Genomic DNA, 72,089 nt, shown 5'->3' on the forward strand with positions numbered 1-72,089 from the left:
ATGCCCAGAGCCTAGTTTTTATCACCCTGCATCCCTTTCCCCTGACACTCTTTCAAACATGCTGGAACTTCCACCTCATTCACTGAGAAGTAGGCATTGTTCTGGGGCGTGTATTCTGACCTGTGTGGAAATGCAGTTACTGACGGTGCGGGTACAATGTAGGAGTAAAGTTTCCTGTCTCCCAACGTTTTCCTGTAAAGTGCCTGAACAGTTTAAAGCCAGTTAATGCCAAATATTTTCCTGCATGTCTGTGTCTGATATCAAAAGTAAATGGCAATATTTTAAGTACTGTTATTTCAGATGTATTATACCATCCTGGAAAATGTACCTCTGTATATTCAATAAAGTCTTTGCCAGTGTATCCAATTACACTTGAATTCAAATCTATTACATCTCTCGACAGTGTACCCAGTGACTGGTGGTACTGGCACAACCTGGAGTACCAATGCTTAATCTGTCAGCCTAGATGATTACTCCCAACAGGATATTTGATTATGCTGTTAAATCTTCTCTTAGTACTTGTGTAATTTCCAGCAGGAGTCACTAGGCGACAGACCCGTAGCAGGAGCCTGTGCCTGATTTTTCTCCTCCATTCAAACAAATTGACCAACATTGTGAAATATTGGAATGACCCCTTGTTCGACAAATCTGCCACAGACCCAGAATATTTCAATGACTGACAGTGACTGTTTACAGCTGGCGATGGTTTAACCTCAGGACATTCTTAGGGAGCCTTGCCTGAATTTTTGGCACTCCCTCAGCTTGTGGATGTTATATAGCATATGCTAAATGGGAAGGAGGTTGTTTGTGGAGATTTACTGGTTCCAAAATTGCAAGCCCTTTTAAAAGAAGGGAAATCTACTGCTTGTGGGATTGGGCTGGTGCCTGGACCAATTGTCAATTGTAAGGAACACCTTGTGATGAAAGAAATTGGAAGAGGAAATTCAAACCTGACTGAGAAAGAACTACCAAACAGGATGTACTCTCCCATTATATGCTTCCTGAATTCACAGAAAACATTTCCCAACTTAGGTTGATGTTTTATGCCCCTCTCTGACTCTGTGTAACAAGAGGCATGAGTGGTAAGTTGTGGTTCTTGGAAGTGAGGGGGATTTGATCTGGATTTTCTTGGCTTTGGATTTCTTTTTGGAGGGAGGGTGTTATGAAGTTGGGTAGAGTATTCATGAATTGGAAGGCAGAAAGTTGGAATTCATGGGGAAAAGAGTGCCATGATCCCTTTAAGAGCTTGTGCTTTGTCTGCGCTTGGAAGTTTATAAAAACAGGTGCACAGAGTGCCCAAATGGAAACATTTTACATAGAACAGTCAAGCAGCAATTTTTTCAAGACTACAAGTTTAAATTTGGCCGATTAATTTAAATGAAGCACCTAGATACAGAAAGCCAACTGAATTTAAATCTGATGGTGTTGACAACCTGAAACCAATCATAAGAATTTGATTGTCATTACGGGTATATAAGAAGAGGGCATTTGGAAAATCAGAGCCACCTGCCAGAGTTAGCACAATTCAGCACTGAGAAAGTCCATCTAATTAATCAAAGGTACCATGGTATTTTAGCTCAAAGTTCTCATTGAAGAAATTATAGAGGTAAAACATCCCTGACAGCAAAATTAGCAGAAGAAAGGCGTTTGTGAAAAGAGCAGTGACGACAGAATATTCCAGAAACAGTCTGTGTGAACTTGGAGAGATTAAGTTATAATTCATTGTTCTCTTATTAATTGGGTTTATTAAGTAGGACTTGTGTTTATTTGAACAGTATTGTAGTAGAATTTAAAACAGACTACTAACTACTTCCTAAGGAGGAATTGTCAGTTTGTTAGTAATTCTGTTAATTTGTTCATTGTTGGGTTAAATAAATAAATTTGTTTCTTGTTACTTGCAAAGTGGAGATCAGGGATTTTCTTTAGCCACTCAGTAGATTACGAGGGGAAAGGTGAGCTTCTCTGGGTGTTGCGGAGGTAATTATTAGAAGGGAACCTCTAATGCTGTCATAACAGATTGGGGCTTGTGTTTTAGTAATTATCAGAGGGTTTCAACCTTCTGCCACCCCTTCCACCCACCCACCCCTCTCTCCACCTCCCCCCACCCCTAACTTTTTTTTTTTTTTTTTTTCCCCCCCCCCCCCCCCCCATAACAGGTGGGAGAGTAACTGGATTCTGTTTCTGTTTTGGGAGTTGAGGTATTGATGTGTTGTGCTTTTTGCAGTTTTGGGGTGTTTAAGTTTTGGGGGATTTGGAGTTTTGAATATTCTGCAGCTTTTTGTGTTTTCTTGTGCATTTTTTAGGAGGGGCTTAGGTGTTTGAAATTCTATGGGAAAACCTGGTGCTCAGGGTTGTGGGATTTCTGAGTTGAGGGAATTTGGGACTTTTTGGGGGTCAGATCAGGAATTTGGGGCTGAGGAAGGGCTTGGAGATTTTTTTTGGGCTTGGATTTACGGAGATTATGAAGATTTTTTTTTTGTTTTGGTTTTTGTTATGGGCTGGCAGTGTGGGAGGGAAGGGACCTTTGGGTATTGTAGAGCTGTTAAAGTTTTTGGATGATGTGTGTTTAATAGTGTTTGTAAAGCTTGGAGTTTTTTTGATACTAATGGAATTGTTAAAGGGGAGAGGTACTGAGCATAGTATACTTGGATTTTCAGAAGGCTTTTAATAGAGTTGTTTAACAACATTAAAGTGCATGGAATCAGACATAATGTCTGGTTAACTGACAGATATAGTAGAAATAAACAGGTCATTCTTGTACTCGCAGACTGTGATGAGTAGAGTACCACAGTTTTAGTTATGACTCCAGCTGTTCACAGTGAATAACAAGGTATTGATACCTTTTTGGATTCTTCCTCTCCTCCCCTCCCCTTACCTCCAACTCCATCCCTCCAAATATGTCCCTTGCTGTGTATACACTCTTTGACCTTCTGCTCAATGCTGAACAATCTGTGCTCAGCAAAGGACTTAGTTTTATCCCTTTAGGACCACATTTCAATATATTTCAGGCACAACATAATGTTGAACTCCTCTTCTGTCACCTTTGCCTCTATGCCTAATTCTTTGGACAGGTGTCCACTCCCAACCGTACAGATCCTTTCACCTGTTTCCAATATTCCCCACTCCACCTGGACCCCTCCCTCTGGCCATTACCTCCACTTGATCACTTCTTCAACAACTGCAAATGAGACACCATTTGCCTTCATTTCTCCACTCTCCTCCCTCACTCTAACCTTTCTCTCTCATTTGCTGCATTCTGCTCCCTCAAGTCCAACCCTTACTTTATCAAACCTGTTCATAAGGTTGACTCTTGTTTTCTGGTGTACTTACCTCTAAGTGTAGCAGAGGCTGAGCGTGAACTCTCACACTTCCTCCTATCTCTCCCTGGATCATGATCCCACCACTGAACATCAGCCAGGACTGTCACTGATCTTATCTCCTATGGAGATCTCCCCTCCTCAGCATCCCACCCCATAGTCCCTTAACCCTACACAGCCTGCTTCTACCTCTTTCCCAAAATCCACTAACAGGACTGCTCCGGCAGACCCACTGTTTCAGCTTGTTCCTGCCCCACTGAACTTATTTCTTCCCATCTTAACTCCCCACCCTCCCGTTCAATTGTTCCCCTAATATTTGTGAATCATCTGATGCTTGACATCGGTTCCAGAATTTCTCATTTTCTGTTTGTAGCTGCCTCTTTACCATGGTTATACAGGCCCTCCGTCCATCCATTCTCTTATCCTGATAGTTGACAGCTTTCCACGTCTTCCTTGAAAATAGGCCTGCACTATACTCGTCCACCATCATCCTCCTTTGCCTGGCTGAGCACATCACCACTTTGAACTTCTCGTTTAATTCATCTCACTTTCTCCAAATAAAGGTTGTGGCCAGTGATAAACCACATGGGCCCCAGCTATGCCTTTCTCTTTAAGTGGTATGTGGAACATGCCTTGTTCCGTTCCCACTTAGAGCTCCACAACACCTTTTTGACATAGGGATATCGTCATTGTTGCTGTTTCCTGCTTCCAATTTCTATCCTCTCACTTCCACCTGGTCCATCTATGACTCTTCCCTCCCCTTCTTTTTCTGTTTCCATTTCTGGGGATGGACTATTAATATCCATTATGATCTCCTGACACCCACTGCTAACTAACTACACCACCTGTCCCCTGTTTCCTGCAAATATTCCATTCTAGTCTCTGTTTTTCCATCTACGTCACATCTGTTCTGATGCTGCCTTTCACTGGGGTGCCTCTTCAACTGAGGATTCCACACCGCTCTCCACCCCACCCCCCCCGCCCAAACGTGGTTAATGGAGTTCAGTTATGTCCAACCCATCTCCTACAGTTCTGCCTTTGCCCCTTTCACCTCTCTCTCCCAGAATAACAATGAGGTTTCCTTTGTCCTCTCTTTCCATTCCTCTAGTCTCTGCATTCAAAGGATCATCCTCCACCATTTCCACCAGGATGCCCCCACCAAGCACATTTTCCCCTCCCTTCTTCTAGCAGCATTTTATAGGCACTGTTCCCTCTGTGATACAGCGGTCTACTCCATCATTCTTTGTCCCTTCATGGCACCTTCCCTTGCAATCATGGAAGGTGTAACACTTACCTTTTCACCACCTCACTGTCCAAGGTCCAAGCACACCTCCCAGGTGAAGCAGTATTTTCTGAATTTTACTTGAATTTTCTTTCATTCTAGTCTACTGTATTCACTGCTCACAACACAGTCTCCTTTACATTGGTGAAACCAAACGCAGTTAGGTGATCACTATACTCCATTCTGTCGATGAGAATGACGCCAATCTTCCAATTGCTTGGCATTTCAATGAACCAACTTCCTCCCATGCTACATTTCTGTCCTAGGCCAGATGCAGTGAAGCAAAGAAGCTCCGTGCAAGCTGGAGGAACAACACCTCACTTTCTGCTTAAGCACTTTGCAGCCTCTAAGACGCTATATTGATTTCCAAACTTCAAAGTGTGATCTCCATCCTCCATTTTTAATACATAACTCCTGCCCAGTTGTGTCTTATTGACTCTGTTCTCAGCAGAATGGACTCATTTCCACACCTTCATTTACACCCATATCAAGTTTCTAACTCTTCTGTACCACCATTTGTTTGTTCATTTGTTTTTTTTTGCTCTGGGCACCATCAATCTGTTCCACTTGCTGATCCTACCCCTCTGTCAACAAAAAAAAAACACCATTTGCCAGTTGCTTTCACTTCTAAGGAAGAGTCATATCAGACTTAAAACATTAACTCTGTTTCTCTATAGATACTGCCAGACCTAACTGAGTTTCTCCAGCATTTGTTTTGATTTCAGATTTGCAGCACCTGCAGTATTTTGCTTTTATGATTTCAATGATTTGGCGGTAGGGGCCAAAACTGATAGTTACAAATTTGCAAATGGTGTAAAACTAAGTGGGAACGTGTTGTGAGAAAGATGTAAAGTTGATTTTCGGAGGATTTGGATAGGCTTAGTGAATTGGCAGGAATGAGGTGGATGAAACAATATGGAAAAATGTAAGGATATCCACTCAGACTCCAGAATGGCAGTTCCTACTATCTCTAAGGTTATCTGCTCTTGTTTAGTGAATCAAAGTGCAAAGTATTTCTAATGGTAAGAGATTGGAATGTACAAAGGGACCCAAGTGTCCTTGTAGACAAGTCACTGTAGGCTAATATGCAGTGCAATGAACTATTAGGAGACCAATAGTGAAGCCTTTCTTTAACTGTGTAGGAACTTGGTTAGATCGTACCCAGAGTATTATATGCTCGTTTTGGTCTCCTTAACTCAAGAAGGATATTATAGAGGGGAGGGCAGCAAAGGTTACGCAGACTTGTTTCTGAGATAGTGGAACTGACCTATGCAGTCTTTAAGAGATTGACTGGATAGATGCAAGTTAGATGTTTCCTCTGGTTGGGGGTCCAATTTAAAAGCAGAGATGCCAATTAGGACTGAGTTGAGATGCAATTCTTTTACTCAGAGGGTTGTGAACCTTTAAAATTCTCCATAGCCCTCTGAGGCAGAAGTTTTTTGAGTATGTTTGAGGGAGAGATTGACAGATTTCTGACTGTCATCCTGACTGCCAATTGCAATGGTGCTATGGGGTATTCAAGGGTCTGCTCAGACACGATTGTACTGAATTATTTACTACTGTCCCTGTGTACTTATTGGGATTTTTGATTGTATGTGTTTATTGGGATTTATCTTGTGGCTAATTTTGTTTCTTTATTGGGTTTTTTTGGGGGGTGGTGGTTTCTGTATTGGGATTTCTCTTGCAGGTGGTTTGTGTATTTATTGGGGTTTGTGTATTTATTGGGGTTTGTTTTGGGAGTGGGTTGTGTTTTGTGAGTTTTCCTTAGGGGTTTATTTTGGGGGCTGTTTGTGTATTGGAGTTTATTCTGGAAATGGTTTACATCTTTATGGAGATTTATTCAGGATGTTTATGTATTTATTAGGGTTTATTTTTGGGCGGGTATTTGGTATGGTTGAGGGATCTGGCCGTCTCCATAGTGACCAACGGCCTTCGGGTCCTGCGAGGTTTAGCTGCCCGCGCAGTGCCTGGTCTCGCGGAGCCGCTCTGTCTCCGCCCCAGGGCCGGCTCTGTGCTCATCATGTGGCTGAATCGCAGCTTCAGGCTCCTGGGCCTGGTCCCGGGCCCACTCCGAGCCGCCGGTCGCCGCATGGTCCGCGGGAGCGGCTCGAAAGGCCCCGACACCTCCCTGTTTGTGCCGCTATCGCCCAGAGTGAGCCCTGGGCCCGAGGGAAACGTTGGAGCAGAACTGAGTCGGGACCTGGACAAGGGTGAGATGGGGGTGGGTGGGCGGCGTCGGGCGTGTAGGGGCGGGAGAGAAAGGTGGGGGGGGGGGAATCGGGCGCGTAGGGGCGGGAGAAAGGTGTAGGAGGGAGGAGGCAGGGAAGAAAGGTGTAGAGGGACTCAATGGCACCACCCCCACTCCAGCCTGGAAGGTCAAATCCCTCTCTTCCGCACCCCCCACAAATCTTCTCTCTCTCTTCCCCCCCCTCTCCCCCCGCCCCAAAAAAATGTCCAGTTTGTTAAAGAATGGCCATGTGGTCTCTCTCCTCACCACAGATTGCAAAATCTTCAGCAGCATGCTTCAGACATATGGTGGGCCTCTACCTGGACCAGTCCTACACCATTCTGGGCCGGCACATTCACAACAGCATGCCCCTGTTCTGGGACTTAGACAGTTGGCCTGTCGAGTGCCATTTTCTCCCTCGATTAGGTGAAGGCATTTGACAAGGTGGTTCACAAGTATCTGCTCAGGATTCTGTGAGTTTTCGGGTTTGGGTTGCACCTCGTTGCCTGGATCCAAATTCTGTAAATTGCCACAGAGCGTCTACTGAAGGTTAACAGGTCCCTGACGGCGCTGCTGTGCTTTGGGAGAGGAGTGAATCAAGGCTGCACCCAGTCTGGCCCTTTGTATTCTGTGTGTGGAGCTGTTCCTGTGTCTGTTGCAGAAACAACTGTCGGGTCTGACTCTGTGTAGGCCGGATGAGCTCCAGTGCTTCACATGGAGTACCTAGGGGCTGCTTTTTCTAACACTGTTGAGGAGGGTTTAAACTAATGTGGCAAGGGAATGGGAACCAAATGAGGAGGTTAGTGGACAGTAAGGAGGTAGTAACTAAAGCCTGTAAGGAACTAGATAATGAAGTCAGTGTGACTAAGGGGAAGAGTAGGCAGAGAGCAGATGATGAATGCAAAGGGACAGGTGGTCTGAGGCACATTAGTTTTAATGCAAGAAGTGTAGTAGGTAAGGCAGGTGAACTTAGGGCTTGGATTAGTACCTGGGACTATGATGATATTGCTTGAGGGAAGGGCAAGATTGGCAACTAAATATCCCACGATATAGATGCTTCAGGCAGGATAGAGAGGGAGGTAAAAAGGGTGGAGGAGTTACATTACTGGCCAAAGAGGATATCATAGCTGTGCTGAAGGAGGGCACTATGGAGGACTCGAGCAGTGAGGCAATATGGGCTGAGCTCAGAAATGGGAAGGGTGCGGTAATAATGTTGGGGCTGTACTACAGGCCTCCCAACAGCGAGCGTGAGATAGAGGTACAAATATGTAGACAGATTATGGAAAGATGTAGGAGCAACAGGGTAGTGGTGATGGGAGATTTTAATTTTCCCAACATTGACTGGGGTTCACTTAGTGTTACGGGTTTAGATGGAGCAGAATTTGTAAGGAGTGGCTAGTAGGGTTTTATGGAGCAGTATGTAAATAGTCTAACTCAGGGAGGAGCCATACTGGACCTGGTGTTGGGGAATGAGCCCAGCCAGGTGGTTGAAGTTTCAGTAGGGGATTACTTTGGGAATAGTGATCACAATTCTGTAAGTTTGAGAATACTGATGGACAAAGACGAGAGTGGTCCTAAAGGAAGAGTGCTGAATTGGGGGAAGGCCAACTATAGCAAAATTCGGCAGGAGCTGGGGAATGTGGATTGGGCGCAGCTGTTTGAGGGTAAATCCACATTTGATATGCGGGAGCCTTTTAAAGAGAAGTTGTTGTTTAGAGTGCAGGACAGGCTTGTCCCTGTGAAAATGAAGGATAGACAGGGCAAGATTAGGGAACCATGGATGACAGGTGAAATTGTGAGACTAGCAAAGAGGAAAAAGGAAGCATACATAAGGTCTAGGCGACTGAAAACAGACGAAGCTTTGGAAGAATATTGGGAAAGTAGGACCAATCTGAAATGAGGAATTAAGAGGGCTAAAAGGGGTCATGAAATATCTTTCGCAAACAGGGTTAAGGAAAATCCCAAAGCCTTTTATTCGTACATAAGGAGCAAGAGGGTAACTAGAGAAAGGGTTGGCCCACCTGAGGACAAAGGAGGGAAGTTATGCGAGGAGTCAGAGTAAATGAGTGAGATTCTTAATGAGTACTTTGCGTCGGTATTCACTGAGGAGAGGGACATGACGGATGTTGAGGTTAGGGATAGATGTTTGATTACTCCAGGTCAAGTCAGCATAAGGAGGGGGAAGTGTTGGGTATTCTAAAAGGCATTAGGGTGGACAAGTCCCCAGGTCTGGATGGGATCTATCCCAGGATACTGAGGGAAGCGAGAGAGGAAATAGCTGGGGCCTTAACAGATATCTTTGCAGCATCCTTGAGCATGGGTGAGGTCCTGGAGGACTGAAGAATTGCTAATGTTGTCCCCTTGTTTAAGAAGGGTAGCAAGTATAACCCAGGTAATTATAGACAGGTGAGCCTGACGTCAGTGGCGGGGAAGCTGCTGGAGAAGAGACTGAGGGATAGGATCTATTTATATTTGGAAGAAAATGGGCTTATTAGTGATAGGCAGCATGGTTTTGTGCAGGGAAGGTCATGTCTTACCAACTTGATGGAATTCTTTGAGGAAGTGACAAAGTTGATAGATGAGGGAAGGGCTGTAGATGTCATATACATGGACTTCAGTAAGGCATTTGATAAGTTTCCCCATGGTAAGCTGATGGAGAAAGTTATGTTGCATGGGGTCCAGGGTGTACTAGCTAGATGGATAGAGAACTGGTTTGGCAACAGGAGACAGAGTTGTAGTGAAAGGGAGTTTCTCAAAATGGAGAACTATGACCAGTGGTGTTCCACAGGGATCCATGTTGGGACCACTGTTGTTTGTGATATACATAAATGATCTGGAGGAAGGTATAGATGGTCTGATTAGCACGTTCGCAGATGACACTAAGATTGGTGGAGTAGCAGATAGTGAAGGGGACTGTTGGAGAATGCAGCAGAATATAGATAGATTGGAGAGTTGGGCGGAGAAATGGCAGATGGAGTTCAATCCAGGCAAATGCAAGATGATGCATTTTGGAAGATCCAATTCAAGAGCGAACTATACGGTAAATGGAAAAGCCCTGGGAAAAATTGATGCACAGAGAGATCTGGGTGTTCAGGTCCATTGTACCCTGAAGGTGGCAACACAGGTGGATAGAGTGGTCAAGAAGGCATACGGCATGCTTTCATTCATCGGACGGGGTATTGAGTACAAGAGTTGGCAGGTCATGTTACAGTTGTATAGGACCTTGGTTCGACCACATTTGGAATACTGCGTACAGTTCTGGTCGCCACATTACCAAAAGGATGTGGATGCTTTGGAGAGGGTGCAGAAGAGGTTCACCAGGATGTTGACTGGTATGGAGGGCGCTAGCTATGAAGAGAGGTTGAGTAGATTAGGATTATTTACATTAGAAAGACGGAGGTTGAGGGGGGACCTGATTGAGGTCTACAAAATCATGAGAGGTATAGATAGGGTGGAAAACAAGCTTTTTCCCAGAGTAGGGGACTCCATTACTAGGGGTCACGATTTCAAAGTGAGAGGGGGAAAAGTTTAAGGGAGATACGCGTGGAAAGTTCTTTACGCAGAGGGTGGTGCGTGCCTGGAACGAGTTGCCGGCGCAGGTGGTAGAGGCGGGCACGATAGCGTTGTTTAAGATGTATCTAGACAGATACATGAATGGGCAGGGAGCAGAGGGATACAGATCCTTGGAAAATAGGCGACAGGTTTAGAGCATCTGGATCGGCACAGGCTTGGAGGGCTGAAGGGCCTGTTCCTGTGCTGTAATTTTCTTTGTTCTTTTTATGTGAAATAGGCTGCCAGAGAAAGTGGTTGAGGCAGCTACAATAGCAACATTTAAAAAATATTTGGATAGGTACATCGATGAGAAGGGTTTAGAGAGATATGGACCAAATGCGAGCAACTGGAACTAGCTGAGTGGGCATCATGGTCAGCATGGACCAATTTGGGCTGAGGGGCCTGTTTCCATGTTGTATTACTCCACGAGTATCTAAAGCTTCCTTTTATTTTTTAAAGCAGGAACTCAAAAATAACAATGAAATAACAATGAAATAACAATGAAAAAACAATGAACTGTATCCAAATAAAACAAACTAACAGTCAAACAGAACCTTCTCTGATGAAACAGAAAATGACTAAATTGAAAAACATTGTCTGGAGTGATGATGCATTTTAGACCTATGGTGCCCATCAGTCTTGAAAGACCTTGACCATGTGCATGCCACATGCTCTCTGTCCTGGGGCGCCCAAGCAGGTGAAAGAGGGGCAGACAGTCAGAAACCACGAGCCCCTCCAAAGACCATTGCCTGGAAGTGTTAATGGCTATCTTGGCCAGGCCCAGGAGCAGACTTGTCTGCCCCTCTCTGCGCTGCATGCCTGTGGATCAGGAGGGTGGGGCTGAAGTGCAATCAAAAATCAAAGAATCATCCTCTTCAAAAGGCTAAAGAGGGGCTGCAAATGGAAACAAAGTATCTATGAAATACCATTTCCTCGAGGCCACAAAAACTTCCTTTGCCTGACACCCAATGAATTTACTCAAATCTACAATTGCCACATGCAGCTCTCCACTCAAATCCCAGAAGGAATAGGGGTGGCCCCCTTTGTAGAGGGCCCTACACATGGGATTTCCGCTGCTCAAGGACAAAACGTCACTCAGAGGCATGTCTGAGAGTCCAGCAAATGTGAAGCAGTGGAGAGTATGTAGCATTAGCACTTACAGATAATGATTCTGTGCCATTTGAAAGGGCACAGGGACGATTTTCCCAAGATGGCTCAGATTCTAGGGCAACGTGTCACGGTGGGATAGGGTGGGAGCAAGTGGTCCATTGCACTGAGCAAACGCTGAGTTCCTGATAGACAGGGATCAGTTCGATCAGACACCCACCATGTGTCTGAGCCACCTCGATCTGGTGTGAGGCTACTGTACAAGTCCTACCTTGGTATGGCTTTCCAAAATGCAGCACCTCACTCTTGTCTGTATTGAATTACATTTGCCAATCCTCAGTGCAGTTCCCCATCAGATCATGATCGCTGTGTAATTTTCAGTAACCACCTTCACTATCAACGATACATCTCAATTTTGTATCGTCTGCAAACTTACTAATCATGCCTTGCATGATCCAGTTCATTAATGTAAATAACAAATAACAAAGGTCCCAGCACCGATCCCTGTGGCACACCAATAGTCACAGGCCTCCAGTCCGAGAAACAACCTTCAACCATCACTCTCTGTTTCCTACCATCAAGCCAATTTCGAATCCAATTAGCTAGCCTTCCCTGGATCCCATGCACCCTAATCTTCATGACTAGCCTGCCCTACAGAAGCCCATATAGGCAACTTCCACTGCCCTACACTCATCTATCTTCTTGGTTAGCTCTTCAAAAAATTCTTTTTTAAAAAAAAAATTGTCGGACATGACTTCTCGTGCATAAATCCATGCTGACTATGCCTAATCAGACCTTGACGATCCAAATGTTCGTTGATCCTGTCCCTCTGTATCCTCTCCCAGCAACTTGACTACCATTGATGTCAGGCTCACTGGCCTGTAGTTCCTTGGCCTGTCTTTGCTACCTTTCTTAAACAATGGAACAATGTTAGCCACCTTCCAGTCTTCCGGAGCTTCACTAGTGGCTAAAGGTGAAGCAAAAATCTCTGCAAGGGCCTCTGCAATTTCTTCCCTAGCAACCCACAACGTCTGAGGAGGGACTTGATCAGGCCCAGGGGATTTATCCACCTTAATGCACTTTAAGGCTGCAAACACCTTCTCTCTGGTAACGTGTATGCGGTCTAAAACATCCCTACTTGTTTCCCTTATTTCCTTAGCATCTATGATTCTCTCCTCAGTAAACATTGAGAAGAAATATTCAGTAAAAATCTCCCCCATCTCTTGTGGCTCCACGTCCAGACAGCCATGCTGATCTTCAAGGGGACCTATTCTCTCCCGAGCCAACCTTTTACTCGTAATAGAGCTATAAAACTCATGGGATTATCTTTAACCTTATTTGCCAGATCCATCTCATACCCTCTTTTTGCTCTTCTGATTTCCCTCTGAAGTGTGCTTCTACACTTTTTATAGTCATCTAGGGATTCACATGCGCCCAATAGCTTAAACCCAGTGTATGCCACCTTTTTTCTGACCAGAGCCTCATTATCCCTCGTCAGCCAGGGATCCCTAAACCTTCCAGCTTTTCCTTTCACCCTAACAGGGACATACTGTCCCTGGATTCTTAATATCACACTTTCAAAAGCCTCCCATTTGCCAGTCATTCCTTTTCCTTCAAACGAACTCACCCAATCGACCTCTGCTGGATCCTGCCTGATGGCCCCAAAACTGACCCTCCTCCAGTTTAGCACCTTAAACTGTGGATCTGTCTTATATTTTTCCATAACTATGTTAAAACTATGAGAGTTATGGTCACTGGACCCAAAGTGGTCTCCGAATGTCACTTCAGTCACTTGCATGACCTTGTTTCCTAAGAGAAGGTCCAGCATTGCACCTTCCTGAGTAGGGCCCTCTGTATTTTGGTTTTGGAAACTTTCTTGGACACGTTTGACAAATTGCACCCCATCCAGGCATTGTACACTCTGGGTGGCCCAGTCAATATAGGGGAGATTAAAATCTCCAACCAGTGCTACTCTATTATTCTTACTGGTATCTGCAATCTCTCTACACACCTGCTGTAGTACCCACTGGCTGTTTGGGGGTCTATAATGCAGTCTGAACAGAATGACCATCCTCTTCTTGTTTCTAAGTTCTAACCATATGGCCTCATTTGATGACCCCTTAACAACTGTGCTGTAAGAGGATATTCTTATGTCACCCTTATCAAAAGGGCAACTCTTTCTGTCATGCCTGTAGTTTCTGTATGCTGGAACATTGAGCTGCCAGTCCTGCCCTCCTCTCAGCCATGTTTCTGTTGTGGCTATAATATCCCAGTCCCCAAGAGCCAATCCACGCTCTGAGCTCATCTGCCTTACCAGTCAGGCCTTGTGCTTTGAAATATATGCACCTTAAACCAGAAGTATTTTCACTCCCTTTACTGTGCCCTTGGCTATCCTGAATAGTAGACTTGCTCTTGATGGCTAAATGTATTTCCTCCTGACTTCTCGACCCCTCTCCTATTCAAGAGTCTCCACCTCCCCCGCCTTCCCCCCTGCCAAATTAGTTTAAACTCTCCCAGGTGACACTGGCAAATCTCCCCACGAGGATATTGGACCCCCTCCGGTTCAAATGCAACCCGTCTGTCTTGTACAGGTCACTTTTACCCCAGAAGAATCTCAATGATTCAAGAATTGAAAACTCTGCCCCCTACACCAGCTCCTCAGCCACACATTCATCTGGCCTATCTTTCTATTTCTATCCTCACTGACACGTGGCACTGGGAGTAATCTGGAGATCACTACCCTCGAGGTCCTGCTTTTTAACTTCTTATGTAACTCCCTATACTCATTACGCAGGACCCCATCCCTTTGTGCACATCGGTCCAAATGACATAAGTAGACAGTGACCTCGAGCTGTTCTCCCTCCCCTTTGAGACTGTTTTGCAACTGCTCAGAGACATCCTTGACCCATGGCACCCGGGAGATAACACACCATCCTGGTGTCTCTTCTGCAGCCACAGAATCTCCTGTCTGTTCCCCATCAGTATTGCTCTGTTGGACTGCACCCACTCCCTCTGCACCTCGGAACCAGTCACAGTGCTACTGACCCTACTGCTGCTGCTAGCCCCTGAAAGGTCATCACTCTCCAACAATATCCAAAGCGGTATTCCTGTTAGTGCAGGGTTCTTTGTGGCCATTCCATCAGTATCTGTTCCCCCACCCCTGCTGCCCTTATCTCTTATGGTGGTCACCCAGCTATGTGCTGCCTGCACCTTAAGAATGACCACTTCACAGTACCTCATCAATGATGTTCTCTGCACCCCAAATGATCCTGAGTGTATCCAGCTCCAGCTCCCATTCCCTAACGCAGTCTGCCAGGAGATGCAACCTAACTGCCTTCAGTCCAGACAGAAAGAAAGTAGAGTTAAAGAGCCCTTATGTGCTCTTACCTGTACCCCTGCTCAGCCTCATGCCAAAAACTCTCGAGCAAAGGCATCAGCGCTTCCAATGTAACACTGGCCCACTCTCTTAATGGCTGCTCCCTTGTACACCTTTACCTTGCCAGTCATCATCTTCACAGAACACCTTTTTTTTTGTATCTAACCCCATGCTGTTCAATTCTGGGAGTATTTGATGCAGACAGTGGTAAGCAAGCTTTATTTTCAGTTTAAAAGAGTAGAGGGGCAAGAAAGCGGTGGGGGGTGGGTGGGTGTGTGCATATGGAGGGAGCAGGGGAGTGGTTGCAGAGCATGGGGTGAGGGAGCCAGGAGGGTAGGCGCGGAGGGCAAGAGATCTGTGGAGGGTAGGCAGTACAAGGTGTTTGGGATGGAGGAGGAACAGAAGACAGTTGGAAAGAAACACAGGTTTGTCCCTTGTTTGTTGGTATCTGATTTGTATTGTTGGTAGGTGAAGCGCTGAAAGTGTTGAATAAATTCTACAAACGGAAAGAGATGCAGAGACTGGGCAGTGAGAATGGCCTTGATGGTAAGTAACAAAATCTGTGCAGACCCTTTTTTAGAATTTTTTGTAGAATCCCTACAGTGTGGAAACAGGCCCTTCGGCCCAAAAAGTCCACACCGACCATTGGAGCATCCCACCCAGACCCATCCCCTTATAACCCACCTAAGCTACACATTCCTGAACACTGTGGACAATTTAGCTTGGCCAATCCACCTAGCCTGCACGTCTTTGGACTGTGGGAGGAAACCCATGCAGACACAGGGAGGATGTGCAAACTCCACAAGGACGGTCACCCGAGGGTGGAATTGAACCTGGGTCCCTGGCGCTGTGAGGCAGCAGTGCTAACCACTGAGCCACTGTGCCTTTCTGGCAGTAACTAATTACATCATTCAGACTCAAACACGGGTGGCAGTGGTCAGTTCTTTCTGTGTCTGTATTTACAGGGAGCTAGTCGGGGCGCTGGTCATTTGCTTCAGTCTGCTCACCTGGGGCGCTGGTCAGTTCTCCGCGGTCTGTTCTCTGTCTGCTGTTAGTTCTTGCGATGTCCGTATTGACAGGGCAGTGGTCTGTTCTCTTTCTGTCTGTTACCTCTGCAGGCTGATATCACGCATCCTGCTCATAGAGCACTCTTTTGAGGAAGATCTGTATTTGTAATCCCAGATGGTGAACCTCTGGCTCTGTTTCCTATCCAGACTAATTTACTATAGTGTGAGAGAGTAGGAAAATAGATGTCTTTGTGGCAGATACATAGGTCTGCTTTTCTGTTGAGACCTGTGCAGGGCAGTCAGGATGTTATCTGTTGGGCACAGTGTAACTGCAGCTGAGGCGAAGGGAGTGAGTGCATTAGAGAGGGAAACTATCACATCATTAGTCTTTCTATTGAACGCAGGCTTTTCTCAAATTTTCTCCAAACATTTGTATTCTGCACAGCTCGGTTATTCCACCAGGCTTTCATTAGTTTTCGAAAGTATGTGATGGAAGCTGAATCTCTGAGTGTGGATTTACACATCATCCTGAATGATATCTGCTGTGGTGCAGGTAAGAACTGTACTAACCCTTTTGTCAATACATAATGCCCCAGAGCAAGTGATTGTTCATACTCTACTGAAAAAAGAGAACATAGAACATTACAGCGCAGTACAGGTCCTTTGGCCCTCGATGTTGCGCCGACCTGTGAAACCAATCTGAAGCCCATCTAACCTACAGTATTCCATTATCATCCATATGGTTATCCAATGACCATTTAAATGCCCTTAAAGTTGGCGAGTCTACTACTGTTGCAGGCAGGGCATTCCATGCCCTTACTACTCTCTGAGTAAAGAACCTACCTCTGACATCTGTCCTATATCTATCACCCCTCAATTTAAAGCTATGTCCCCTCGTGCTAGCCATCACCATCCAAGGAAAAAGGCTCTCACTGTCCACGCTATCTAATCCTCTGATCATCTTGTATGTCTTAAGTCACCTCTTAACCTTCTCTCTAACGAAAACAGCCTCAAGTCCCTCAGCCTTTCCTCATAAGACCTTCCCTCCATACCAGGCAACATCCTGGTAAATCTCCTCTGCACCCTTTCCAATGCTTCCACATCCTTCCTATAATGCGGTGACCAGAACTGTACGCAATACTCCAAGTGCGGCCGCACCAGAGTTTTGTACAGCTGCAACATGACCTCATGGCTCCGAAACTCAATCCCTCTACCAATAAAACCTAACATACTGTACGCCTTCTTAACAACGCTATCAACCTGGGTGGCAACTTTCAGTGATCTATGCACATGGACACCGAGATCTCTCTGCTCATCCACACTACCAAGAATCTTACCATTAGCCCAGTACTCTGTATTCCTGTTACTCCTTCCAAAGTGAATCACCTCACACTTTTCCGCATTAAACTCCATTTGCCACCTCTCAGCCCAGCTCTGCAGCTTATCTATGTCCCGCTGTAACCCGCAACATCCTTCCGCACTATCCACAGCTCCACCGACTTTGGTGTCATCCGCAAATTTACTAACGCATCCTTCTACGCCCTCATCCAGGTCATTTATAAAAATGACAAACAGCAGTGGCCCCAAAACAGATCCTTGCGGTACTCCACTAGTAACTGAACTCCAGGATGAACATTTCCCATCAACCACCACCCTCTGTCTTCTTACAGTTAGCCAATTTCTGATCCAAACCGCTAAATCACCCTCAATCCCATGCCTCCGTATTTTCTGCAATAGCCTTATCAAACGCTTTACTGAAATCCATATACACCACATTAACTGCTTTACCCTTGTCCACCTGTTTGGTCACCTTCTCAAAGAACTCAATAAGGTTTGTGAGGCACGACCTACCCTTCACAAAACCGTGTTGACTATCCCTAATCAAATTATTCCTTTCTAGATGATTATAAATCCCATCTCTTATAATCCTTTCCAACACTTTACCCACAACCGAAGTAAGGCTCACTGGTCTATAATTACCAGGGTTGTCTCTACTCCCCTTCTTGAACAAAGGGACAACATTTGCTATCCTCCAGTCTTCTGGCACTACTCCTGTAGACAATGACGATATAAAGATCAAAGCCAAAGGCTCTGCAATCTCCTCCCTAGCTTCCCAGAGAATCCTAGGAATCCGGCCCAGGGGACTTATCTATTTTCACACTTTCCAGAATTGCTAACACCTCCTCCTTATGAACATCAATCCCGTCTAGTCTAATAGCCTGTATCTCAGTATTCTCCTCGACAACATTGTGTTTTTCCTGTGTGAATACTGACGAAAAATATTCATTTAGCGCCTCTCCTATCTCTTCGGACTCCACGCACAACTTCCCACGACTGTCCTTGACTGGCCCTAATCTTACTCTAAGCTTGCCTAAGCTTTTTATAAAGCATAGAATTTTGAACTGTACAGCACAGGAATGGGCCCTTTGGCTCACAATGTTGTGCCGAACATGATGCCAAATGAAACTAATCCCATGTCCACCTTTGGTCCACATCCTTCCATTCCTTGCGTATTCGTGTACTTATCTAAAAGCCCCTTAAATGCCCTTATCATGTCTGCCTCCGCCACCACCCTTGGCAGTGCATTCCAGACTCCCACCACTCTGTGTAAAAAAAAAAAAAAACCTGCCTCTCACGTCTCCTAAGAACTTGCCCCCTCTCGTCTTAAATGCATGCTCCCTAGTATTAGCCATTTCAACTCTGGGAAAAAGATTCTCACTGTCAACTCTATCTATGTATCTCATGATTTATAAACGTTTATCAAGTCTCCCCTCAACCTCCGCCACTCGAGAAAACAACTTGAGTTTTTCAAGCCTTTCCTTATAGCTCATACCCTCTATTCCGTGCAGCATTCTGGTAAAGTTCTTCTGCACCCTCTCCAAAGACTCCACATCCTTCCTGTAAAGTACCGAACAGAATTGGATGCATAAGTGAGGCCTAGCCAAAGTCTTATAAAGCTGTAACATGACATCCTGATTCTTGTACTGAATTCCCCGACCAATAAAGGCAAGCATGCCATAACCTTCTGTACCACCCTACCTACTTACGTGGCCACTTTCAGGAATCTATGGACTTGAACCTCAAGATCCTTCTGTGCATCACTGCTGTTCAGAATGCTGCCATTAACCATATACTTTTCCTTAACATTTGATCTGCCAAAGTGTAGCACCTCACACTTACCTAGATTAAACTTCTTCTGCCATTTCTCCGCCCATATCTGTAACTGATCTATATCCCACTGTATCCTTTGACAAACTTCTACACTATCCACAACTCCACCAATCTTTGTGTTGTCTGCAAACTCACTAACCCATTTTCATCCAAGTCATTTATATATATCACAAAGGACAGAGGTCCCATTATGGATCCCTGCAGAACACCACTAGTCCCAGACCTCCAGCCTGAGAAACATCCTTCCACCACTACCCTGTGCCTTCTATTGTCAAGCCAATTCTGAATCCATGTGGATTATGTTACAACGTAAGGATAGAAGGATAGAAAGAGAGGCAAATGAGGAGGGGGAATTAAGGAAAACATTACTGCTGTAACTAGAGAAGATATTTCTGAAAAATCATCCAGTGAAAATATATGAGTTGAAATTAGAAATAAAAAATGGAATGATCAACTTGATAGGATTGTACTGTAGCATCCCCACCCCCAATAGTCAGAGGGAAATTTAGGAACAAATATGTAGAGACATTTCAGATATATGTAGAATAATAAGATTGTATTTGTAGATGATTTTAATTTTTGAAACATTAATTGGGATGTGTTAAAGGTTTGGTTGATCCAGAATTTGTTAAATGTGTTCAATAAAACTTTCATTATCAATATGTAAATGTTCCTGCCAGAGAAGGAGCAACACATGACCTTCTCATTGGTAATGAGGCAGAGCAACTGACTGAAGTGATAGTACGGGAACACTGGGTCAAGTGATCATAATTCTATTTGTTTTAAAATAGTTGTGGGAAACGTAAGCATTTCATAAAAGTTGAAGTTTTTAATTGGAGTAAGGCAAATTTTAACGTTAGGAGACAAAAATGTTCAAAAATTTATTGGAGTAGAATGTTCTAAGGTAAAAGGATGTCTGATAAGTGGGAGGCTTTCAAAAGTATGGTAACAGAAGTTCAGAGTCATTATGTTCCAATTAGAGTGAAAGGTAAGGCTTGTAAGATTAGAGAACAATGGATGAATAAAGATATTGAGGTTCTAATCAAGAATTTTAAAAATATTGTATATTAGATGTAGACAACTAGATTCAAATGAAGCTCTTGAACAGTATAAAGAGTGTAGGAACATTCTCAAGAGGGACATCAGGAAGGTAAAGAGAGGATATGAGATAGCCTTGGCAAATAAGGTTATGGATTATCCACAGAGATTCTACAAGTATATTAGGAACAAGAGAGCGACTAGAGAGAGAGTAGGTCCTCAAAAATCAAAGAGGTCATCTTTGTGCTGAACCTCAGGAGATGGGAGAGACGTTAAATGAACATTTCATGTCAGTTTTTACTGTGCAGAAAGAAATGGAGGTTAGAGAACCCAGGAAAATAAATATTGATATCTTGAAAACAATTTGCATTACAGAAGAGGAAGTGCTGGAGGTCTTAGAAAATATAAAGATGGACAAATCTCCAGGACCTGATCCAGTGTATCCCAGGATGCTGTGGGAAGTTAGGGAGGAAATTGCAGGGCCCCTTGCAAATATATTTGTATCATTTGTAAACATGAGTGAGGTGCCGGATGTCTGAAAATTGGCTGATGTTGTGTTTTTATTTAAGAAGGGATGTAAGGAGAAGCCTGGGAACTATAGATCTGTGAGTCTGACTTCGGTTGTAGGTAAGTTGTTAGAGGTGACTCTGAAAAATAGAGTTTATAGGCATTTGGAGAGGCAAGGAATGATTAGGGATAGTCAGCATGGTTTTATGTGAGGGAAATTGTCTGTCTCAAACTTGATTGAGTTTTGAGGTTGTTGAGGTTGTTTGGCTCGCCGAGCTGGTTTCTTGTTTTGCAGACGTTTCGTTACCATGCTTGGTAACATCCTCAGTGCAGTCTCCGATGAAGCGTCGGTGTGTTTTCCCACCTGGTTTTTAAACTCTCGGGTCCATTGAGATGGATTGCCTCACTTCCGGTTTTCCTTCCTGGTGGAATGTATATGGGGTTGAGTTCAATGTGTTTATTAATAGCATGCTTCGTGGAGTACCATGCTTCTAGGAATTCTCGTGCCTGTCTCGGCCTAGCCTGTCCCAGGATCTTGGTGTTGTCCCAGTCGAAGTGGTGGTTCTCCTTGTCCATGTGGATTGAGTTGAGTGAGTATTGGTCGTGTCATTTTGTAGCCAGTTGGCGTTCATGTACTCTTGTTGTTACTTTCCTTCCTGTTTGTCCGATGTAGTGTTTCTCGCAGTCTCTGCAGGGGATCTTGTAGATGACATTGGTCCTGTCCATGGCGGAGAGTGGGTCCTTGGTTCGGGTGAGCAGTTGTCGTAGGGTTGACATGGGCTTGTGTGCCACTCTGATGCCCAGCAGTCGTAGGAGTCTTGTGGTGAGTTCTGACATGTTTCTGATATAGGGTAGTGTGATGAGTGTGTTGGGGTGTGTAGTCTCTTTCTGATGCTGTTCGTGTAGGCATCTTCTGACCCAATTCTTTGGATATCCGTTATCCTTGAAAACCTGGAAGAGGTATTTTTCTTCATCTTGGCGTAGTTCCGTGTTGCTGCAGTGTGTTGTTGCCCTTTTAAATAGTGTCCGCACGCAGCTTCGTTTGTGTTGTATTGGGATGGTTACTTTTGAAGTTCAGTACCTGGTCTGTGTGCGTGGCTTTTCGGTGTATTTTCGTTTGCAGTTCCCCATTTGTCTTGCGCTCTACCATGACGTCCAGGAATGGGAGCTGTTTGTTCCTCTCCTCCTCTCTGGTGAATTTTGTTCCAGTGAGGCTGTTGTTTATAAGTCTGTGTGTCTCCTCTAATTTGGTCCGTTTAATGATGGCAAAGGTGTCGTCTACGTAGCGTATCCACAGTTTTGGTTGGATTTGCGGAAGGGCAGTCCTTTCTAGTCTTTGCATTACTGCTTCTGCTATGAGTCCGGAATAGGTGATCCCATGGGTGTCCCGTTGATTTGCTCGTATGTTTGGCCATTGAAAGTGAAGTGGATGGTCAGGCATAGGTCCAATAGTTTGAGCATGTTTTCTTTGGAGATGTTTTCACTGGGGTCGTGCTCTTGTTCAAGTAGTGTTGTCATTGTTTCCCTTGCTAGTGGTATGTCTATTGATGTGAATAAGGCAGTGACATCAAACGATATCACGGTATCTTCGTCCTCTATCTTTATGTCTTTGATGGAGTTGAGGAATTCTTGGGCTGAGTGGATAGAGTGGGCTGACTTGTTGACTAGGTGCCTGAGTCTTCTTTGTAGTTCTTTGGCTAATCTGTGCCTGGTAGGGAGACTATGGGTTTGAGGGGGACTTCCGGCTTGTGCACTTTAGGGAGGCCGTAGAATCGGAGTATGTTGGTTCCTTCGGGTTTCATTCTTAAGAAGTCTGTTTTGTTGATCTGTCCTGTTCGTTTAAGTCTTTGTAGTGTGTAGAGGATTTTGTTGCCTAGTTGTGGTGTCGGGTCAGTTTGTACTGGCCGGTATGTGTTCTCGTCGGCAAGCAGTGCTTGTGCTTTGGAGATGTGGTCCCTTTTATTCATTATCACTGTCATGCGCCCTTTGTCTGTAGGTAGTATTGTGATGTTCTTGTCGTTCTTTAATCCGTCCAGGGCTTGTCTTTCCCATGTGTTGAGGGTGTTGAGTTCGCTCCTTCTGGTTAGTGTTGGGACTACTGTCTGTCTTATAGTTTGTTGTGTTTCTTCGTTGACATTGTTGGTCTTGAGTGTGGCTTCCAGTATAGCTAGGAATTCCGTTTTGTTGGCATTCCCGTAGTTGTAGTTCAGTCCTCCGGTAAGAACGGCTTTTTCCGTGCCTGTCAGTTTCCTGTCAGAGAGGTTTCTTATCCATGTGTCTGTTCTGTTGTTGTCGTTTTTGTGGGTAAGTGTGGCTAGCTTGTCTTGCAGGGTCTGTCTTTTCTTGGTTCTTGTGGTCTGTTGACTGATGTTAATGGCTCGTTCCATGTCAGTTGTCCAGTCATGATTGGTCGCTTCCTGGAATAACGTTTTTTGGCACGTAATTGTATTTGTGGAGCCGGCTGTGTGCGTCGTTTATCATTACCCTTACCATCTTGCATTTTGTTCTGCTGTTTTCCGGGCTTGTGGGTTGTTGATGGGTGGTTTGTACTTCACACTGCGTGGTGATACCTGGTTCCTGAGGCATCCATGTAGGAAACAGGACAGATCAACAAAACAGACTTAAGAATGAAACCCGAAGGAACCAACACACTCCGATTCTACGGCCTCGCTAAAGTGCACAAGCCAGAAGTCCCCCTCAGACCCATAGTCTCCCTACCAGGCACTCCATCGCACAGATTAGCCAAAGAACTACAAAGACAATTCAGGCACCTAGTCAGCAAGTCAGCCCACTCTATCCACTCAGCCCAAGAATTCCTCAACTCCATCAAAGACATAAAGATAGAGGACGAAGATACCGTGATATCGTTTGATGTCACTGCCTTATTCACATCAATAGACATACCACTAGCAAGGGAAACAATGACAACACTACTTGAACAAGAGCACGACCCCAGTGAAAACATCTCCAAAGAAAACATGCTCAAACTATTGGACCTATGCCTGACCATCCACTTCACTTTCAATGGCCAAACATACGAGCAAATCAACGGGACACCCATGGGATCACCTATTCCGGACTCATAGCAGAAGCAGTAATGCAAAGACTAGAAAGGACTGCCCTTCCGCAAATCCAACCAAAACTGTGGATACGCTACGTAGACGACACCTTTGCCATCATTAAACGGACCAAATTAGAGGAGACACACAGACTTATAAACAACAGCCTCACCGGAACAAAATTCACCAGAGAGGAGGAGAGGAACAAACAGCTCCCATTCTTGGACGTCATGGTAGAGCGCAAGACAAATGGGGAACTGCAAACGAAAATACACCGAAAAGCCACGCACACAGACCAGGTACTGAACTTCAAAAGTAACCATCCCAATACAACACAAACGAAGCTGCGTGCGGACACTATTTAAAAGGGCAACAACACACTGCAGCAACACGGAACTACGCCAAGATGAAGAAAAATACCTCTTCCAGGTTTTCAAGGATAACGGATATCCAAAGAATTGGGTCAGAAGATGCCTACACGAACAGCATCAGAAAGAGACTACACACCCCAACACACTTATCACACTACCCTATATCAGAAACACGTCAGAACTCACCACAAGACTCCTACGACTGCTGGGCATCAGAGTGGCACACAAGCCCATGTCAACCCTACGACAACTGCTCACCCGAACCAAGGACCCACTCTCCGCCATGGACAGGACCAATGTCATCTACAAGATCCCCTGCAGAGACTGCGAGAAACACTACATCGGACAAACAGGAAGGAAAGTAACAACAAGAGTACATGAACGCCAACTGGCTACAAAATGACACGACCAATACTCACTCATCTCAATCCACATGGACAAGGAGAACCACCACTTCGACTGGGACAACACCAAGATCCTGGGACAGGCCAGGCCGAGAAAGGCACGAGAATTCCTAGAAGCATGGCACTCCACGAAGCATGCTATTAATAAACACATTGAACTCGACCCCATATACATTCCACCAGGAAGGAAAACCGGAAGTGAGGCAATCCATCTCAATGGACCCGAGAGTTTAAAAACCAGGTGGGAAAACACACCGATGCTTCATGGGACACTGCACTGAGGATGTTACCAAGCATGGTAACGAAACGTCTGCAAAACAAGAAACCAGCTCAGCGGGCGAGCCAACCAACCTCAACACCCACAACCCGAGCTACAAATCTACTCCAAAACCTTTGACTTTTTTGAGGAAGTATCCAAGAAGACTGGGGGCAGAGTGGTAGACATTGTTTATTTGAACTATGGTAACGCCTTTGACAAGGTTCCACTTAGTAGGCTAATTAGCAAAGTTAGATCGTATGGGATTCAGTGTGAGTTTGCCAATTGGATGCAAAATTGGTTTAACGGTAGCAGACAGAAAGTGATGTTGAAGGGTTGTTTTTCAGAGGCTTGTGACCAGCGGTGTTTCACAGGGATTGATGCTGGGTTCACTTTTGTCATTTATGTAAATGATTTAGATGAGAATATAGAAGGCGTGGTTAGTAAGTTTGTGGATGACACCAAAATTGGTGGATTAGTGGACTGTAAAGAAGGTTATCTAAGAGTATAAAGAGATCTTGATCAATTGGGTCAAATGGGCCAAAGAGTGGCAGATGGAGTTTGAGTTGGATAAAGACAAGGTATTGCATTTTGGTCAAACAAACAAGGATAGGACTTGTACAATTTAAGTAGGGCCTTGGGATAGTTGTTGCAGAACAGAGAGACCGAAGGGTTCAGGGCATAATTCATTGAATTTTGTGTCACGTATAGTTACGGTGGTTAAGAAGGTATTTAGCATGCTTGCCTTCATTGCTCAGACCTTTTATGTATAGGAGTTGGGACATTATGTTGCGGGGTTGTACAAGACATTGGTGAGCCCTCTTTTGCAATACTGTGTCCAGTTCTGCTCGCCCTGTTATGGGAACGATATTATCAAGCTGGAGAGGGTTCAGAAGAGTTTTACCCCAGGGTGTTCCTGGGAATAGAGGGTTTGAGATATAAGGAGAGGCTGAATAGGCTGGGACTTTTTTCACTGGCACGTAGGAAGTTGAGGGGTGACCTTAGAGGTGTGTAAAATCATGAGGGGTATAGATAAGCTGAATGGCAGGTGTCTTTCTCCTAGGGTGAGGGATTTAGAGACTAGGGGAGAAAGATTTTAAAAAAGACATTGGGGCAATTTTTTCAGTGTGGTTCATGAGTGGAATGAACTTCCAGAAGATGTCGTAGATGCATGTACAGTTAGAACGTTCAAAAGATATTTAGATAAGTACATGAAGAAATATTTGGAAGGATATGGGTCAAGCACGTGCAGGTGAAACTAGTTTAGTTTGGGATTATTGTCGGCGTGGACTGGTTGGACCGAAGGGTCTGTTTTCATGCTGTATGACTGTACGGCTCTCACTGGCATTATGTTTACTCTATTAAACACTGCTAAATATTGTAGACTCTGGAAATCTGGAAGTAAAGAATGCTGGAAAGACTCAGTAGATCTGGCAACATCCCTGCTTTTCTCTCTCCACGGACAATGAATTGAATTTGACTCTCATATGGCTTTGAGGAGTCATATTCAACTTGAAACCTTAATTCCATTTCTCTGAACAGATGCTATCCAGTCAAAATTTTCCAGCACATTATGCTCTCATTTCCACACCAAAGTGGTGCTATTGTTGCTGTGATTCCCTTCCTCCTCCGTCCATCCCCAACTTTCCCTTGGAAGTGGGTGTTGAATTTGAGGTGCGCATACTGGGTATAACACACAGCTCACTCCAGCTCAGCAACAAGTGCAGACGCATTGTTGCAGTGGATAACCTGGGGATTGGAACCCTGCAACACAACATTCATATTTTGAAATAGAACAAGATGTTTCTACTGTGGTGGAAGTTTAAATGCCCCTCATTAACATATCTGAGACAGGTTTCATGTCCTGCTGTTTGGCCTCATTTGGAGAAAAGTCAAGTTTCTTTTCCAGAAGTATGTCTAATTTGGTAAAATGTTCTTCACAGGTCATGTTGATGATCTCTTTCCTTATTTCCTGAGACATGCCAAACAAGTGTTCCCAATGTTGGATTGTATGGAGGATCTGCGCAAGATCAGTGATCTGAGGTTACCGGCCAACTGGTAAGATTGTCCACTCAAATTCAATCTTTATCATTTTTAAAATAATCTCCTTTCAGACAACCTCGTGGAACATGGTTGTTACAGTTTTCACTTTCAATCAGAAAAGTCAGCAACAGCAAAGTTCCCTCTCATCCATGAAAGTGTGCAGCAAGCTTTTTTATACCACCAAATGCACAATGACACTGCATAGAAGGAATATTGGTTAAAAGACGCACATGCTCCTAGCAGCGGTATTAAAGATACCATGCATTGTAACAAAGAGGCCATGTGTCACAGACAAATCAAAGGGAACGTTATTCAATATACAGTACTATTTAACTGAGGATCAATGCATTTGTCTCTCACTGCATGCTTCTGAAGTTACTGGGTATAAATCACGATTTCAATTTCTGATTTCTCCCATTTCCTGTCTCAACTCAGGCTTCGTGCTTTCCTTTTCAAGCCCGGCTCCCAGATGGAATTTTCTGGAGGTTGTGTTTTTGAAGGATTTAATGATCAGAACCAACCACAGTAACTCAATGCTGGGTCAATTAGATCAACCAGTTCAGCTCAACAAGGAGACAGTGGTGTGGTTAAGGTTAAGGTCATCTAGAATTAGTATCACTAGACTAGTAATCCATAGGGGTCATAACATGTCAGCAGCTGGCAGAATTTAAACTCATTTGAAAAAATGAAAGCTAGTCTCAGTAATGGTGACCATGAAACTCATTGATTGTCATCAAAATGTCCTCTGCTCCTTTAGGAAAGGAAGTATGTCATTACCTCATTGGTTCTTAAGGGCAATTGAAAATAAATTCCTTCCCAGTGTCAGCTGCATCCAGAATTCAAAAAACTGTATCTCACAGCATAATATCCAGGGCAGCTGATTTGTGAATTCATTTCAAAGGAAATGGTGGACACTTCAGGAAAATTGCTGCTGGCCTGGAAAATCAATGAGGGAAGAATGGGGGGAAATATGCAACTGACTGGACACCTACTCTACACCTAAAACTGGCGTGCATTTGATGGGCTGAATAGCTTCCTTCTCTATTGTAATGATAATTCAAAAAAACAGCTTCTGTGGTCCACTTTACTGTCGTTGTTCAGAGTAAAAGTCACACACCAGCTATGCACTGTCCTGGTAATAACCACCACCCCTAGTAACCTGATCCAGCTCCATTTGAAGGAACAGTTTCTGTCTGATGCCTGAGTGTGTCTGAGTGTAATTTTCTATGTTCAACTTCTTTATGCTGTTAACTTCATGAATTCATCAACAAGTAGGGAACGCTGGCAAAACTCAGTGGATGCGGCAGCATCTGTGGAGAGAGAGTTAATGAGAAAGAAATTACTCTGAAGAAGATTTACATCAAACTCAACATTAACTGTTTCTGTCTCTACAAAAGCAGCCAGACCAGCAGAGTTTCTGCAGTGTTTTCTGCATTTTATTTCAGATTTCTAGCATCTGCATTATTTTGCTTTTATCAATGAATTCAGAATTGGGGAAGGACCATGAACCTTGGTGACTGACTGGATTTCTCCTGTTAGCTCTGCCCTTGAGTGTGTGTGGTGGTAATGTCTTCATCCCTGTTTGTGTGTCTAAGCAATATATCTAGGATGGATTTCAATGAAACATGGTACACAAGTAGAGTTGGCCAAGGGAAGTATTCTTTACCTTTTAGAGAAGATGCTTATCCACACCCTGGGACTTTTAAAAGATTTGTCAACATTGGGACAGATAGAGAAAATTATATATTTTTTTAAAGAATGTAATGTGTTTTATTTAGAATGGTGACTTGCTTTTTATTTAAATTTTTCTTTCTTTATTCTTTCATGGAAAGTGGCCATCACTGGCAAGGCAAAGCATTTTTGTTCATACCTAAGTGCCCTTGAACTGAGTGACTTGCTAGGTCATCTCAGAGGTCTGTTAAGAGCCAACCATGTTGCTGTAGGTCAGGGGTTACGTGTAGGCCAGACCAGGTAAAGGAAACATTTCATTCCCTAAAAGTCTTCAGTCAGTCAGGTACAAACCGAAAGAACTGCAGATGCTGTGAATCAGTAACAAAAACAAAGTTGCTGGAAAAGCTCAGCAGGTCTGGCAGCATCTGTGAAGGAAAAATCAGAGTTAACATTTCGGGTCCAGTGACCCTTCCTCAGAACTTTCTGAGAAAGTTTTTTCCTTCACAGATGCTGCCAGATCTGCTGAGCTTTACCAGCAACTTTGTTTTTGTTAGTGAGTCAGATAGGTTTTACAGCAATCATGGTTTCATGTTAGTTTCATGGTCACCGTGATGGAAATTAACTTTCAGCTTTTATTAATTCTGTTGAAATTCCACCAGCTGCTGTGGTGAGATTTGAACCCTTGTCCCTAGACCATTAGCCACTGGGCCTCTAGATTACTGATCCAGTGACATTATCATTGTTATCATTATGGTAAAATAATTTTATTCATTTATTATCTATTGTTTGCCCTAAGTAGTTCAATCATTTATTGTGATGTGCTTGTAGTGATATGGTTCCAGTGTGTGCTTGTTGGTATTTTGGCTAATGGTACACTTGTTTTTGGTTGTGGGAAGTATGCCTGTCTCTCACCTCAATGTTACTAATATTCAAATATATTTACTTCAAGGTACCCTGAGGCCAGAGCAATTCAGAGAAAGATCATCTTCCACGCTGGGCCAACAAACAGTGGAAAAACACATCATGCCATTCAGAGATTCTTAGCAGCTAACTCTGGAGTCTATTGTGGTCCTTTGAAACTGCTTGCACATGAGATCTATCAAAAGAGCAATGATGCTGTCAGTATGTTTGAAGAATTCTATATTGTAACTGTTTGCTGTACAGTTAGGGTTCTATGATTCTAAATGGATTGGATTGAAGAATGATTAAACATTCTATAGTCAATGTAGGTACCTTCAAATTACAGTTAGGGAGAGTATTCCATCATATTTCTAATATATTCCCATGAATTGGTGGGCAGGTTTTGAAGAGTTGGAAGGTGAGTTACTCGTCACAGAATTCCAAGCTTTCTGGCCTGCTCATGTCGCCACTGTATTTATACGACTGCTGCAGTTCAGTTTCAGTATAATGATAATAGGGGATTCATTGATTATAATGCCATTCAGTGTGATGTTCTAGAGTTGAGATGATTGACCTTGAATAGCCACAACCACCTTCCTTTGTGCCAGGTATGACCTACTTTCGCTGTAACTATTTTTTCTGCTCCAAGGTCTGTGTGCAGAAGCAGATGTATCAACAAGCTGATTGGCATGCACAGAACTCCTGAGCACACATGTGGCCAAGCAGCTTAGATGCAATGTTGGGTATGACTCCAGCTGGTGAAGTTTTCCCAATTCCCACTGACCCATTACTAAGGCCCATTAAAGCCACACTCTGTCAAATGTTGCCTTGATGTTAAGGGCAATCGTACACTCCTCTTCTCTGACGTTCAGCTGTTTTGTTCATGTTTTGACGAAGGTTGTAATGAGGGCAGGAGCAGAATGGCCTTGGCAGAAGCTAAACTGAACCTCAGTGAGCAGCTTACTGCTGTGCAGCTGATGCTTAATAGAACTGTCAACATCGCTTCACATGAGTGTAAACTGGGGTGGTAATTGTCCAGGTTGGATTTATCCTACTTGTTGTGCACAGGACATATCTGGGCAATCTCCTGCATTATTGTTAGATGCCAGTGCTGTAATTGTAAAAGAACAGCTTGGGTAGGGTTGTGGCTAATTGTAGAGCACATGACCTCAATTTTGTTGCTTGAGTATTGTCAGGGCCCATACCTTTGTAGTATTCTGTGCTGTCAGCTCTTTCTTGATATTACTTGGAATGAATCAAATTGGCTGAAAATTGGCACTTGTGATGCTTGGGAACTTTTTAGGGATGCTGGGATGGATCATCCACTCAGCACTTCTGGCTTGTCAAGTTATATGAATAATAATAAACAATATAAAAGTAATGTATACAAATATAACTCTGAATTTAAAAATGAGACTGCATACTGGTCAGCTTCCTGTGCTAGGTGTTTCCATGATGTTTATTTGGACATTTTTTCATTCCTAACTTTGTTCAAGGCTGGTGAATTTCCTGAGTGCTTTCTCTAACTCTTTGCCCACTATCTTGTTTAAATGATTTGTTTAAGCCCACCTCATCCAGTGCCTCAATAACCTGAAGGAGTCATTACTCAGTATGTGGAGGAGACCACTTGCAGGAGTGGTCTAAAATGTTTGAATTTTCCTTTTTCCTTAAACTAGAATTTCCAGTATCTGTTAGAATGAATGAACATTAACCCTGTATGGGATTGACCATGTGGATGATCTGATGCTGTTTGTTCAGGTAGCTGGTGTGAATTACCACAGCATCTGGTAGTTCACAGTCTACTGTGTCCCTGACTCGGGAAGTGAGCAGCTGACGTTCCTGCTCTGCATCCAGTGCACCCTTGCTGTGGAACTGCTTGAAGTCAGCATCAGGATGAGCTGTGAAATCCTGGTAGTGCTGTCTGTGTCACATACTCTGTTATCAGTGGCCACTTGGACATTGTACAGTCTTTGAAGTACAAGCTGTTTTCTTTGCAGCAATAGGCAGAATATTGAAAGGTGGCAGAGACTGGAGAAGTGAGATGTTTGAAAAAGAACAGTCGAGTTCCACTATAGTCTTGAAAACTTTGCCCTTTTTGCATACGCCAGTTCAGTAAACTGGGTATCATCTGGGATGTGCCAAAGTCCAAAGATGTGCAGGTTAATTGCTTTGGCCATGCTCATTTTCCCATAGTGTCCAGGGATGTGTAACCTAAATGGACCAGCCATCGTAAATGCAGGATTACAGGGTTAGGGTGGAGGGGTTGGTCTGGTTCGCATGCTCTTCGGGAGGATTCCTGTGGAGTCGATGGGCTGAATAGCCTGCTTCCACATTGTAGGGATTCTATGATTCTATTGGAAGAGTAGAATGGCTCAATGTTTAGGTATGCAACATACCTTTACAAGATGTTTGATTATTTTTGCTTTGTTCATTTGTAGGGGGTGCCGTGTGACTTGGTGACTGGAGAAGAGCGAAGCTTTGTGGATCCAGACGGGAGGCAGTCAGCCCATGTTGCTTGTACTATTGAAATGTGCAGTGTAACAACACCATGTATGTGCACACCTCTTCCTGCTTTCTCTGTTATTTGCATTTGTATAACGCCTTTTGTAACATTAATGTCCCAAATTATATCACAGCCAATGAAGCACTTTCGAAATTTGTACAGCAGCCTCCTTGCGTACAGCAAGATCGCACTAATAGCAATGTGATGGCAATCAGAAAATCTGTTTTAGAACAAGATATAGAGGGTCAGTACAGACAGGCTATCTGGGAGTATTCACTTGTCTGCTTCAACATAATATTTCCTCAATAGTGAAATAAAAGCAAAATACTGCTAATACTGGAAATCAGAAATAAAACCAAAAAGTTCTGGAAATACTCAGCTGCTCTGGCACCATCCAGTGAGAAAGAAACAAAATTAACTCTTCACTTCAAAAATGACTCTTGAAAAGTTAGATGGCAAGTGAGGGCATGGATGGGATTAGACTAGATGGTCCATGTGATTTTGGAGCATTCCATGAGTCTGATAGTCAGCTTTATCAGGTAAGAGAATGTTGTCAAGGAGAAAATATAGTTTGAATGTAGGATAAAAGCAAAATACTATGAATGCTGGAGGTCTGAAATAAAAACAGTGCTGGAAAAACTCAACATCTGTGGTAAGAGAAACAGAGTTAACATTTGAAGTTCAATATGTACTTCCTCTTCCATTCTAACTTGAAAGGAAGCTCTGTATCTCTCTGTCCATAGATGCTGCCAGACATGGGTTTCTGTAACACTTTTATGTAGAAATATAAGACTTGGGAGGTGGGATGGACCATTGCGGCCCTTCAGGCCTGCTCCATCATTCAAGAAGATCTTAGTTGATCTGTTTGTGGTCTCAACTTCACTTTCCTGTCTGCATCCCATTAGTCCTTGATTCATCTATCAAAAATGTATCTAACTCAGTCTTGAATAAAGGCCCAACCTCCACTTGCTTCTGTGGGAAAAAATCCACTCACTAACAACTGTGCGAGAAAAAATAATTCTCTCATCACTGTCTTGAAAAATAAAAAGAAAAACCTTATTTTCAAACTGTGTCCCCTAGTTCTAGTCCTCCCCACTAGAGGAAGCATCCTTATCCAGTTCCCTCAAGCTTTGATATTTTTCAATGAAATCATCTCCCATTTCTCTAAACTTTAATGCATATAGATCTAACCTGTTCATAGGTTTAGTCTTACATCAAAGGAATGAGTCAAATGGAACTTCATTGAACTGCTTCTAAAGCAGTTACATTACCTTTTAAATAAGGAGACCAAAATGTACACATTACTCCAGATACTCCATTGCCTTGTACAGCTGTGGTAAAACTTACCTGCTTTAATATTCATTCCCCTTGGAATAAATGCTTTCCTAATTTGCTCTCCTAATCACTTGCTGTACTTGCATGCTAACTCTATGATTTGTGAATCCCTAAATTCCTCTTTACTGTTGAATCCTGTATTCTCTCTTTATTTAAACAGAAAACTGATTTTGTGTTATTCTAACCAAAATTGAAGAGTTTACCCTTCATAGAATCCCTACAGTGTGGAAACAGGCCATTGGGCCCAACAAATCCACACTGACCCTTGGAGCATCCCATCCAGACCCATTCCCCTATAACCCACCTAATCTACACATCCCTGAACTCTACGGGAAATTTAGCATGGCCAATCCACCTAACCTGCATGTCTTTGTACTGTGGGAAGAAACCGGAGCACCTGGAGGAAACCCACGCAGACACGGGGAGAATGTGCAAACTCCACGTAGACAGTCGCCTGAGGCTGGAATCGAACCCAGGTCCCTGGTGCTGTGAGGCAGCAGTGCTAATCACCGTGCCGCCCTTGTTGTATTCCATTTCCCAATTCTTCGCCCACTCTCTTAATTTGTCCACATCCTCTCTACCTCCTGTTCGCAACTTATTTTCCAACTTATCGTGGTGACCTCACCCATCTCTCTCCCTTGTGGGAACATAGACGTTTTTAGAACTCTCTTCCCTAAGAACCTGTGAAAGTTGGGTCATTAACTCTATTCAAGGTTGAGTTAGAGTTTTGATAGACAAGACAGTTGAAGCTAATGGGCGACATGGAGATGAGACCACAGCCAGATCAGCCTTGATCTTAATGAATGGTAGAGCAGGCTAAGTAGCCTATTCTGTCTCCTAAATCCTACATTCTTATTGGGATGGGAGCTGTTGGTCATTGATACCTGTGCAATGGACATTAGGGATGGGTGGGAATTTACATTTTGCACAATATTTTGCAGATGAAATTGCCGTGATTGATGAAATCCAGATGATCAAAGATCCTTCCAGAGGCTGGGCCTGGACCAGGGCACTGTTGGGTAAGAATATCGGTTTATAATTCAGCTACACTTCATCTGGATTTACTACAGAAGTCTGTCAAATAACTCAGCCTGACCTCCGTGTGATGGAGTGGATTGGATTCTGCTCTTTGAAACCAGGGCCAGTATTTTTTGCTGGCCAAACTGTCGTTAGGCCAGCGTACTGCACAGATACGTGTGGGACCTTGTGGAATCCCCATCCAAAGGAATTGGAGGAAATTGCTTTAGTAATTGTGCCAATTTGATGACCACCGCTTTTCATATTGGTGAGATTCATTCATATGGTGTCAATAGACACAGACTAATGATCTGAATCCTAGGTGCAGAGACTGTGCAGAGGGAACTTCACTGACTGTTTGATGTGAACACTGCAGAGGGAGCTTTTATCTGTACCGATCAGCCCTTGGAATGCTGATGGGGACAGTAGTAGGAATGTTACTCTGTGGTTAACCCCACGCTGTACCTTCACTGAGGAATTTTTAATGTATTATTTCAATGTACCTGTGCTTTCACTGCAGGACTTTGTGCAGAAGAAATCCATATCTGTGGTGAAGCTGCGGCTATTAACTTGGTGATGGAGTTGATGTTTGACACAGGAGAAGAGGTTGAGGTGTGTGTACTATCTCTGGGGCAAGGGCCATAGGGACAAAATATGGTTTTGGCTTTAAAAACACTGGGCAGTCTAGATGCTGAAAGCATTGAAACTGAATACTTGTTAAATATGTAGCACTGCTTCCAAACATAGTTATTGATAGCAACTTCCTCAAAGAAGAAGATATGCCTGGAGCAGCACCAGCATACATACAACTGAGATATCAGCCTGATGAATATGTAACACGGGTCTATGATGTCAAACAGCTAAAGCAGCATCTGATGGATAGCTAAACATTCCTATAACCAACAAGTCAAATCTAAGTCTGCAGCTCTACCGCATCCAATCATAAATGGCTGTGGGCAATTAAACAATTCTCTGAAAGAGCTGGCTTCGCAAATATTCCCATCCCCAATGCTGGAGAACATTAATGCAAAAGATAAGTTTTGAAGTTTTTAGAACCATCTTCAGTCAGTAATACTGAGTAAATGATCAATCTCATTTTCTTTGTTAGGTCCCCAGCAGATGCCAGTCTTTGGTTCATTTGTTTAGCACTCCACATAATGTCAAGAAATGCCTGAATGGATAGTGCACAGTCCCTGGCTCTTGACAATTTTACTGTAATAGTATTGAAGAGTTGTGCTGCAAAACATGCCATACCTCTAGACAAGCTGTTCCAGTACAAGATAACAAAATCAGCATCTACCTGACAATGTGGAAAATTGCCCAGGTTATGTCCTGTACACAAAAAAAAGGATAAATGTAACTTAGTACTCAGCAGTAACCTGCTCTTTGGTGCTCAGTTTAGTATCCAACAGGCCAATTTACCTGAGATAGCAAGAACTACAGATGCTGGAGTCAGAGATAACAAAGTGTGGAGCTGAGGATCACAGCGGGCCAGGCAGCATCAGAGGAACGGGAAACCTGACATTTCGGGACGGGGCCCTTCATCAGAAATGGGGAGGCTGAGGGGAGCTCAGAAATAAATAGAGGGAGGAGGGATGGGGCTGGGGAAGGTAAGTGGGATGGTGATAGGTGAATGCAGGTAGGGAGTGGTGGGGATTGGTCAGTGAGGTGGGAGGAGCGGATAGGTGGGAGAGAAGATGGACAGGTTGTGTCAGGTCAGGGAGGTGGGGATGAGAGGGAGGGTTGGTCATGGGATGAGGCTGCGGGTGGGGAGATTTTGAAACTGGTAAAATCCATATTTAGGCCATCGGGTTGTAGGTTCCCAAGATGGAATATGGGGTGTTGCTCCTCCAGTTTCTGGGTGGCATCATTGTGACACTGGAGGAGGCCCAGGATGGACATGTCACCCAGGGAGTGGGAGTTAAAATGTTTTGCGACCAGAAGGTGGTGATGTTTGTCACGTACAGAGCGCAGATGCTCTACAAAACAGTCTCCGAGTCTCCATGTCTCCACTTGGTCTCACTGATGTAGAGGAGGCCACATCGGGTGCAGTGGATGCAGTAGACCAAGTTGACGGATGTGCAGGTGAACACATATCTGATGTCAAAGGTTTGTTTTTTGCCTTGAATGGAGGGTGTGGGGTGAAGGTGTAGGGTCAGATGTAGCACTTCCTGCGGTTTCAGGGAAAGGTGTCGGGGATGGTGGGGTTAGTGGGGAGTGTGGAGCGGACGAGGGAGTCTCAAAGAGAGCAATCCTTATGAAAGGCAGATAGGGGTAGGGTGGGAAATACCTCTTTGGTTGTGGTGTCTAGACTTTACTACGGCCTTGGGTCAAATATCAGCAAAGGTCTGACCTCCAGAGATGCTGAGAAAGTGATGGCCTTGACATCAAAGTATCACTTGACTGAGTACAGAATCAAGCAGCTCGAGGAAATTGAAGTCCTTGGAAATTAGGGGAAAGCTCTTCACTAGTATAGAGGGAAGTGGTTATGGTTGTTTGAGGCTAATCAGCTCTGTGACAAGACATCAGTGAAGAAGTTCTTCGGGGTAGTGTCCCAGATCAACCATTTTCAGTTCCTTCATTAATGACTTACAATCCATTGTAAGGATATTTGCAGATGATAGCTCAGTGTTCAATTCTATTTGCCACACCTTGAAGCAGTCTATGCCTGCTTGCTGCATGATTGGGTAACATCAAGGTTTGTGCTAACAAGTGGCAAATAACATTTAATGCCACACAAGTGCCAAGCAATGACCATCTTCAGCAAGAGAGAATCTAGACGTCATTCCTTGACATTCACTGACATGACTATCACTGAATCACCACACTATCAACATTCTGGGGGTTACCATTGAACAGAAACTGAATTGATACAACTGATATAAATATTGTATCTGAACTGGTCAGATGTTGAGAATACTGTGCAAGTAGGCCGCCACCTGTCTCTGCAAAGCCACTGTCTATGAGATGCAAGTTAGAAGTCTGAATAATTTCCTCTTAACACATTTACAACACTCGAGTAGTTTGACGCTATGCAGGGCTAGGTAGCATTTTTGATCAGAATCACCAGACTGCTGTACAGCAACATCTCTATTCCGATCGTTATTGTCAAAAGGTGCACTGATGTCCTCCATGTTCAAATTGCATCACAGTATCAACGTCACTCTGCTGTTGTAGTCTGCCCTTTGGGAAGTGCTCTGCAATGTTCTCCATGTTTTTAAACTGGTACCATAACCAAACATTGGAAGACTTTGAGTCTGATTATTTAACGATAACATTTTGTTATTGTTGCAACGTGTTATAAGTTCATACCAGAATAATACATGGTAAGACACATGACATAATTCTCTCATCCTTATAACATTTACTGTAGTAGCTTTGCCTGTTTTTCTGTTTGTGAAATGGGTGTTGTCATGATTTATATTTGGTGTTGTCTGCACCTTGTAAAAGGCAGAATTTTCCCAGCTGAGTAATTGCTTTCTGTTGAATAGGTTGAAAGTTATGAGCGGCTAACTCCCATGACTGTTCTGGACACTGCACTGGAGTCACTGGATAACCTGCATCCTGGTGACTGTATTGTGTGCTTCAGTAAAAGTGACATCTATTCACTGAGTCGACAAATTGAGGCTCGCGGACTGGAATGTGCAGTGATTTACGGCAGTCTTCCACCTGGTAAATAACTTCTCAACGTTTTGTAATGTTGCCAAGTAAAGTAACTTATAGTAAGTTTGAACACTAAATAACAGCCAGCATTAGCCTGTCCTGGGAAGCCATTTATCCATGTCCAGTGACATGGCCCAGGACCATAACTTAGGCTTTTGCGAACTCACTCTTAGCCAGGTTTATCACCAAGCCCGCATCCTGAAGTCGATCGAACAACTCCAATAGATGCTCCAAATGTTCCTTCCACATGTGGCACAAAAAATCACTAGATTGTCAATATACACCACAATTGGGTAATCCTGAAATGGCTTTATTGGTTAGTGTTTAAAATGTGGCCAGCGCATGTTTTATGCCAAATGGCATGACTTCAAACTGGTGCAGTCCATTTGGCATCACAACAGCCAAAATTTGCTTCAGTCTTTTGGATGAAGGTACCTGTCAGTGTCCTTGAAGTAAGTCCAACTTTGAAATGTAACTTGTTTGTCCCACCTTCTCAATACAGTCTTCCAAACACAGAATAAGATATGAATCAGATTTTGTAACTGCACTGACTTTATGATAGTCCATACATAGTCATTGGGTACCGTCTGGTTTTGGTACCATAAGTATGGGTGAGCTCCATTTGCTGCTACTCACTTTGATTATATTTTCTTCAAGCATGCTTTCAATCTCTTTTTGAACATCTTCCAATTTTACATGTCTGTAAGAATGTTGCTTAATTGGAACAGCATTTCCTATTTCTACATCATGCATAATCAAATTAGTACTACCCAGGTTATTCCCACATATCTCTCCATATGATTGTAGTAACTCTCAGGCCATATTGGTTTTCCCCTGGAAGGTAACTCAATAATTTATTCCAATTTTTTTAGAACTTCTCATTGTTCAATTTACATTGAGGAATGTCCAATTTACAATCCTCTGAACTCAGTTCTTCACTTTGTGTTGTAACCAGTAACACATTCTCCTTTTGCTTTCCTTCCCTATCAAAATACCTTTTCAGCATACTCACAACGCACAATCAGTGATTTCTTTCTATCTGGCGTTCTTATCAAATAGTTCAACTCACTCAATTTCCTTTTGATTTGATAAGGCCCACTAAACCTTGCCTTTAAAGGTTCGCTTAACCACTGGTGGTAACACTAACAATTCATCTCCACTAGCAAAATTACAAATTTTTGATTTCTTGTCTGCTTCCTGTTTTATCACATGCTGTGCTGCTTTCAAATGCTGTCAGGCCAACTCACCCCCTTTACTTAATTTTTGCCTAAAATTTGACACCACAGTCCAAATGTGTGGTCTCTGAACTCTGACTCACCAATTTCTTCTTAATTAATGTCAATAATCCTCTCACCTCATGTCTAAAAAACTAATTCAAATAGACTGAATTTAGTTGATTCATCAGGTGCATCGCTAACTGCAAAAATGTACAAATGGAATTCCTTTATCCAAGTCCTCTGGATTGTCTTGACTATAAGCCCTAAACATGGTCTTCAAAGTTTGATGCCACAGTTTTAATGTTCCCTGCCCAGTTGATTTGTTTTTTTTATTAATTTCTAAGCTATCCATATTCACCAGAATAATTCTGATGTAAAATTTGATCCTTGATCCAATTGTATCTCTGTGAGTAGTCCATGTCTAGAAAAAGAAATTGAGTAACTCTTCTACAATCCTGTCTTCCGTGATACTGCATAATGGAATGGCCTCTGGAAATCTAGTAGACATATCCATTATGGTCATTAAATACTGATTCCCGCTTTTTGTTTTAGGGAGGGGTCCTATGCAATCAAATAAGTCTCTTGTACAAAGTTCCTCAAATGCAGGAATGGGTATTAAGGGTGCTGGTTTTATCATTACCGGAGGTCTTCGAATTACCTGACATTTGTGACGTGTCTGGCAAAATTTAACCACAACCTTATGCACTCCAGGCCAATAAAAATGTTTTTGTCTTTTGGCTTGAGTTATCCTTACTCCCCAAATGACTACCTACTAGTAATTCATGTGCTACCCGCAATACCACCTTTCTGTAACCTACTGGTAATACAACTTGATGCGTTGCTGCCCATTTCTCATCCGCCTGAATATGTGATGGTCTCTGTTTGCTCATTAGAATAACTTGGCATTCATAACAAATGTCATGACTGCAATTTTGAAACATTGTAATGTAGGAAATACAACATTCCATTCAGCGCAGCAAACTCCCATAATAGAATAAATATTAGCAAAAGTCATGGCGATGTACATCATGGAAAAAGACCCTTCAGCCAGTTGTGTCCACACTGGTCAAAAACAAGCACCTAATTATTCTAATCCCAGTACTTATTTTGTATGCCTTGCAAGTGCACATCTAAATACATCTTAAATTTTAAGAAAATTTCTGTCTCCATACCCATACAGGCAGTGAGTTCCAGATTCCCACAACCTCTAGGTGGAAAAAATGTTCCCTCCCATCTCCGCTAAACCTTTTGCCTCTTTCTTTAAGTCTATGTCCCCTTCCATCAAGGGGAAAAGTTTTTTTTACCTGTTTACCCCATTTATGCCCCTCATTATTTGAAACATCTCAATCATATCCCCTCTCAATCTCCTCTCCACTAAAGAAAACTGCCCCAGTCTGTCCAGTCTCTCTTTGTAGCTAAAACTGTCCAGTCCAGGCAACATCCTGATAAATCTGTCTGTACCCTGCCCAGTGCAGTCTCTTCCTTCCTATAATGTGGATTACAGAATTACACACTAGCTGTGGCCTAACCAACGTTTTATATAGTTCCAGCAAAACCTCCCTGCTCTTAAAATCTATGCCTCGCATAATAAAGGCTAATATACCATATGCCTTCTTAACCATTTTAACCACCTGCCCTGATACCATAGGAGACCGGTAGACATTCAAACCAAGGTCCTTCTGGTCCTCTGTGTTGCCGTATTTCGTCCAGGAGAAAATTAATAAATTCAGAATGGGCACATAAGTAGTGAATGAAGTACTACCTTTGATGTGAATATTTTAATTGGAAGAACAAGGTGGTCATTCTTTACTTGGAAGGTGAAAATACCAGATATGGCAAAGGAAGAAAGGTAACTCCTGAGTACCAATGTTGTACCAGAGGTTAACAAGGCAATAAAACCAAAAACTACTAAACCAAAAACTAGGATATACTTCTAGAGGGATAGAATTTAAAAAATGGAGAGCTTGCATCAAACGTATGTTGAACCTTGGTTCGAGTGCACTTGAAATAATGCTTACAGTTCTGGTCACAATCATTGAAAGGATAATGAGTTGCTGAAGAAGGCACAAGGAAGATTTGCAAAGTTGTTGCCAGTAGTGCCTAGGTGTATGTAATGAAAATGGACTGACAGATTCAGTCCCTCATTCCTTAGTCTTTGGGGGATGACAGTCAAAAAAAAAATGATTGAGGGGGACATACCACTTGTTAAATCATGAAAGTATTTGACAGAACAGATACAGAGACAATGTTTCCTCTTGTGCAGAAGAATCCATATAAATATGAGGGGGGAAAAGAGTAGAGAGCATTGTAGATTTAGATGAGGAAAGATGGGATGAGTGTCATGTAATGCTTGTAAGTGTCTGGCCCCAGTGCTGCACTTGAGGAAATGGAATTGAGGGATGGAGTCAATCTGGTCCTAGGAACTGCCCAATCAAGCGGGATATGTGTGTAAATGAAGGATAGGGTAGCATAGAAATATATTACAAAGACTTTTATAGTATTTACATAGACCAAAGTTGTAACGTACCCCCGTAATACTGATGAAGGCTCATTATACAGTTTTCATTCAGTGTAAGTACAGTTTTTCAGGAATGCTGAATTACTGCCATGAACTCAAATAGATTCTTTATCACTTGGTGTTCAGGCGGATTACTTGTGTTCTCAGTTTCATCTTACATCATGTTTTCATTGATAAAGTAAAACATTGGCCTTGGTAATGCTTATGTTTATTTAACTGTGTAATAATATTCTTATGCTTTTCTTTGAAGTCCAGAATCCGCAGGAAGATAGTACGAAACAAAGTTCAAGGTAGCAGGTAGGTAGGAGGCAAGTAGCATTGCTAATGAGAGGGGTTCAGGATGCAGTGGCTCAGTAATGCTGAGAGGGTCATTTTCGGATTGAGAGCATAAAGAAGGGATATAAGGATTAGCTGGGGCATTGAAGTGGGAAATCTTTCAGATGTGACCGGAAGGAAGAGATTGGGAAAGAGGAGGATTGGTGACTGTGACAGTCTGCAGCAGTCAGTACTTGGACTGTTCTTCATACTTGCATTTAGTTTCCTTTTCAAGCATTTATCTATGTCATTAGTAATTTATAAAACTGAAAACAGAAAATTAAAGCAAACAGGATAGGGGTTATATGTTGGCATGGATCAAGAATTGGCTGACAGATAGTAGAGTCAGAATAGTAAAATAAAATATTGCGGATGTTGGAAATCTGAAACAAAAACAGAGAAAGCAGAGTTTTTATGTTTCAAATCCAATGACCCTTCTTCAGAATGTACACTGGTCTAGAAATATTAGCTGTGCTTTCTCTTCACAGATGCTGCCAGACTGGCTGAGTTTCTCCAGCAATTTCTGTTTTTGTAGGAATAAATGAGTTGTTTTCCCAACTTGCAGGCCATGATTGGCGGGGTACCTCAAGGATTAGCGATTGGACCTTGGCTATTCACAGTAGATATTAATGATCTGGATGAGGGAACCAAATGCAACATTTCCACGTTGCAAGGAGGCTTCGTGGTGATCTAGACAAGTTGAGTGAGTGGGCAAACACATGCCAGGTGCAGCAGAATATAGATACATGTAAAGTTATGTACTTCGCTGTGAAACCAGAAAGAAAAAGTGTTATTTAAATGGCGATATATTGGAAAATGTGGATGTACAAATGGACCTGGGTGTCCTATACACCAGCCAATAAAAGTAGACAGGCAGATGCTGCAAATAATTAGGAAGGCAAATGGAATATTAGCTTTCATTGGATTTGAGTTCCAAAGTATGAATGTCTGCTGCAGTTATACAGGACCTTGATGAGACTTTTAAGAAGGGATACACTTGCCATGGACGGAGTGCAGTAGAGATTCACTCTGCTGATGCTGGGAATGGCGGGACTGTTGTATGAGGAGAAAATGGTTCGACTGGGCCTGTATTTACCAGAATTTAGAAGAATGCCAGGGGATCTGATTGAAATGGATAGGATTCTAACAGGGCTCCACAGACTTGATGTAGGCAGAATGTTTTCTCATATTGCGGAGTCTGGAATCAGGGATGGGGTCTCTGGATTCGCGTAGACCATTTAGGACTGAGGTGAGGAAAGATTTTTTTCACTCAAAACGTAGTGAACGTGTGGAATTCTCTATCACAAAGGATATGGAGGCCAAGTCACTGAATACATTTAAGAAAGCGATAGGTAAAATTTCAGACCTTAAAGGCATCATGAGGAGAAAGTGGGAACATGGCATTGAGATAGAGGATCAGCCATGATCACGTTGAATGGAGGAAAACTTCGAAGGGCTGAATGGCCTACTCTTGTTCCTAGTTTCTGTGTCTGTTTGTTATGAACATTTAAAAATGATGTACATCAATAAGAGAGGTTATTGCAGGAAGGTGGAAATCTTGAGTTGTAAGAGCCATTGCTTCTATGTGTCCATTTGATAGGCAGATGCCCTTGGAGAAACCAGCAGGGCACTAAAGGTTCCTCAAATCCTGGGTAATTCAATAAAGGCGCAAGACTTGAACTTATTCCTTTTGTTTGCAAAAAGTGTATGTGTGTGTCATTTCTATAAAGTGTTGAAGAACCACCTTCTGACCTTGACTGATTATCTTAAATCAGTTCTTTGTGTAGCCGTTAGCATTAACAATGGCTAATCAGAGTCAACTTGCCAATCAAACAGCAACTGTTTGTTGTACAATTGGTTATGATGGTTCGAAATTTGGTGTCCTTGTTTGCCCTAATGAGTGCAAAATGAAATAGTTTGGCAACATGCCTCTCTGCAGCAATTTTCTGTACAAGAGATTTTTTTAATATTATTGAGAGGAGCTACAGTTCTATCTATTTATCATGATGAGGGATTGTCTGTGTTGGGCAAAGTGTAAGGTTGCTTCTTTGTCCTGCTGTTATTGCTCTGTTCAAACTGTCTTTCCAACCTAGAGTCAAGAATCAGTTAGCACGTTTCAGTCTGCAAGTACTGGTCACTGGGAGAAAGCATGTCTGTGTGAAATGCATGATCAGGCTCTTCCTCTTGAAACCCCAATGATGTGTTGCATCTACTCATTACCCAGCCTTTGCATACTGTTTGATTTTGGTTGTGTTGCTCTCAAACCCCCCTTCCACCCATAATCCTAACTGGTATTTGGGTGAAAAGCCAACCTCTAACAGTGTAGCACCCTGACTCAGAGTGAGACACTCATTTCATTGTCACTGTTTCCCCTCATGTGATTGGCAATTTCCACATAGAAATCACTGTTGAATAGAACAGTACAAAAATCTCTCCTTCCACTTGTAAGAAAGTTTTCAGTGTAGACCCTGCAAAAATTGTGTCTCAGTCACATTTTCTCGCTTCCACACAGAAGTTTCAAAATGAGTGGACGTGGCAGTGGATTGCAGCTCGATCACCAGACCATAAACAGAACTCTCAGGACACATTGCAGCAGCTGGCGACACATGGTGCTGGTGTCTGTGTTGTTATAGAGTCATAGAGTAATACAGCATGGAAACAGGCCCTTTGGCCCAAACTGGTCCATGCTGACCATGGTGCCTACTCAGCTAGTTCCAACTGCCTGCATTTGGTCTGTACCCCACTAATACCTGCTCATCCATGTACCTATCCAAATGTTTTTTAAATGTTGCTATTGTACCTGCCTCAATCATTTTCTCCAGCAGCCCATTCCATATACGCATCACTCTCTGCGTGAAGAAGTTGCCCCTCAGGCCCTTCTTAAACCTATGCCCTCTAGTTTTCAATTCCCCATTCCTGGGGAAAAAAAACTATATGCATTCATCCTATCTATGCCCCTCATGATTTTATACACCTCAATAAGGTCATCCCTCATTCTCCTACATTCCAAGGAATAAAGTCCTATCCGGGCCAACCTCTCCCTATAACTCAGGCCTGATAGCCCTGGCAACGTCCTCGTAAATTTTCTTTGCACACTTTCCAGTTTAACTGTGTCTTTCCTTTAACAGGATGACCAAAACTGTACACAGTACTCCAACGACTTATACAACTGTAACATAACGTCCCAACTCCTATACTCAGTGCCTCGACCGATGAAGACCAGCATGCTAAATGCCTTCTTCATCACCCTGTCCACCTGTGACACTGCTTTCAACGAACTATGTACTTGTACTCCTAGGGCCCTCTGTTCCACAATGCTCCTCAGGACCTTACCATTTACTGTATGTCTATATACATTTACATTGAGTGTTCTCAACCGTCTGGTTCAGTTTACTGAAGGTGTCTTTATTCTTGACCTTAGGAACAAAACTGGCTCAAGCAAAAAAATTCAATGACCCTGACGATCCCTGTAAGATCATGGTCGCTACTGATGCCATTGGAATGGGTTTGAATCTGTGAGTAAACCATTGAACCTGTTGCTGTTTTCTCTTCTCTGCTGAGGTACATTTCACAGATTATGTGCCTGGTTGTTCCCTCTTCGTCTTCAGAGAATCAAAGTCCAACCAGTGCGCCATTCATTATGAGTGAGTCTGTGTAGACTGAGAGACAGTGGCAACTGATCATAGTGGAGTTCAGTAAGGGCCAGGGACTTTACTCATTTAGTTGTACTCATTGTCATCTCCACTAGAGGGTGCCTGATACTGTGAAATTGCCTCCCTCCATGGATCACAGGGCAGCTAGGAACAAACTCTAATTGAAGCCTGATTCTACCATCTAATAATCTATAAGAACAATGTTTCTCTCTTGTTCAGGAGCATAAAACGCATCATTTTCAATTCCCTCGTGAAACCAAATATCAATGAGAAAGGAGAGAAAGAAATGGACCGGATAACCACGTCACAGGCCCTACAGATTGCTGGCAGAGCTGGCAGATTCCGCTCAGCTTTTAAAGAAGGGGAAGTTACTACAATGAATCGGGATGACCTTCCTGTGCTGCAAGAAATCCTGAGTAAGACCGTCGAACCTATTGAGGTGAGCGTACTGAGGAAGCAGGGCAAGGCCCCCCACTATCACCATCCTGTGGGCTAACATTGACAAGAATTTGCGCTGGACTAGTCATATAAATACTGTGGCTTACAACAGCAAGGCAAAGGCTGGGAATACTTGGTGAGTAACTCACCTCCGTGACTCCCAAACTTGTGTACATTCAACACAAGTCAGGAGTGTAACAGAATACTCCCACAGTAGACAAGAGCAGCAGAAACATAGGAACACCAGTTGCAGGTTCCTCTCCAAGCCAGACACTAGCCTGACTTGGAAATATGCTGACAGTGTCCATTACCATTATTTAACCAGAATCTTGGAATTTCCTCCCTGATAATACTGTCACTTTACTTGCAACAAGTGGACTGCAACAGTTCGAGAAGGCAGCTCACCACAACCATCTATTTTACAATAGGGATGGGCAATAAATAATGGCCCAACCAGCGAAGCCCACATCGCCTAAATTAATTACTTTAAAAAATGTCAATGATTATTGTAAATAATGAAATTCAGGGAACTTTATTTGAATGTTCAAAGTATCCACAATAATATAGATTAACTAGTATCCCACATACAGTTAAAAATGTAGATTTAATTATATGACAGTGACTTGGTTACAAAAAAACAAAGATTGAGAAAATAAAATATTCCGGAGCGCGCTATATGTTAAAATCTCAGATTGGCAAAGAAGGAGGGGCCGCCTTGATAATAACGGGCGAGTTAAAGGCAGTAGTGAGAACACTGATGGGATTGGTTTATAGGCTTCCTAGTAACAGCTGTACGGTTGGACAGAGCATTCAATAATAAATTATTTGCGCTTAAAGCAAAGGCAGTGTAATAATTCTTCTAAACTGGGAGATTCAAATTGGCAAGAGGATTTCGAAACTGAGTTTGTTGAACAGTTTCTTGACAGTTTCTCTGAGCAATGCATTGTGGAGTTGACTTGGGATGAGACTTCCTGAGATCTTGTATTATGTAAAGAGTAATGTCAAAATGAAAGATCAGCAAGGAAAGAGTGAGCATGATATCATTGAATTCCTCCTTAAGTTTTTCAGTGACATACTCCTATCACAAGTGAGAGTCTTAAACTTAAAAGTCAATTACATAGGTATGAGGGGATTACTGACAGATTGATTGGGTTAATAGGCTAAAAGCTATGGTGGCAAATAAACCATGGGGAATATTTAAAGAATTCAAAGTGTTCAACAAAAATATATTCCACTAAAATACAAAAATTCAGCAAAAACTATCCATGGCTCATTCAAGACATCAAGGATAGTAAATAGATGAGTTTTAGAGTGTTGCAAAGAACAGTAGCAAGTCTGAGAGTTGGGAATGTTTTAAAAACCAATACTCCAAAAAGTTCTTAAATAAGGGAAAATTAGCAAACTAGCCAAAAATATAAAAACAAGTTGTAAGTGCATTTGTAAGTATATAAAAGGAAGCCAAAGCAAATGTTAGTCCGTAAGATACAAAGACAGGAGAAATGGTTGTGAGGAGTGAAGAAATGAGAGGCATTAAACAAATACTTTGTATCTGTCTTCAGAGTAGAATGCACAAACTGCATACTACAAATAGATGGTAACCTAAGCATTAAAAAGAATGAGAATACCAAGGAAAATAACATCAGTAGAGAAGCTGAAGAGATTAAAATCCAAACAATCCCCAGGACCTGATGTCCTAGGGTTCTGAAAGACCTTGCTGCAGGGATAGTTTGATTCAGGAACAGCTAAATTAGATTGGAAGCTAACAAATGTACCACGGCTTTTAAAGAAAGGAGAGAAAGACAATTGGAAACTGCAGACGAGTTAACCTGATATCTGTCACTGGAATCTATTATTAAGGAAGTATTAGCAATGTACTTTGAACAGCATTGTTTGATGAGAGCAAGTCAACATGCTTTTACAAAAGGGAAAAGCTGTTTGGCCAATTTAAGTTTTTAGAGGATGTAACTTGTAGGCTGGACAAAGAGTAATCAGTAGATACAATATGTCTAGATTTCCATGTATCTTCGAATAATCCCCTTGTCTCAGACTGCTCTGGATTTCCATAAGTGCCATGTAAATGATTAATAGACAAGATTATTCCATGTAGTTAGAATCACTGCAAGCAATTATGAAGACATGTTGGTTCTTATTGCAAGGGGACTGGAGTGAGAAATAAAGACGTTTTGCTATAATTGTACAGGGTTTTGGTGAGACCACATCTGGAGTACTGCATTTTTGGTCACCACATTTACTGGAGGCAGTACAGTGAACGATCATGAAATTGGTCCCTGGGTGAGGGCGTTGTCCCAAGATGAGAGGCTCAGCAAATTGTGTTTATATTTTCATTACCAATGGCATGGAGGCAGTGTGGGTAAAGGGCATTGAAGTGTTTGATTGCATTGAATAGCATGGTAAACTCGATAGGCTGAATGGTCTCCTGTTCCTATATTTCCTATTTTCTGGAGTTTAGAAGAACGAGAGATGATCTCATTAATAAAAGATTCTGAAGTGATTTGACAGGGTCTGCATAGAGATTACTTCTGCTGGTTGAACAGGGACAACATCTCAGGATAAGGTGTGAGTGAAAATTACTCCACGCAAAGGCATCTGAATGTTACACAGAAATCTGGGTAAAATGGCCATATTATTCCAGTCTTCCTTGTAATCTGGCGGTTGGGTTGTTTTTATTTGGGGAGGGCGCGTGTGATGATATGGTGGTGCGGTGGTGGGAGGGTGCCAACAGCCTGGAGAATTGCCAACATTATGGCCTTGGTCAAAAAAGGTAAGGATGATACTAGCAAATACAGACCAGTCAATTTAACTTCCCTATGGGGAAACATTTGAAAAAATTATTTCAGATAGAATCAGTCATCTCATGGAAAAAGCTGGGTTGATTAAAAAGAGTCAGCTTGGATTTCTAAAGGGGAAATAGTGTTTAACCACCTGGCTGGAGTTTTTTGAAGAGGTAACAGAAAGTTTTGATGAGTGTAGTGCTTTTAATATGGTATACATGGATTTCTAGAAGGCATTTGATAGTGTTTCGCAACAGACTTGATGAAAATTTCTCGGTCACAGTGTAAAAGGGACAGTGTAAACATGGATACAAAATTGGTTGCATGATAGAAAATAGCATGTAATGGTCAAACAGATATTTTCGTGCTGGGAGAAGGTTTAGTGGAGATCCCCATGGGGTTAGTGTTGGGACCCTTGCTTTTCCTAACATATAATAGGTGATCTGGATATTGGTGCATAGGGAACAATTTAAGTTTAGAAGACAGTAAATGTGAAAGAATTTAAACTGTGGAGAGGATACTGTGGAATTCCAAAAGGACACAGGCAAGTTGGTGGAGTGGGCGGATTGATGGCAGATGAGGCTCAATGTAGAGTTCAAGCATCAGGTGATGTATTTGGGTTGGAAGAATATTGAACAATGATATGAAATAAGGGCTACAGTTCTAAATGGGGTGCAGGAACTTTGGTGTGTATGTACACAGATCATAGACGATGGCAGGTCTCATGAAGAGAACAGTAAATAAAGCATACAGTGTTCTTGACTTTATTAATAGGAGCATTGAGTACAAGAGCAAAGTGATATTGAACTTGTACAGGACACTTGTTAGACCTCAGCTGGGGTATTGTCTACAATTTTGGATGCCTCATTATGGGAAAATGTGAAAGCTTTGGAGAGAGTACAGAAGGAATTTATTAGATGCAGGCACAATTGGCTGAATGGCCTCTGAGCCATAAAAGTGCTTCGATTCTGTGGATACTCCATCGGTGATCATGTTAAGGTTCAGGTAGGCAGACATTTGATCTCCCAGGGATTCGTTGAAAATGGTGAGCAAGCACGAAAGTTGAGTTGAAGCCCAAGCTCAACCACAATCGTATTGAATAGGCTTGGCGTGCCGCTTCTGTTTCCTCTTCTTGTATGATGCTGGTCAATAGACGCAGCATTGACATGGAGGTGCCAATGTTGGACTGGATGGACAAATTCAGAAATCAAACGACACCAGGTTATAGTCTAACAGGTTTATTTGAAATCACAAGCTGCTTCATCAGGTGAAGTGTAGAGACAGCAGGAAGAGTTTAAACAGAAGAGACAGACAGACCCTGGGGCAACGTGTTTCGTTGTTGGGTAACTTCTGTATTCTTTAATAAATTTGGAGGCATGAAAATTGAGAGTCTGGATTGCACATAGTTACTCTTCAGTTTCCATTTACTGACCTCTTACACCCAAACCAGAGACCAAAACGTAACATTTGCAAAGGAATAAAAGCTGTGCAGCTTCAGGGTGAGAAAAGTACACACACGCACAAATCTTATTTAAAACATTTTTGCACCGATTTTTTTTTTTTTGTTTAATGACTGTGCTTGATTCAACTTCCACCTGCCAATCTCTGGGTTACGTGGCAGTGTCCACTCACTGTAAGAAGATGGCCTATTGAAGAATATGCCTGACATCCAACAAACGAACGATTCCGGCCTTGTGTGTGGAGTTTACAGATTCTCCCTGTCTGTGTGGGTTTCCTCCGGATGCTTCAGTTTCCTCCCACAGTCCAAAGACATGCAGGTTAGGTGAATTGGCCATGCTAAATTGCCCACAGTGTCCAGGGATGTGCGGGTTAGGTGGATTAGCCATGGAAAATGCAGGGTTACAGGGATAGGGTAGCGGGGGGTAGGTCTGGGTGGGATGCTCTTCAGAGGGTCAGTATGGACTTGATTGGCCAAATGGCTTGCTTCCACGCTGTAGGGATTCTATGATCATTCAATAACGCCTGCTTTTGGAAGGTGGAAGGAGTGTGTTCAAAGGAGTAAGAAGTCAACATTTGAGAAAGGTATTTATTTATTTATTAACCAATTAGAACTTTTTTTAAGGCAGCAGGATTGCATCCCACAGCAGACCAGATAGAGATGTTTGCCTACCAGCTGCCAGATGCCACCCTGTCAAACTTAATCGTAAGTTTTTCGCTCAGAGCCACTGCTTATTGTGAAATTTCTTTGTGAAAACACTTTATTGACTAGTCACTTTTCTCCAGATTTAAAGCTAAATCAACATTCCTCTACATTTTCTGAACCTTTCCTCTGAATGCAGGACATATTTGTGAGCCTCTCACAAGTCGATGGACTATACTTTGTGTGCAACATTGACGATTTCAAGTTTCTGGCTGATATGATTCAGCATATCCCACTGAATCTCCGTGTGCGATATGTCTTCTGCACTGCACCAATCAATAGGAAGCATCCCTTTGTCTGCACCTCCTTTCTAAAGGTATTTTACTCATCTGTCAGTCATATTCTAACAAGACTGTTTCTTCCCCTCCTCCATACCTTAACTGTTACAGTTTGATACAAAGAACTTGGATTTACTTAGCTCATTTTCCGAGTTCAAGATGTCTCAAGATGCTTTATTGCCAGTGGAGTACATGTTGCAAGTGAGATGATGTTGTAATGTGGCACATGCAATGTGCACGCAGCAGTCTTTAATAAATAGCAAAATGACAGTTGGAAAATTTAGTGATTTGAGGTATAAAGATTAGCTAAATACCAAAAAAAATTCCTCTGCTATCCTTTGATCAGGAGAGTACAATCTTTTTTTCATTCTTGGAGAAAATAGACTAAACTTCAGTTAGACTTTACCATCACAAGACGACACCTCTAATAGTGCAGCACATTTGCGAACTCTGCTGCAGAATTTGAAAACTCTGCCTTCTGGATGAGCAGCGAGAGGTGGGCTATATTTTTCTGGAATAACAATTCACTGAAATGGAGTCTCTACACTAATCCAGTGGCAATACCATTCTTACACTGCATTGAAAGTGTTGGCAGTTGTCCAGGCATGCAGAAGTCAGATTATTTTCGTTAAAGTACTGTTGTCTTAGGAGTTAATGATCACAGTTAGGCAGTCAACTATTCATTACAATTTTCTGATAACTCATTGAGCTTAAGAAGCAGTAGTTTAGATATGATGTATTAGTTAGAAAAAGAAAATATACTACTGTGACAATTGGGAATGATTCACTGATACCAGAGGACAAACAGGACTGGGGTCTTAGGGAATACTTCCCTCAGTGTTCCTCCTATCTTTCTAATCTGTCTTCTATCGGTGTGGTGAAGACTGCTGTCTTGGAAAACTGCACTCTGCCCTGAGTCTGCTCTATTTGTGGTTCCTGCATTGATTTGACTTAGCCTTGGTGTAGGTACTCCAGCATGGTAGCTGGTTCCTTAACTGATTTGGCCCCTGTGAGGTTATTCCAGTGGAGAATTGGCCACTGGGTGTCCTCCGGCGAGGCCTATCCTCAGTACTCGTCTTGCGCTCTCTCACACTCTCTCTGGCCCCACGTGCCCTCTGGGGCCCCCTTCGGCCTGCCCCCCTCTCTCTCTCTCTGCCCCTCCCCCCCCTCTGAATTAATACGTACTCTGGAAGGTGTGGTTAATGAGTTGTAGCTTGACTAGATAAGTTCATGCAATGAAACAATTTGAAGGAAAACAACTATTTTGATCATCTAAGTAAATATTTTGGACTTTGCTATGGTCTCCTAAAATAGCTTGTGATCCCTGATGATCAGGGTTGCTAGCTAATCAATTTTGTGATAGCCACAAAATTTGCTATTGTGGATAACAATACATCATTGATCTGTTGATTTGACATTTGCAATCTGATTTTTCTTCTTTCTTAACTTGGAGTCTGTTTGAATTCTCTAGTTTGCCAGACAGTTCAGCAGGAATGAGCCACTGACGTTTGAGTGGTTATGTCGACACATTAACTGGCCATTGGTACCACCGAAAAATATCAAAGACCTTGTACACTTGGAGGCTGTGCATGATGTATTGGATCTGTACTTATGGTTAAGGTGAGTTAAGGAGCCTGGATCCACTATTTGGGAATGTCTTTCAACTCTGATACTTGGTAAAGCTGGTTTCGTCTAGCAAACCCAAAACTGAGATTTTTAAACAGTATCTTGATTGGTTCTAGTCTCTTTCTATTCCTGCTCTGGATTGGCTCTGATTCCTGGTTCAAATTAAAATATGAATTATAGAAATTTACAGATAGATCACACATCTGTAAATCCTATCCTGTCCAACCTAATCCCACTTCCCAGCTCTTGGTCCGTGATATTGTCGTTTAATGTAAAGTATCATATCTTTTGAAAACCCAAATATACTACACCTGTCACTTGGTAGAACAGATGTTAAATGTTGCTGAAGCGACTCATTGACAGTTTTTTTGATTTGCATTCATCCAAACATGTGAATGCCAAATTTCAAACCATCATAATAATTTATACTACAGGAAAAAGCAAGTTGTTTGTTTGGTAAATCAGCTCTAGCTGAGGCATTGCTATGGAGAAAGCAACAGGGAATTATAGACTCCCCAAGTTCCTGGTTAGGGATTCAACATTTTACTTCTGTTTGCAAAGAACAGGTCCCTTGCAAATTACACTTCTAGAGGGTGTAAATGAGTTCAACAGATTGCCCTATGTTGCTGATGGGTTTGGGCTTGCTGTCTTGTGGTCAGATCATTGCAGCAATTTCTTTTATGCTTTAACTCCCCCGGTGACATGTCCATCCTTGGCTTTCTCCACTATCAAGAGTGAGGCCAAACATAAACTGGAGGAACCTGCTATTTCCCTTGGGAGCTTACAGCCCAATGACCTGACTATTGACTTCACCAACTTCAAAACCTCTCCAACCCCAACCTGTCCATCTTCTGACTCGCCTATCCACTCCAACCTTCCCACTGACTAATCACAATAACCCCCTACCTACCTGCATTCACCTATCACCATCCCACCAGCCCTACGCCCCCGGCCCCCTCTATTTACTTCTGGACACCCCTCCCCCTCCCCAGTATAACAAAGGGTTTCAGCCCAAAACATTGACTTTCCTGCTGTTTAGACATTGTCTGATCTGCTGTTCTTTTCCAGCTTCACAACTATTGACCCTTCTTAAATGAAGATTTACAGCTTTCATAAAGTCATTTAACCCCTTAATACTTCCTCTCTCATTATGTTTATTTAATCTAGTATTTTAGAATTTGTTCATCTATGTTGAACCACTGTTCTGAAAACTGATGAAAATATTTATAAAGAGTCATTTTAAACTCCTCTATCCATGATGTGTGGTTTATCCTTACAGTCCCTGACCTGATTGTTAATCTTTTGCTGTTTATGTAGTTACATTTTTAAAAAGCCTTCAGGTTTTCCTTGATTTATGATTTTCTTTCTCTTTGCTTTCTTTATGACATCTTTAAATTTTCACATTTTATCCTCTGGATTTATGGAGTATTGGGCCCTCTGCTATAAGCTTTCCTCTTTTCTTTATCCTCTCCTTTGAACTCCTTGACCACCAGGAGCCCCTGGATTTGTTTGTTGATCCCTTTTATTTTAATTGAACATTAAGGCCACCCCATGAGGATGCTTCCTCATGTGGAGCAATCGAGGACAAGAGGTCATAATTTTAGGATAAGGAGGTAACAGATTTAAAACCGGGATGTGCAAGCATTACTTCTGTCAAAGGGTCATAGAACATAGAACAGTACAGCACAGTACAGGCCCTTCGCCCTACGATGTTGTGCCGAACTTTTACCCTAATCCTAAGGTCTATCTAACCTCCACCCGTACCTTATACTGTCATCCATATGCCTATCTAATAGCCGCTTAAATGCCCCTAACGAGGCCGACTCCACTACCCTCTCCGGCAATGCATTCCATTCCCCGACCACTCTCTGAGTAAAGAACCTACCTTTGACGTCTCCCCGATATCTACCTCCACTCACTTTAAAACTATGCACCCTCGTAATAGCTACCTCCACCCTAGGAAAAAGTCTCTGGCTGTCCACTCTATCTATACCTCTGATCATTTTGTACACCTCTATCAAGTCACCTCTCATCCTTCGTCGTTCTAAAGAGAAAAGCCCTAGCTCTCTCAACCTTTCCTCGTAAGACCTTCCCTCCATTCCAGGCAACATCCTCGTAAATCTCCTCTGCACCTCTTCCAATGCTTCCACATCTTTCCTGTAATGAGGCGACTAGAACTGGACACAATACTCCAGATGTGGCCGAACCAGGCTTTTGTATAGCTGGAGCATAACTTCACGGCATTTGAACTCAATCCCTCTATTAATGAAAACCATACACCTTCTTGACAACTCTATCCACCTGGGTGGCAGCTTTCAGGGAACTGTGGACATGAATCCCAAGATCCTTCTGCTCCTCCACACTGCCAAGAATCTTTCCATTAACCCTGTATTCTGCTTTCAAGTTTGTTCTTCCAAAATGAATCACCTTACACTTTTCACGGTTAAACTCCATCTGCCACTTCTTAGCCCAGCTCTGCATCCTATCAATGTCCCTTTGTAACCTAGAACAGCCCTCCGCACTTTCCACAACTTGACCCCCCTTTGTATCGTCCGCGAACTTACTAATCCATCCTTCCACTCCTTCATCCAAATCGTTTACAAAAATCACAAATAGAAGAGGATCAAAACTGATCCTTGTGGTACACCACTCGTAACTGAGCACCATGTTGAATATTTTTCGTGCACTACCACCCTTTGTGTTCTAAAGGTCAGCCAATTCTGAATCCAATCTGCCACATTTCCCCCTATCCCATGCCTCCTTACCTTCTGCATGAGCCTACTATGGGGAACCTTATCAAACACCTTACTTAAATCTATGTAGACCACATCCACTGCTCTACCTTCATCCACGTGTTTGGTCACCTCTTCAAAGATTTCAGTAAGGTTTGTGACGCATGATGTACCCCTCACAAATCCATGCTGACTATCACGAATCAAACTGTGCCTTTCCAAGTGATCATAAATCCCATCTCTCGGAGTCCTTTCCAATAATTTGCCCACCACTGACGTAAGACTAACTGGCCTGTAATTTCCAGGGTTATCCCTATTCCCTTTTTTGAACAAGGGAATGACGTTTGCATCTCTCCAATCTTCCGGCACTATACCCGTGGACATTGAGGACGAAAAGATCATCACCAAAGGCCCTGCGATCTCTTCCCTCACTTCCCGTAGAATCCTTGGATAAATCCCATCAGGCCCGAGGGACTGATCTGTCTTCAAGTTCCTCAAAATTCCTAGTACATCTTCGTTACTAACATCAACCTCTTCTAGCCTACCAGCCTGTTTCATACTGTCCTCCTCTACAACTAGGTCCCTCTCAGTTGTGAATACCGAAGAAAAGAATTTATTAAGGACCTCTCCTATCTCTTTAGGTTCCGTGCACAAATTCCCTTTACAATCCTTGATCGGCCTTACCCTTTCTCTGGTCATTCGCTTATTCCTAACGTTTGTGTAAAAAGCCTTGGAGTTTTCCTTGATCCTCTCTGCCAAGGTTTTCTCATGCCCCCTTATAGTTCTCCTAAGCCCTTTCTTCAGCTCCTTCCTGGATAACTTGTATCCCTCTAGAGCCTTTTCCGTTCCTTGTTTCCTAAACCTCATATAAGCATCCTTCTTCCTCTTAACCAGTTGTTCGATCTCTCTTGAGAACTAAGGCTCTCTCACTCGACCACATCTTCCCTGCCTGCTGGGGACAGACATATCGAGCACACGCAGTATGCATTCCTTAAACAATTTCCACATTTCAATAGTGCTCTTCCCTGACAGCATCTGTTCCCATTTTATGTTACCCAGTTCTTGCCTAACAGAATTGTAATTACCTTTCCCCCAATTATGAACCTTACCCTGCTGTATGTACCTATCCTTTTCCATGACTATTGTAAAAGTAACAGAGTTATGATCACTACTGCCAAAATGCTCTCCTGCCAACAGGTCTAACACTTGGCCCGGTTCATTGTCAAGCACCAAATCCAAAGTGGCTTCTCCTCGTGTTGGTCTATCTCCGTACTGTGTCAGGAATCCTTCCTAAACACACTGGACAAAATCTGCTCTATCTAAACTGTTACAACTGAAAAGTTTCCGATCAATATTTGGAAAGTTGAAGTCACCGATGACTACAACCCTGTGACTTCTGTACCTTTCCAGTATCTGCCTCCCAATCCGCTCCTCCACTTCCCTGCAACTATTAGGGGGTCTGTAAAACACCCCCAACAAAGTGACTGCCCCTTTCTTCTTCCTGACCTCAACCCAGACTGACTCTGTAGACATGTTATTCTCGAACTGCCTTTCAGTAGCTGCTATACTAACCCTGACTAGCAATGCCACTCCCCTGCCTCTTTTTCCACCCTCCCTATTTCTTTTAAAGCATCTAAATCCCAGAACTTCCAACAATCATTCCTGTCCCTGAGTTACCCAAGTTTCTGTAATGGCCGCAACATCGTAGTTCCAAGTACTAACCCATGCTCTAAGTTCATCCGCCTTATTTCTGACACTTCTAGCATTGAAGTATACACACCTCAAACTGTGTCCACAATTACGCTCCATTGACCGCATTTCTTTATTAACAACCTCACTCCCTGTTGTGTCTGTTGGAAGGCTGAATACCTCATCCTCTGAAGTACAAATCCGGTTCCCCACCCCCTGCCAATCTAGTTTAAACCATCCCCTATGGCTCGGGCAAACCTCCCTCCCAGAATATTTGTGCCCTTCCGGTTCAGGTGCAACCCGTCCTTACTGTACAGGTCCCACCTTCCCCAGAATGTGCTCCAATTATCCACATAATGGAAGCCCTCCCTCCTACACCAGCCCTGTAGCCACGTGTTTAGATGCACTCTCTCCCTATTTCTTTCCTCGCTATCACATGGCACTGATAGTAATCAAGAGATAACTACCCTGTTTGTCCTGGACTTCAGCTTCCAACGTAACTCCCTGTACTCATTTTTCACATTCTCAGTCCTTTTTCTATCTATGTCTTTGGTACTGATGTGTACCATGACTGCTGGTTGCTCACCCTCCCCCTTAAGGATCTTGACAACATGATCTGAGACATCACGGACCCTGGCACCTGGGAGGCAACATACCATCCGTTCACCTCGTTCGCATCCACAGAGCCACCTGTCTGTGCCTCTTACTATTGAATCCCCCACTACAATTGCTCTCCTATTCTCTCCCCTTCCCTTCTGTGCCACAGGGCCAGGCTCAGCGCTGGAGACCTGACCGCTATGGCCTTCCGCTGGTAGGTCCCTCACCCCGCAACAGTATCCAAAACGGTATACTTATTATTGAGGGAACGGCCACAAGGGATCCCTGCACTGTCTGCCTATTCCCTTTCCCCTTCCTGACAGTCACCCAGCTACCTTTTCCTTGTACCTTGGGTGTGACCACCTCCTTATAACTCCTGTCAACCTCCCAAATGATCCAGAGTTCATCCAGCTCCAGCTCCAGTTCCCTAACGTGGTTTGTGAGGAGCTGGAGTTGGGTGCACTTCTCACAGGTGAAATCAGAGGGGACGCCAGCAGTGACCCTTACCTCCCACATCCTGCAAGAGGAGCGTGCAACTGCCCTAGTTTTCATTCCCTCTACTCTAGATTTCCAGAAGAATGAAAAAAAGCCTTGCTTTACCTTACTGACGCTCCACACAGTCTTTTTTTTGGTTAGAGGAGGAGGATGGGTGGGAGACACTACACGTGTAGTGTTTCGAGTTTAGCCTATGCCCGAATATATTAGTTCCTTCCTGGCTCGCATTCTCTCCACACACCCGCTGCTCCAAACAAGAAGGCCGCTGCTGCACGAGGTAAGTTTTTATAAAGGAAAAAAACCTTACCTTCCCGTCGGCGCCCTGGCTCGCGCTCCCGCTGCTCCAAACAAGAAGACCGCTGCTGCGCGAAGTAAGTTTTTATAAGGTCATGAATCTGTGGAATTCACTGTTGCAGAGTGTGGTGGATGCCAAGACATTGAGTAAATTTGAGGAGAGAGATTTTTAGTCAGTAATGGGCTAAAGGGTTATGAAGAGTGGGCGAGAACGTGGAATTGAGGTCAACATAAGATCAGGCATGGTTGTATTAAATAGCAGAGGAGCCTCAAGGGCCTTAATTGTCTACTCTTGCTCATAGCTCCCTATCTCTTCCTTGAGTGCCTCCCACTGACCTGGCATTGATAAACTTGCAAGAACCTGTCTCTAGTTGACAGCTAAATCACATCTCAGCTGAGGAAAATTAGCTTTTGTCCAGCTGAGATATGTATTTTCTGTTTTATGTTTATCCTTTTCTATAGCTACGCTGTAAGTCAAACCAAATTGTGACCAGTTCCACAAAAGTGCTTCCCAAATTGATACCCTTTTCCCTGTTGCCCAGCTGCTTTCTCTAAAACTAAATCCAGACCTATTTGTTGATGGCATTACGTATTGGCTAAAATGTGTTCTCATGAGCAAAGAATTCACATCCCTCCATAACATTCATACTAATGCTATCCCAGTTAATATTAACGTAGTCCAGTTGTTGCATTTCAGAGATTTGCTTCTATATTTGCCCTTCTATTTCCCTTTGATTGTTTGGCAGTCTAAAGTGCACTTTCAGTCTTGTGTGTTTCGTTTTTGGTTCTTCAGTTCAATCTGGTGACTTGTGATGACCCTTATGCCATATCATTCCCCCCTCTCAAGTGTAATTATTTTCCTTCTTGATCTAGAATTGGTACTAACCTCTGTTCCCTCTCACCTGTCTCAGTTATCGGTTCATGGACATGTTCCCAGATGTGAGTCTTGTGCGAGAGATCCAGATCGAGCTGGACAGCATCATACAGATTGGAGTAAAGAATATCACTCGTCTGATCCGTGCTTCGGATTCCATCTCCACGACGATTGCTGCAGGAGCTGAAGATGCTTCTGTCCATGGAGGAACATGGACAAATGAGAGGATAAACATGGAGGATGTGAATTCCAAGGGTCAAGTCTACATTGGATCTAGACGGATTCGAGGGTCTAAAACTTTAGGCTACAGAGCAGAGGATTATAAAGCAGAAATACCTGGGAAAGCTGGTGACTCTCTGAGTGCCAGGCTGGTTCAGCAAGGACATTTGACAGCTGAATTATTGCAGCAGCTTCAGGAGGAGTGGGCAGCCAGCCATGGTCTCCAAACACCCAGAAATGCCACGACCCAAGAACCAAGTAAAATCACATCCAAAGGATTGAGGAAGAAAAAGAAATAAATTCAGCATATTTATTCTACTCTGAATATGTTCTCTCCACTTTAAACAATAAAGAAGTGATTGGACTAGGTGCAAAATACCAGGTTTTTCCAGTTTGTTTGATATCTTTGACTGCCAGCTGCACAGAAATCAAAGTAAAGATTTTCCATTCAGGCGCTTCCCCGGTCGTCTTGAAGTTGGAATCATGGTGTCAGAAGCCATACTGTAACTCTCAGTAGTTCATACAAGTATGTGAGATCCTATCAACCCATATGGGTTAGAGCATCTAGTATTTGCATAATGTTTTGAGTTAAGGGGGCAAGATTTAAAAGAGAAGGGAGAGGTTTGAGGATGGCATTCCAAAGCTTAAGGCCTTGACAGCAGAAGACAGGGCCATCAGTGGTGAGGAGCTTGGGGAATAGGCAAACTTTTAGAGAATTTTGTATGATGAGGAAATGCTGTTCTTGTATTTCAACAAAAAAAGTCAAGGAGAGGGAGCCAGTCACATGAGACATGATATTTCTTCGCTCAGATAGTGGTGAATCTTTGAAATCCTCTACCTTAGAGGATGTGAAAGCTCAGCTATTGAATGTGTTCAAGACAGAAATTCACAGATTTAGAACTTTGAAACAAGAAGGGGATGGTACTGTATCATAGACACCCAAATAGCCAGCAGGTGCTAACTAAGAAGGTAACTAAATTCTAAAAGCAGAACACATTTTGGGATCATGGATAAGCAGGTGAAACCTGTTGCTTGCACTTGTCCAATTTTGGAATTGTCATTGGGGTTTGTGGTGTGGGAGCGCCAAAGTTCCTATTAAAAAAATAGTGAACCTGAGGATTAGGAGCCTAAGGGGAGAAAAATAGAGAGAGTGAATTGAGAAGGAATATTAAAGTGGACTGTAAAAGTTACTTTGTGTAAAAAGAAAAGGATCAGTGCAGATAAATATAGGTCCTTATGGTCTAAAGAGAAGAATAGATAGTGGAAAGCAAGGAAATGATACAGCACTTAAACAAGTACTTTAGCTCTGCCTTCATAGAAGAAGTCACAAATAAGTTTGCAGAAATGCTAAGGAAGCAAGGGTCTATTAGCAAGGAGGAGTTGAAGTTAGTTTTCAAAGAAAGAACTGCTGGAGAAATTAATGGAACAGAGATCTGATAAATCCCTGGAGCCTGATAATTCACATCCTTGGGTGCTAAAGGAGATGACCATGGTATGCACTGGTTGGTGTTGATGAGGGAATTAAATGTAACATTTCTAAGTTTGCTGACAACCCAAAAATTGATGTTTGAATGATGATAAGAATGCAAGGTGGCGTTAAGGCAATTTGAGTGGGCAGGTGCATCATAAAGTCTTCATATTGTATGAAGTTATCATTTTAGTCGAATAACATTGAACATTGTGCAATTATGAACAAACATTCTTCCCTCTTCCCACCTGAAACCCAAATTGATCATCTCTGATTTAACTTTTCCACCCTGTCTTTGGAATATTTCTAAACAGAGTGGTCAATCAGATCAATTGTGTAAAAACAAGAACATTGGCATGCCTTTAGCTTCTTTCTTACGGTGATCATTATTGTTCTGTGTGGTAATTCTCCTGTTCAGTAAATATCTTTGTATTCCTTAAACGTTGTAAAGTTTGTTCCCATATTTTTAATTATCTATAGATATTTCATTTATCCAGCTACTTTTCCAGGTATTAATCTCACTTCTTTCTGCCCTTGCCTTACTCTAGTACCTCTGGTACAGATTAATTCATGTTAACACTCTGTTTCAGATTTTTCATTTTTGTAGGTAGTTCTTCAATATGTTCCTTGGATCTTATTTCACCAGTTTATCGTTAAACATCTTTCTTTCTTTATGTTGTTGTTGTTTTCAGTCCTTTAAGCTAAGTGTGCCACCTTTACTTTTGCATATTCAATGTTTACACTTCCTAGTCAATCTAATTCTTTAAGCATATTGTATTGATAGTTTCATTGACTTGTGCCTTTCCATTTCTCTCGGGTCTTAGCTTGTCATTTTTCAGTATTGATATTCTTCCATTTTCACCTTCCTCTCCATCTTTTGCAACATTGTAGTTGTAACCTGTGGTTTCTTGATCCTTTTACCTATTAAATCTCTATGCTGTTTACCTGCTTCCTGGACAGATTCATTCATCTGGTTTCATTTCTCATTCACATTAATAGATCCTGATCTTTTCTACCTCTGTCTTTGCTTATTTCATTTGCAAATTTGGATTTTCCAGCATCTCCACGTTACATTGTTGTCACCATATTACATCTTAGATCATCTTCAGCTGGAGAACTATTTAAGTTTTCACAAGATTATAAACAGAGTCTGTGGTGACTCCCTATTTCTCTTGTCCATTTTAAGTCATAGAGTAATACATCTTGGAAAAAGGCCCTTCGGCCCAAACTGGTCAATGCTAGTCCCAATTGCCTGCATTTGGTCCATATCCCTCTAAACCCTTCCCATCCATGTACCTGTTTAAATGTTGCTATTGTACCTGCCTCAACCACTTTTTCTGGCAGCCCATTCCACAAATGCACCACCCTCTGCATGAAGAAGTTGCCCCTCAGGTCCTCCTTAAATCTGTCCCCTCTCACCTTAGACCTGTGTCCTCTGGTTTTCAATTTCCTGGGAAAAGACTACATGCATTCACCCTATCTATGCCCCTCATGATTTTATATACCTCAATAGGGTCGCCCCTCGTTCTCCTACATTCCAAGGAATAAAGCCCTATCCTGGTCAACTCAGGCCTCCTAGTCTGGCAACATCCTCGTAAATCATCTTTGCACACTTTCCAGTTGAACTATGTCTTTCCTATAACAGGGTGACCAAAATTGTACACAATACTCTAAGTGCAGCCTCACCATCAACTTGTACAACTGTAACATCCCAACTCCTACACTCAGTGCCTTGACTGATGAAGGCCAGCACCGAAACGTCAGCTTTCCTGCTCCTCTGATGCTGCTTGGCCTGCTGTGTTCATCCAGGTCTACACCTTGTTATCTCAATATGCTAAATACCTTCTTCACCACCCTGTCTGTCTGTGACGCCGCTTTCAATGAACTGTGTACTTGTACTCCTAGGTCCCTCTGTTCCACAACACTCCTTAAGACCTTACCATTTACTGTACGGTTTGACTCTCCAAAGTGCAACACCTCACACTTATCTGTATTAAATTGCATTTGCCAATCCTCAGCCCACTTCCCCACCCAATCAAGATCCCTCTGTAATTTTTGATAACCTTCTTTGCCATCAATGATACCTCCTAATTTTGTATCATCTGCAAACCTACCAATCATGCCTTGTACATTCACATCGTAATTGCACATTTATGTAAATAACAAAGGTCCCAGCACTGACCCCTGTGACACACCACTAGTCATAGGCCTCCAGTCCGAGAAATAACCTTCAACCATCACCCTCTGCTTTCTACCATTGAGCCAATTTTGAATCCAATTAACTAGCGCTCCCTGAATCCCATGCGACCTAACTTCATGACTAACCTGCTGTACGGGACCTTCTCAAAGGCCTTCCTAAAGTCCATATAGACAACATCCACTGCCCTACCCTCTTCTATCTTCGTGGTTACCTCTTTGGAAAAACTCTAAAAGATTTGTCAGACATGACTTCCTGCGCACAAATCCATGCTGACTATCCCTAATCAGACCTTGACTATCCAAATGTTTGTTGATCGTGTCCCTCTCCAATAGCTTGCCTACCACTGATGTCAGGCTCACTGGCCTGTAGTTCCCTAGCTTGCCTTTGCTACCTTTCTTAAACAATAGAACAACATTAGCCACCTTCCAGTCTTCCGAAACTTCACTAGTGGCTAAAGGTGAAGCTAAAATCTCGCAAGGGCCTCTGCAATTTCTTCCCTAGCCTCCCACAACATCGGAGGATGGACTTGATCAGGCCTAGGAGATTTATCCATCTCAATGCACTTTAAGGCTACAAACACCTCCTCTCTGATAATATGTATGTGGTCCAAAACATCTGCACTTGTTTCCCTTCTTTCCTCAGCATCCATGTTCTCTCCTCGGCAAACACTGAGGAGGAATATTCATTTAAAATCTTCCCCCTTCTCCTGTGGCTCCACATGTAGACGGCCATGCTGATCTTTTAAGGGGACGTATTCTCTCCCTAGCTACCTTTTTACTCTTAATATAGCTGTAGAACCTCTTGGGATTATCTTTAACCTTATCTGCCAGATCAAACTCATACCTACTTTTTGCTCTTCCGATATCCCCCTTGAGTGTGCTCCTACATTTATTATAGTCATCTAGGGATTCACTTGAGCCCGACAGTTTAAACTCCATGCATGCTTTCTTTCTCCTGTCCAGAGCCTCAATATCCCTCAGCCAGGGATCACTAAATCTGCCAGCTTTTCCCTTCACCCTAACAGGGACGTACTGGCCCTGGACTCACACTTTTAAAAGCCTCCTAATTGCCAGTCGTTCCTTTTCCTTCCAACAGACTCACCCAATTGACCTCTGTTGGAACCTGCCTAATAGCCCCAATATTGGCCCTGCTCCAGTTTAGCACCTTAACCTGTGGACCTGTCCTATCTTTTTTCTATAACTGTGTTAAAACTGAGAAAGTTATGGCCACTGGACCCAAAGTGGTCTCCGACTGACGCTTCAGTCACTTGCCCGACCTCGTTTCCTAGGAGGAGGCCCAGTGTTGCACCCTCCCGAGTAGGGCTCTCTACATATTGATTTAGGAAACTTGGACACATTTGACAAATTTCACCCCATCTGGGCCTTTTATGTGCTGGTTGGCCCAGTTAATACTAAGGAAATTAAAATCTCCAACCAATACTATATTATTCCTACAGGTATCTGCAACCTCTTTACACATCTGCTCCTCCAGCACCCCCTGGTTATTTGGGGGTCTATGATACAGTCCCAACAGAGTGACCATCCCCTTCTTGTTTCAAAGTTCTAACTGTACGGCCTCATTTTATGACCCCTTAACAATATCCTCTCTAAGCACTGTTATGTCCTCCCTTTTCCTGGAGCGGTGGTTTCGGCCCTGCAGAGCAGTCTCCTGGCATGGTAGTTTTTGTCCCAGTGTTGAGGTCTCTGCAGCGGTCCAACTTAATTTCAGGTGAACGCTTCCGGCTCCTTGTTCCAATGGCTTGGCGTGGTGTCTTTGTCCAGGTTGGCAGTCTTTACCCAGTGGCGTTTTCTTCGGCAGATGCTTTTGGCCAGGCGTTTTTCGCCCATGGCGGTTTTCTTCAGTGGAGGCTTTCGGCCCGGTTATTCCAGCGGCCTGCTGTGGCGTTCCCATCATGGACTGATTCGTTTGATCGACTTCTTCTGAAATCAGGAGCCGTTAAATGGACTATCATGTACTTTTGTCTTAAATTTACTTTTTATTGTTACTTACGAATTTACTTATGACTTCTGTCGTTAATACAGGCATCATGGTAAGGCGACTTATAACACTTTTCATTGTATTTTTCTTGTAAAAGTCCACGTTAATAAATTCTAAATTTTATCAAAAAGGCAACTCCCCCTCCTTGCTTCCTTATACTTCTGTCACACCTGTAGCTTCTGTATCCAGTGTGAGCTGCCAGTCGTGCCCTTCTGTCAGCCATGTTTCTGTTATGGCTATAATATCCCAGTCTCCAGAGCCAATCCATGCTCTGAGCTTATCTTCCTTACCAGTCAGGTCTTGTGTTTTGTAATAAATGCACTTTAAACCAGAAGTCTTGTCCCTCCCTTTACTGTGCCCCTGGCTACCCTGAATAGCAAACTTGCTCTCTGGCTAATAATTTCATGCTTTAGGTTCTCTAGCCTTCCTTTCCTGTTCATTGTTTGTAGATTCCACGTTCCTTTTTTTTGTTTGATATTACCTAGCTTTTGTGTATATGTAGGGATTTTTCTGAATGCCAACCTGAAAGACCTCACTTCCTTTCTTGCTGAGTCTGACACCACCTGCCCTTCGACAGAGGTTCCCATCCAAGCTATTGGTGTTTTTGTGCTGAAGGCTGCCTGACTCATTTTTTGGCTATTTCCAGCAGTGGTTCACCATTGTCTTCCACTGTTCTGTTGGTTTAGTCACCATCAACTCAACCATTTTCTTCTTTTGCTTTTTTTCTTGTTTTTTTTTGTTCTCTACTTGCCTTCTGGAGGGAGCTCAGTCATGGAGGCAGTGGCAGTAATGAAAGTGGTTGGGGTCAAGAGTGGGGACTTTGGCAGTTGGCCATGAGGCAGTGTGCACGAGTGGTTGGTGTTCTGATGGTTTGGCAGTGTCATGGAAGTGGCTGTGGGCCTGGAATGACACCAGAGCAGGACTCTGGCAGCCTGTAGCTAGGTGTCAGTGAGCCCAGGTGGCAGTCAGCAGCGCAGGGGATCAAGGGATCGAGCCCAGCGTGGGGGACAGAGGATAATGGTTGGTGGTGAGACAGCAGTTGGAGGCGTGGAGATTGAACGATCATGCTCAGCACGGGAGAGAGATTGAGCCCTTGTGGAGAAAGCCCAGCAGGAAGCAACTGCAGGCCCGTGGCTGAAGAAGGACTGTAATTTGGAACTTTTAACTTTTATTTCTTGTATACTACTTTATGCTGAGAAGATCTGTAATGTTGAACATTTAAATTATTTCTTTCTTTTTCTACTTTTTGTCTACTATTTTGTACCTAGCTACCTTATACCTAAGATGGCACTCTGAATGGTGACATTGTAAACTTTTCACTACTGCTATATCCCTGTACTTGAGTACACATGACACCAAACCAAATTCTAATTTTGACAAGTAGCACTGGGCTACAATGCCATCAGTAGGAAACCTGAGTCATACCTGTTGGAGTTGCAATGTTGGGAGTCTTTAATTAGTCAGTGATTGATTGGGATAATGTAAAAGGAAAGGAGGGTTTTTAGAACATAGAACAATACAGCACACAATGTTGTGCTGAACATGATGCCAAATTAAACTAATGCCTTCTGCCTGCCCTTGATCCATATCCCTCCATTCTTTGCTAATTCATGTGCTTATGTAAAAGCCCTTTAAATGCCGCTATCATATCTACCTCCACCCACTACCCCTGGCAGCACCTTCCAAGCACGTACCACTCTTGTGTGAAAGAAAGAAAATTTGTCCCCCTCAACTTTTCATCCTCTTAGCTTAAATGCATGCCCTCTAGTATTAGAAATTTCAACTCTAGAAAAAAAAAATTCTGATTGTCAACTGTATCTGTGCATTTCATAATTTTATAAACTTCTATCACACCTCCCCTTGGCCTTCACCGCTCCAGAGAAAACGGCCCTAGTTTGTCTAGCCTTTCCTTATAGAATTCCTCTATGGAATTCCTTGCCCCTTGCCCAGTGAAGTAGTTGACGCTACTTCAGTAAACGTTTTTAAAGAAAAGGTAGTTTTTTTTGAACAATAAAGGAATTAAGGGTTACGGTGAGAACGCGGGTAAGTGGATCTGAGTCCACGAAAAGATCAGCCATGATCTTATTGAATGGCGGAGCAGGCTCGAAGGGCCAGATGGCCTACTCCTGTTCCTAGTTCTTATAATCTCTAATCCAGGCAGCATCGTGGTAAATTTCTTCTGCACCCTCTCCAAAGCCTCCACATTCTTCCTGTAACGTTGCAACCAGAATTGAATGCAATACCCTAAGCGTAGCCTAACCAAAGTCTTATAAAGCTGCACCATGACATCCTGCCTCTTGTACTCAATGCCCTGACCAATAAAGGCAAGCATGACATATGCCATCTATATCAACCTAACTACTTGTGTGGCCACTTCAAGGGATCTATGGACTAGGACCCCAAAGTCCCTCTCTACACCAATGCTGTTAATGGTCCTGCCATTCATTGTATACTTCCCCTTAATATTTGATCTCCCAAAGTGCAACACCTCACACTTGCCTGGATTAAACTCCATCTGCCATTTCTCTATCCATATCTGCAACTGACCTATATCCTGCGTATCCTTTGACAACCTTTTACACTATCCGTAACTCCTCTGCTCTATGTGCCATCTGCAAACTTACTAACCCTTCCATCCACTCATTTATATATATCGCAAGCAGCAGAGGTCCCAGTATAGATCCCTGTGGAACACCACTAGTCACAGACTTTGGACCAGAAAAACACCCTTCCACCACTGTCCTCTGCCTTCTATGGGCAAGCTAATTCTGAATCCAAGTAGTCAACTCACGATGGATCCCATGCATCTTAGTCTTCTTGATGAGCCTACCATGAGGGACTTTGTTGAAAGCCTTACTAAAATCCATGTAAATAACATTCACTGCTCTACCCTCATTGATCACCTTTGTCACCACAAAAAATTCAAACAAGTTAGTGAGATATGACCTGCCCCACACAAAGCTATGCTGACTGCCCCTAATTAGACCATGCTTTTCCAAATGTGCATAAATCATATCTCTAAGAATCCTCTCCAATAGCTTCCCTACCACCAATGTGGTATACATTGACCTGTAATTTCTGGATGATCCCTATTTCCCTTCTTGAATAGTGGAATAACGTTAACTATTTGCCAGTCCTCAGGGTCCTGTCCAGTGGCTGGAGAGGAATCAAAGATCTTGGTCAAAGCCCCAGCAATCTCATCTCTTGCCTCTCTCAGTAACCTGGGGTAGATACCAGCTGGCCCTGGGGACTTATTCACATTAATGCTCTTCAAGTGACCCAATACCATTTCTTTCTTGACCTCAAAATGCCATAGCGTATTAGCATGCTCCACACTAATTTCACTATCCACATGTTCTCCTGCTTTGGTGAATACTGGAGCAAAATGCTCATTTATTGTCTGCCTCCCTCATATATCCTTGAGTAGTCCTTGCCTCTCCATCCTTATCCTCTTGCTTTTAATGTATGTATAAAATGCCTTGAGATTCTCTTAACCCCTACTTGCCAAGGACGTTTCATGGCCTCTCCTTGCTCTCCTGTTTTCCTGCTTGAGTTCTTTCCTGCTTTCTTTATATTCCTCATAGGCCCTGTCTGATTTTAGCTTCCTAAACCTTACATATGCTTCCTTTTCCCTTTTGTTTTTACTAAATTCACAACGTTCCCCGTCATCCAATGGTCCCTTACCTTGCCATCATTGTCCTGCCTCTTTACTAGAACCTGCTGGTCTTGAACTCTGATCATTAGGTCTTTAAACAATTCCCACATGTCAAATGAGGACTTGCGTGATAACAGCTGCTCCCAGTTAACTTGCCCTAAAGCTCCTTCCTCATACTGTTGTAATTTGCCCTCTCCTAATTTAGTACTTCCCACAAGGACCAGACATATCTTTATTCATAGCTAACTTAAAACTTAAGAATCACTGAGCATCACAAGATGCTCTCCCACTGTAAGGTCAGTTACCTGGCCAGGCTCAGTAGCCAAGACAAGGTCCATAGTTGGACTATCCACATACTGATTCAAGAAACCCTGTTGGATGCACCTAATAAATTCCGTCTCATCTAAGTCTCTTGCTCTAAGGAAGTCCCAGTCCATGTTGGGGAAGTTAAATTCACCCAGTATGACAACCCTGTTTTTTATTGCATCTTTCCATAATCTGCCTACATATCTGTTCCTCAATGTCCCAGTGGCTGTTGGGGGGCCTATTAGAGTGATTGCATCTTTCTTATTTTTGACATCTATGTATATTGCCGTAGTGGATGAGACTTCCAGTATGTTCTTTCTGAGTACAGCTGTGACATCCTCCCCGATCAGCAACGCAACTCCTTCATCTCTTTTACCTCCCTCTCTAACTCATCTAAAACAACAAAACCCTGGAATGTTGCAGCCAGTCCTGCCCCTTTCTCAACCAAGTCTCTGTAATCATCACAACATCATGGTCCCATGTACTGATCCAGGTGCTAAGCTCACCTGCCTTACCCATTATACTCCTTGCACTGAAATAAACACACCTCACCCATCAGCTCCATTGTGTCATTAACCTGTCCCTGCCTGTCCTTCCTTTCAGACCTACTGTTAGGCTTTTCTAAAATCAGTTTGTTCTCAGTCCAACTAGCAAGGAGGATGTAGTGCTGGGAATTTAGGTAGACCAAGGACCTGTAGGGAACAGTTGGGTAAGAACGATCATGTGATAAAATTTGATTCATAACAAAAAAGAGCAAGGAATAATCTAAAGTAAAATATCTTAACTAGAAGACACTAATTTTGAGGGGAAGACAGGAGATCCAGTGAGAGTAAAAAACTAATAGAATATTGGACAACCTTAAGGAGTTAATGCTTTGGATGTGGACCATGCACATTTTGACAATACAAGCCTGGGGAACAAAACCAAAGCTCCTTGGATGACAAGGGAGATTTTGAATATGATGAAACAAAAAGAGGATGTATGGTAGAGGTCAGGTGTATTCTTCAAATGGGATGCAGGTCAATATGAAATGTTGAGAAGGGAAGCAAAGAGGAAAATAAGACTGGGAATATATGAGAATAGAAAAACAGTTGACATAAAAGAGAACCCAAACGTCATCTACTGGCTTGATTATAGTGGGTATTGGGGTGAGGTGGAGCCTATTAGGGAAATTAGCGTGATGTATGCTGAGAAATGCAGGGGAAGTCTGGAAAACTGAGCAAGTTCTTTGTATTGGTATTTATTAAGAAAGAGGAACATGACAAAATATTAGAAGTGAAGATGGTACAGGTATTTTGAAAGGTAGAGTGTCCTAGAAAGTCTGGTTATACTTGGACTGGATAAATTGATAGCTTGCACCCACTAAAAGAAGTAGGCATGGAGATAGAAGAAAGTCTTGCTGTAATGTTTCAAGCTTCCCTCGATAAAGGCCAAAGTGTTGGAGAGTGGTAAGTTGACACATTCAGAAGTGGGTACAGAAACAACCCTAATAACTAGAGGCCAGTTCATTTAATATCTGTTGTGGATAAGGTTTTAAAATAATAATGAGGGAAATAACATTAACAGGTGGAGTTTGCACGTCCTCCCCGTGTCTGCGTAGGTTTCTTCTGGGTGCTCTAGTTTCCTCCCACACTCTAAAGATGTGCAGGCTAGGTGGATTGGCCATGCTAAATTGCCCATAGTGTTCAGGGATATGTGGGTTAAAGGGGGGATGGGTCTGAGTGGGATGCTCTGAGGGTCGGTGTGGACTTGTTGGGCCGAAGGACCTGTTTCCACACTGTATGGATTCTATGATCCAGGTACTTGTAGTGATTTGGATTAATTAAGGGGAGTCTTACGGTCCTGATTAGTCTGCTGTGTTCCATACTTTGTAAATGTGAGTACATCCAAAACTTTATTGTCCATATCAACTCGCACTAACTCAGATTCCCCAATCACTCCTATGCTAATTGTCTTACACAGGCTCCTGGTCAGAAACATCACCAATTTATAATTTTAATGCTTATATTCACATTCTTCCAACGCCTAATCAATCACATTCAACATTAGCTCCTGTATTGCCATAAACGTCTCTGATATCTGCATAGTTCCAGTTCTGACTGTTGATCAGAGCAGGCCTATGTCATGTTAATGTCATAACTCCCACATTTGGTATCTTTGGAAAATTTTGAAATTTTACACTGTATTCCAATATCAAATATATAACAAAAGTGACAATGACTCTTGGGACGTACACTGTCCATCATCTTCCAGTCTGAAAAGCAACTATTTACAATGACTCAGTTTTTTTTGGCCTTTTGCCAATTTTTTATATCTAAGTTGACCTTCCTACCTCATAAGCCTCAAATTTATTAACCAGGTTTTGATGTGATAGTATGTCAAACATTTATCTCCACAGAGACAACATCCACTGTATTCTCTTGAACAGCTTGCTGTGGCTTGATCAGAAGTATCAAATTCTAAAGTCAATTAGTGAACATGATCTTTACAAATCTTTAAAGTGTTTGGTTAACTGCCAAGCTTTGCTTAAATTTGAATCAGGCAGGTTGATTGGTCTGAGAAATGAACCAGAGAATAAAACTGTTGCTTGTTTTGTTCGGTTGGAACAGGTGCAGCAGGATACGGGAGCAAGGGTAGGCTATTTGGCTCATCGGGTGTGCTCTGTCAGATCATGGTTGATCTGTAATAATCTTCAGCTCCATTTTCCTGCCTTTTCCCCATAACCCTTGATTCTCTTACTGGTTAAAAAGCTGTCCAC

At 42.9% G+C, this 72,089-nt stretch overlaps 2 protein-coding genes across 4 annotated transcripts in view; both read left to right on the forward strand.

Annotated features, from left to right (window-relative positions):
• Positions 1–366, forward strand: part of vps26a (VPS26, retromer complex component A) — a 62,905-nt gene extending 62,539 nt beyond the window's left edge. Inside the window, exon 9 of the mRNA XM_020509950.2 lies at positions 1–366. This exon is cut by the window's left edge and continues 687 nt beyond it. The gene's annotated coding sequence lies outside the window, so the exon portion shown is untranslated.
• A 6,200-nt stretch (positions 367–6,566) lies between these two features.
• Positions 6,567–60,082, forward strand: supv3l1 (SUV3-like helicase). Of its 3 annotated transcripts, XM_048608738.1 has the most exons (15): positions 6,567–6,809; positions 15,330–15,407; positions 16,314–16,421; positions 26,618–26,732; positions 29,338–29,506; positions 31,727–31,838; positions 34,068–34,145; positions 34,664–34,755; positions 37,635–37,815; positions 45,278–45,371; positions 45,729–45,948; positions 50,823–50,903; positions 51,040–51,216; positions 52,650–52,798; positions 59,523–60,082. In XM_048608738.1, exons 1-15 carry the CDS (start codon positions 6,620–6,622, stop codon positions 60,001–60,003), a joined length of 2,325 nt encoding a protein of 774 aa, XP_048464695.1. In that variant the 5' UTR covers positions 6,567–6,619; the 3' UTR covers positions 60,004–60,082. The 3 variants fall into 3 exon arrangements, with proteins under 3 accessions (XP_048464695.1, XP_048464696.1, XP_048464697.1); XM_048608739.1 differs by lacking the exon at positions 50,823–50,903; XM_048608740.1 differs by lacking the exon at positions 16,314–16,421.
• The last annotated feature ends 12,007 nt before the right edge of the window (positions 60,083–72,089 follow it).

This window comes from Rhincodon typus, chromosome 20, assembly GCF_021869965.1.
Source record: "Rhincodon typus isolate 14 chromosome 20, sRhiTyp1.1, whole genome shotgun sequence".
Classification (NCBI taxonomy): domain Eukaryota; kingdom Metazoa; phylum Chordata; class Chondrichthyes; order Orectolobiformes; family Rhincodontidae; genus Rhincodon; species Rhincodon typus.

Coding starts and splice junctions, on each gene's coding strand:
- supv3l1 (XM_048608738.1), top strand. CDS start 6,620: ATGTGGCTGAATCGCAGCTTCAGGCTCCTGGGCCTGGTCCCGGGCCCA. Junction 51,217..52,649: donor TCTGCACCTCCTTTCTAAAG/GTATTTTACTCA, acceptor TGAATTCTCTAG/TTTGCCAGACAGTTCAGCAG. Junction 52,799..59,522: donor GATCTGTACTTATGGTTAAG/GTGAGTTAAGGA, acceptor CACCTGTCTCAG/TTATCGGTTCATGGACATGT.